The 54,235-nt window shown below is 38.1% G+C and overlaps 1 protein-coding gene across 3 annotated transcripts; it reads right to left on the reverse strand.

Moving 5' to 3' along the window:
• Positions 1-7,162: 7,162 nt before the first annotated feature.
• On the reverse strand, positions 7,163-44,107 carry prickle1a (prickle homolog 1a). Of its 3 annotated transcripts, none has more exons than XM_016249882.1 (8): positions 43,904-44,107; positions 19,767-19,940; positions 17,059-17,172; positions 15,171-15,308; positions 14,888-15,091; positions 13,590-13,776; positions 12,636-13,484; positions 7,163-8,200 (listed from the first exon to the last, which is right to left on the reverse strand). In XM_016249882.1, the coding sequence occupies exons 2-8, from the start codon at positions 19,926-19,928 to the stop codon at positions 7,401-7,403; spliced, it is 2,454 nt and encodes an 817-aa protein (XP_016105368.1). In that variant the 5' UTR covers positions 19,929-19,940; positions 43,904-44,107; the 3' UTR covers positions 7,163-7,400. The 3 variants fall into 3 exon arrangements, with proteins under 3 accessions (XP_016105368.1, XP_016105366.1, XP_016105367.1); XM_016249880.1 differs by lacking the exon at positions 7,163-8,200 and adding an exon at positions 11,431-12,468; XM_016249881.1 differs by lacking the exons at positions 7,163-8,200; positions 43,904-44,107 and adding exons at positions 11,431-12,468; positions 23,745-23,906.
• Between the last annotated feature and the right edge of the window lie 10,128 nt (positions 44,108-54,235).

Consider the following 54,235-nt stretch of genomic DNA (forward strand, 5'->3'; position numbering starts at 1 on the left):
AAGTGATTATTACGTTTTGAATATGGATAGTTTTCTTACAAAAACCTTTTGTACAAAGGCCTTTGTTCACCCCCCGGAGCCGTGTGAGACACTTTTTTTTATGGATGGGCACTTTTTATTTAACTTCTTTTGGACTGATGCATGCAACACCCGCTGAGTGGCATTAAACAGCTTGAAAGATCAAAGACATTTTTTAATATAACTCTGACTCGCTTGTCATGTGACACACAGCAGCAACAATATGTATAACTGATATAGGTTTATGTTTTATTTATCTTTTATTTTTTATTCGAAATATTCCCAAACTATATCATGAAATATCTAAATTCTCATGTGTAAGTAAATGCATTTTGCACCTTTTATTGGTTTATAAGTTTATTGTTAGTACAACGGGCGATGGGCAAAGTAGCCAATTCAAAACAGAAATTCTGTGTTACAATATACACTACTATTCAAAAGTTTGGGGTTAGTGCTTTTTTCTTTCTTTTTTTTAAAAGAAATCAATACTTTTATTCAGCAAGGATGTGTTAAATGGATAAAAAGTGATAGTAAAGACTCCTATTCCTATTTTGAATAAATGCTATTCTTTTTAACTTTTTATTCATCAAAGAATCAAAGAAAAAAGTATTACAGTTTCCCAAAAAATATGAAGCAGCAGTTTCCAGCACTGATAATAAATCAGCATATTATACTGATTTCTGAAGATCATGTGACACTGAAGACTGGAGTAATGATGCTGAAAATTCAGCTGAGCATCACAGAAATAAATTACACTTCACAGTATATTAAAATAGGAAACCAATATTAGAAATTGCAATATTTCACAATATTACTGTTTTTTCTGTATTTTTGATCAAATAAATACAGCCTTGATGGGCTTTAGAGACTCCATTAAAAATAAGGCCAACAATTTTTTTTAGGTTTATAATATAGACCTAACATAATATCAAAACATACTGCAGCATTTAAACATAGAATAGAATAGAATAGAATACAAACTGAAGCATTTAAACTGAGAACTGCAAGCTAAATATTTTCAAAAAAAAAAAATGTGAGGGTGAATTCTTCTATAGCTATCTAAACATCCCTATGAAGTACAGTTTGCACAAAACACCTGTGTGTGACTGTAAATGTCTCGGAGTTTTATTTCCAGCACTTAATCAAGCCACTCTTCTTTAAAACATGATGACGTTTTATTTCACGTCATTGTGTTTGTGTTGGCTCTCGTGTTGAGCTATTTAGTCCGCAACCATTAAAGTATTCGGTTTCTACAGCGACTCGTTTGGCGCACATCATTCTCTTTCTATGTCACCTGTAAACCACATTCACCGGTTCTAACTCTATAGCGACACCAACTCTATAGCAGTTTGCCCGAGCAGTCTTCCACTTTTACTAGAATTCAATCAAATGGCTTTCCCAACTAATTTTTGCGTTTGAGCGGCACATTATTTCTAAGCGCGCAGCATAGAGGGAACATTGCTGACTGCCCAAAGATGTGCAGAAATATCAGAGTCACGTTCACGGGCCGCCCGTTAATTATCAGACACGTGACGGTCGACGAGCTTCAGGACACACGACGTTTACGGCAAACGTGAGGATTTCAGCCCATGTTGGCAAGGGTGTGTTCGTCTCCTAAAGCTCCTGAGAGGCATGGAGCATCTGAAAGCTCGCTGGGATCTGGAAAGTGTAATAACTCTTCAGACGTCGCCAAAGGCTCCGAGAACAAATGTCCTCTAATTGAGTCTGGAGTCGTTACTGGCAGATTGGGTGGAAACCTGCTCGTTACGACCTTCTGGGACGATTGTGGGAATCTCCAGCATTTAACCAAGTTGAGACAAGTAACTATAAGTTCCCTTGGATGAGTGGAGAGATGTTTGCTTAGATAACAAAATTGTTAACTTTGTTGGAAATCAAATAAATGTACTTTTTAGAATCCTACTTACTCAAAAAGACATTTCTGACTATTCCAAAGGAAAAGTCTTCATAATATTTCAGAAAAACGTTCCAGTCATCTGATCTATGAACCACCTTCATATAGACAAACTTTCATCATCCAATCAAAACCTCCGTTCCTACTTTTATTGTTACAAAACAATCATTTCAAAACTTAATTGTAAGTTGCAGATCCAAGTTCAATAAACTTGCATTTTGAAGTTTAACTTACTATATATATTTATTTTGTCCTGTTGTAAACCTTCGTGTCTTCAAGAGCGAGATGATTTCTGCTTGGAACATCTTCATTTGGACTGGATCTATTTTCACCGAAGTTCATAACACTTCTTCGAGCAGACTCATGGCGGTTCTTCTGTAAAGATCAACACATCAACAAATAATGGCAGAATAGCAATGATGTATTACTTTTTAGCATTTACATTTCATGCAGCAAAAATGGTGTTCTTGCTCAGTATTTTTAGCTTGTTTTCCAGGATACATAAAATCAAGACACTTTTACTTGATTAGTAAATGACGTAGCATTGTTTTATGAAAAATTTATCAAACTTTTGTTAGTTTTTGCTTAAAATGAGAACAAATATCTGCCAGTGGGATAAGAAAAATAAACTTAATTCAAAGGGAAAACTATTATTTTTCTTACCCCGCTGGCAGATATTTGTTCTCATTTTAAGCAAAAACTAAAAAAATTTATCTTTTTATTTTTTTTTTATAAAACGATGCTCAACTTATTTTGCTTCTCTAGTAAATGCATCTTGATTCAAGATAGTTTAGATACATTTTTGCTTAAAACAAGAACAAATATCGGCCAGTGGGCTCAGAAAAATAATCTTAATTCAATAATATTTAATAATAAAATTAAATAATTGTTCTTGCCCCACTGGCAGATATTTGTTCTTGTTCTAAACAAAAACATACTTAATTTTGATAAATTTTCAGAAAACAAAACTTAATATCTTAAGTCATTTTGCTAATTGAGCAATTGCATGTGGATTCAAGTATGTTTAGATATTTATAATGGAAAAACAAGACAAGAATACTGAGTAAGACTGCTTTTTTTGCAAAAATGATTTTCGTACTCAGTATTTTTGCCTTGCTATTTTAATATAAACATCTAAACCTTCTTGAATTAAGATGCCTTTACGTGAGAAGCAAAATTACAAGATAAGCATTGTTTTATGAAAAACTGATACAAATTGTGTTAGTTTTTTCTTAAAATGAAAACATATCTGCCAGCGGGGCACGAAAAACAATCATTTTCCCTTTGAATTAAGTTTTTTCCCTGACCCCATTGACATATATTTGTTCTTGTTTTAAGCAAAAACTAACTCAATTTTAATATTTTTTTTCATAAAACAACACTAAGTCATTTGCTAATCAAGTAAACGTATCTTGATTTAATAATGTTTAGATATTTGTACGGAGACAGAAATACTAAGAAAAACTTTTTTTTTGCAGTGTAAACTCCATATTAAATATTAAAATATTTCTCCTCAAAATATCAATGCGGTTTAAGACGATTCAACCTGGATGCTTTCAAACCCTCAGTATCTTTCTTTGGTTTTCTCTGTCTCAGGCCGTCTTGTTCTTCTCGGCTCACCTTTAGATTGAACCCAGGCTTGAGCTCAGACCTCAGAAGAGCTCCGGGGAGATTGTGTGCGATAATTCGTCAGCATGATTATAAAGCGGTTTCTGAGATGTGGCCCAAATCTGCAGATGCTTTATGATGTTGGTGGAAAAAAATGAGAGACTTTTGGAGGACGAACCCGTCGGACCTTGTAATTTTACGCTTTTCTCATGATCTCTTACAATGAAGCACTTATACTTACTTTTGACTGTTTAAAGGATGTTTCATATTCGAGTTCAGCTCATAATTAGGGCTCTTCGATTTGATATTTTTAGCTGTAAAGTGTCTAAATTGCTTTTAGTGATGGCACTGCACCACAAAAAAAGAGGTTCTTCCTCAGTATTTTTGACTTGACCTTTTTAAATCAAGAGAAACAAAATGACTTGAGTTTTGTTTTCTGAAAGATGCATCAAAATTAAGTGAGGTTTTGGTTTTTAAAAAGGCTAGATGAACTTGAATTTAATTCAAATGGAAAACAAGTGTATTTTTCTGACCCCACTAGCAGATATGTGCTCTTGTTTTAAGTAAAAACTCAATTTTGGCATATTTACTGTATAGAAAAACAAGATTTCTTGTGTAAAATATATCCTGAATGAAGTATGAAGATACTTGTACTTTTGTTTTGCATAGTTTTGCAGAGAAAAAACTAACTATTTTATGAGCTGGTGATTTCATATGCATTTGTTCCATGCAATTTGTACAAAAACAACATTTTAGAAAAATGAAGCTCCACTCATGAATTACCATCGGTGGGGCGTAAGATTGTACAAATTCATACCAAAACGTAAAATAGTTTACAGTTGCTGTGAGATTGTGTTGGTAATTCCAGTGGATGGAGTTTACTCAAGTAAACGGTGTTTAATAGATGGTTGTGAGTAAGTTTACCAGGTTAATTAAAGTTGAAATATGGGATATAACTTCTATAACAGACACAAGACAAAGCAAGCAATTACTTCACACCAGTTTGATGAGAGAGAATATTCACGTCATAAATTCAGAATATAATAGACATGCTGTTAAAAGAGCTGGAACCGTTCCTTTAAAACCTGACGTGATGTGTTAATCTGCATTCATCTTCTTCAGGTAATGAAGGAGTCTTAGACGTCACACATGGGGCATTTGCAAGGCATCATAAACCTCTTAAGCACCATTTTTGCACGCCTTTAAACCTGGTGGAGAATTTGTCGGCCTTTAAAGTCTGGTGTGAAATAACGGAGCAGTTCTAACAAGCTTTTCCTGCTTTTAGGTCTCCATGCAAACAGAGTCACACACCTGTTTCTGGATATTTTCCCATAGTCTCTGGCCTCTAAACACACGGCTGTTAGGTTTACAGCCAAGTGACTTATTGGCTGGAGGTCAAAGTGTCGTTTAGTACACAGTGAATCTTAAAAAGCAATGCTTAGGTTCGAGAAACCACAGCGAGACGTCATCACCTGCCAACGAACAGTTTGAGCATTTTCACTGAATGGATCAGATGGATTATTCACGTATAGATCTGCACAGAACAAGAAACCAGCGAATTTCCCAGAATTTGAATTCCACCTTGTTTACAAATTTTACCTGTACACTGCCAGTCAACAGTAAGATTTGTAATGTTTTTTTCGAGAAACCACAGCGAGACGTCATCACCTGCCAACGAACAGTTTGAGCATTTTCACTGAATGGATCAGATGGATTATTCACGTATAGATCTGCACAGAACAAGAAACCAGCGAATTTCCCAGAATTTGAATTCCACCTTGTTTACAAATTTTACCTGTACACTGCCAGTCAACAGTAAGATTTGTAATGTTTTTTTAAAGAAGTCTTCTGCTCACCAAGCCTGTATTTATTTGATTCAAAACAAGCAAAAACAGTAAAATTGTGAAATATTTTTACTATTTAAAACAGCTGTTTTCTATGTGAACATCTGTTGAACTGTAATTTATTTCTGTGTTTAAAGCTGTATTTTCAGCATCATTACTCCAGTCTTCAGTGTCACATGATCTTCAGAAATCATGAAAATATGCTGATTTGCTGCTCAAGAAACATTTATTATTATTATTATCAATAAAAACCTTCATTAAAAAATATCTTACTGTTAAAAATCTTATTTTCACCTGCAATCAGCTTTGAAAACGTTGTTGATTCTGTGCAGGTCTATTATAGAAATGGCCAACAAATCGTTTCCAGACATGAATAACACTTCAGTCAAGCACTAAACTGTAACTTGAGAGTTTATCTTTTTAAAGTACCTCACTTTCACACCTCAGATGAGTCCAACAGCTGTTCGTCTCTTCCAGTTGTTCAAACAGGACTGCGAGACCTTTGGAATAGTGGTGAAGATGCTTATATCCAAAGATCCATCTCTCGAACCGACGCTTCTGTCAGTGCTGCGTAAGAACCTGGTTGAAATTGGGGGGAAAATACTTGGAAAACCTCAGCCAATTCATCTCTGAGGTGAATGCATTGGTCAAACCGAACCAAACCGGCCAAACCTAACCCATGATCCATAAACTGACCATGAAGCGCTTACTCAACTTATATAAACACACTATCTAGACTATGTTTGTTTAGTTTTTGCACATCTTGTCATGTTATTCAGCACAGCTGTCCTAAGCACATTTGTTAAACTTTTAATTCAAGAACAACACTAACAGTTCATTGTTTACCTTAAATTCTGTAGCTACAATTAACTATACTCAAAAATGTTGGATTGTTGCTGTTACGAGACCTACGAATGCAACATGTTCATCATTAAATAAAGTATATTAATTTACTCAAACAGTGTTTGGTGTTTCCGTTGTTGTTTAGCTTACCTTTGTCACGCTGTATATACAGGCTCAGTGTGCATATAGGGATTTGAAAGCTTTAAAAAGCTGTGCTCATGGCATGAGACACTAAAAAATGTGATACTGCATTTAAAGATGTCAGTCTACATGTGCCCAGCCTGTAAAATCCCAGATTAACAGACTCGACCACACAATGGATTAGTAGATGTAAGAACATAAAATGTGCAGGTATATGATATAGTTATATATCTCATTTTTTATTATGAGCCTTATTGTTCCAGTTTGCTTTTTACAGATTACAGTGATATGTCTGTATGACCCATCAATAAAACGACACCCGAACAAGCTTTGGATAATACATAACGTATAATGTTTTGTAGTCAATGTTTTAATACACTTTGAGTGACAATGCTGACCAATGTTACATAATTATTTTTAAAACCCTGATTAACAAAAGTGGAGTTGCTGCAAACCTTTGTTCTTTAATACTTCTTCCTTTTAAAAAAATCTTTTGAAACTCAGGGATATAAAAAATATTAGCTTTAACTCAACATTTTACAATATATACACATTCGTTTTTGCAAAGTTAAATTACTCTCTCCTTTAGTCTCTAAACGTGGCTTCATAAATATTATATTCTTCTGGTTCTTTCAAAGACTATAGTCACTTATCACCTAACATGCATTATTGCAGCAGTTAAGCATGGTTTAGATCAGGGGTGGGGAACGTTGATCCTGGAGGGTCTGTGTTCCTGCAGAGTTTAGCTCCAACCCTAATCAAACAATCAATGTCTTCAGGATACAGGTAGGTATTTTTTTCAGGGTTGGAGCTTAACTCTGCAGGACAGTGGCCCTCCAGGATCAACGTTCCCCACCCCTGGTTTAGATACTGCGTTGGCCATCAACGTCACTGCGTGGCAAGACCACTGCAATATGTCCTGGACAGCCATGCGGAACAAGTTGCATTCTAATTCAAAGTAACAGCTCGAGAAAGGCAGCTTAAGAAAGGCATATTAAGATGCAGATCAACCGTTTCAAACTTCCTTCCCAATTCTATGAAATTATACAGTTTTTGCCCTTCCGTCCTCTCTTCTGTTTGGACTTTGTCCTTGTGCCAAAAGGAAGTTCATCAGTGTAATATTGGTACAGAGGTTGTCTTGGTTGTGGAATAGGCTGGCCCAAGAAAAAGCCTTCCTCCTCTGATTCAGATGATGAAGAGGAGCAGGTAGAGCACCAGTCATCTTCATCCCCGTAAAGACGTGAAAACCTCTCTGCCGCCTGGTTGTGCAAACCGTACTCCGAGTTGGCGTGGGCATAGGAAGGCTGTCCGTAGTGAGAGTTAGGACCTGACCCGTGCTGCCGGCGGTCCTTTTCTTTGGGCACCAAGTGAAGTGCGTTGTCCGAACGAGATTTACGACTCCTTCTTCTCCTGTGGTGATGATGAGGACGCTGCTGGTCTTGCTCGTCAAAGTGGTACGCTCGTCTCCGAGTGCGTTCGCTCATGGGAGGCTGCCGCACCTCCAGGTCGTCATATCGTCCGTTATCCACAACATCATCTGAGAACTTCACCTGCTGTGGTTTGGACTGGGACTTGGACCTTCTTAAGACAGGTAAGTGAGGTGGTTTAGGCCTCTCCTCTGGGAGCGGAACTACCTGCTCCTGTTCCTCCTCTTCAATGACCTCCACACACTCGAGTTCAGAGGTGAGGCTCTTCAGGGAGTTGGTGCTCCTGTGCATCATTGATGAATTCAGTGTCCCCATGTTGCTGCTGTTCTCAAAGCGTTCAAGCTCAGAGAACTTTTGTAACGAGTAGAGCAACGGTCTGTCTTTAATATCCCCATCAACTGAAGCACCTGAAAGAAACAGCGCAAAAGTTCAGCGCAAAATATACATTCAATTCAATAGTCCACCAAAAAGTAATGCAATCCTTTACTAGCTACTTACGTTACTTGTAATGTGTTACCCCCAACACTGTTTGCACTCAAAATATATCAATTGCACATTGATCCTTTAGTCTCACCTGTGATGTTGGAGAGTTTTTGACTTGACCTTTTTAAATCAAGAGAAACAAAATGACTTGAGTTTTGTTTTCTGAAAGATGCATCAAAATTAAGTGAGGTTTTGGTTTTTAAAAAGGCTAGATGAACTTGAATTTAATTCAAATGGAAAACAAGTGTATTTTTCTGACCCCACTAGCAGATATGTGCTCTTGTTTTAAGTAAAAACTCAATTTTGGCATATTTACTGTATAGAAAAACAAGATTTCTTGTGTAAAATATATCCTGAATGAAGTATGAAGATACTTGTACTTTTGTTTTGCATAGTTTTGCAGAGAAAAAACTAACTATTTTATGAGCTGGTGATTTCATATGCATTTGTTCCATGCAATTTGTACAAAAACAACATTTTAGAAGAATGAAGCTTCACTCATAAATTACCATCGGTGGGGCGTAAGATTGTACAAATTCATACCAAAACGTAAAATAGTTTACAGTTGCTGTGAGATTGTGTTGGTAATTCCAGTGGATGGAGTTTACTCAAGTAAACGGTGTTTAATAGATGGTTGTGAGCAAGTTTACCAGGTTAATTAAAGTTGAAATATGGGATATAACTTCTATAACAGACACAAGACAAAGCAAGCAATTACTTCACACCAGTTTGATGAGAGAGAATATTCACGTCATAAATTCAGAATATAATAGACATGCTGTTAAAAGAGCTGGAACCGTTCCTTTAAAACCTGACGTGATGTGTTAATCTGCATTCATCTTCTTCAGGTAATGAAGGAGTCTTAGACGTCACACATGGGGCATTTGCAAGGCATCATAAACCTCTTAAGCACCATTTTTGCACGCCTTTAAACCTGGTGGAGAATTTGTCGGCCTTTAAAGTCTGGTGTGAAATAACGGAGCAGTTCTAACAAGCTTTTCCTGCTTTTAGGTCTCCATGCAAACAGAGTCACACACCTGTTTCTGGATATTTTCCCATAGTCTCTGGCCTCTAAACACACGGCTGTTAGGTTTACAGCCAAGTGACTTATTGGCTGGAGGTCAAAGTGTCGTTTAGTACACAGTGAATCTTAAAAAGCAATGCTTAGGTTCGAGAAACCACAGCGAGACGTCATCACCTGCCAACGAACAGTTTGAGCATTTTCACTGAATGGATCAGATGGATTATTCACGTATAGATCTGCACAGAACAAGAAACCAGCGAATTTCCCAGAATTTGAATTCCACCTTGTTTACAAATTTTACCTGTACACTGCCAGTCAACAGTAAGATTTGTAATGTTTTTTTAAAGAAGTCTTCTGCTCACCAAGCCTGTATTTATTTGATTCAAAACAAGCAAAAACAGTAAAATTGTGAAATATTTTTACTATTTAAAACAGCTGTTTTCTATGTGAACATCTGTTGAACTGTAATTTATTTCTGTGTTTAAAGCTGTATTTTCAGCATCATTACTCCAGTCTTCAGTGTCACATGATCTTCAGAAATCATGAAAATATGCTGATTTGCTGCTCAAGAAACATTTATTATTATTATTATCAATAAAAACCTTCATTAAAAAATATCTTACTGTTAAAAATCTTATTTTCACCTGCAATCAGCTTTGAAAACGTTGTTGATTCTGTGCAGGTCTATTATAGAAATGGCCAACAAATCGTTTCCAGACATGAATAACACTTCAGTCAAGCACTAAACTGTAACTTGAGAGTTTATCTTTTTAAAGTACCTCACTTTCACACCTCAGATGAGTCCAACAGCTGTTCGTCTCTTCCAGTTGTTCAAACAGGACTGCGAGACCTTTGGAATAGTGGTGAAGATGCTTATATCCAAAGATCCATCTCTCGAACCGACGCTTCTGTCAGTGCTGCGTAAGAACCTGGTTGAAATTGGGGGGAAAATACTTGGAAAACCTCAGCCAATTCATCTCTGAGGTGAATGCATTGGTCAAACCGAACCAAACCGGCCAAACCTAACCCATGATCCATAAACTGACCATGAAGCGCTTACTCAACTTATATAAACACACTATCTAGACTATGTTTGTTTAGTTTTTGCACATCTTGTCATGTTATTCAGCACAGCTGTCCTAAGCACATTTGTTAAACTTTTAATTCAAGAACAACACTAACAGTTCATTGTTTACCTTAAATTCTGTAGCTACAATTAACTATACTCAAAAATGTTGGATTGTTGCTGTTACGAGACCTACGAATGCAACATGTTCATCATTAAATAAAGTATATTAATTTACTCAAACAGTGTTTGGTGTTTCCGTTGTTGTTTAGCTTACCTTTGTCACGCTGTATATACAGGCTCAGTGTGCATATAGGGATTTGAAAGCTTTAAAAAGCTGTGCTCATGGCATGAGACACTAAAAAATGTGATACTGCATTTAAAGATGTCAGTCTACATGTGCCCAGCCTGTAAAATCCCAGATTAACAGACTCGACCACACAATGGATTAGTAGATGTAAGAACATAAAATGTGCAGGTATATGATATAGTTATATATCTCATTTTTTATTATGAGCCTTATTGTTCCAGTTTGCTTTTTACAGATTACAGTGATATGTCTGTATGACCCATCAATAAAACGACACCCGAACAAGCTTTGGATAATACATAACGTATAATGTTTTGTAGTCAATGTTTTAATACACTTTGAGTGACAATGCTGACCAATGTTACATAATTATTTTTAAAACCCTGATTAACAAAAGTGGAGTTGCTGCAAACCTTTGTTCTTTAATACTTCTTCCTTTTAAAAAAATCTTTTGAAACTCAGGGATATAAAAAATATTAGCTTTAACTCAACATTTTACAATATATACACATTCGTTTTTGCAAAGTTAAATTACTCTCTCCTTTAGTCTCTAAACGTGGCTTCATAAATATTATATTCTTCTGGTTCTTTCAAAGACTATAGTCACTTATCACCTAACATGCATTATTGCAGCAGTTAAGCATGGTTTAGATCAGGGGTGGGGAACGTTGATCCTGGAGGGTCTGTGTTCCTGCAGAGTTTAGCTCCAACCCTAATCAAACAATCAATGTCTTCAGGATACAGGTAGGTATTTTTTTCAGGGTTGGAGCTTAACTCTGCAGGACAGTGGCCCTCCAGGATCAACGTTCCCCACCCCTGGTTTAGATACTGCGTTGGCCATCAACGTCACTGCGTGGCAAGACCACTGCAATATGTCCTGGACAGCCATGCGGAACAAGTTGCATTCTAATTCAAAGTAACAGCTCGAGAAAGGCAGCTTAAGAAAGGCATATTAAGATGCAGATCAACCGTTTCAAACTTCCTTCCCAATTCTATGAAATTATACAGTTTTTGCCCTTCCGTCCTCTCTTCTGTTTGGACTTTGTCCTTGTGCCAAAAGGAAGTTCATCAGTGTAATATTGGTACAGAGGTTGTCTTGGTTGTGGAATAGGCTGGCCCAAGAAAAAGCCTTCCTCCTCTGATTCAGATGATGAAGAGGAGCAGGTAGAGCACCAGTCATCTTCATCCCCGTAAAGACGTGAAAACCTCTCTGCCGCCTGGTTGTGCAAACCGTACTCCGAGTTGGCGTGGGCATAGGAAGGCTGTCCGTAGTGAGAGTTAGGACCTGACCCGTGCTGCCGGCGGTCCTTTTCTTTGGGCACCAAGTGAAGTGCGTTGTCCGAACGAGATTTACGACTCCTTCTTCTCCTGTGGTGATGATGAGGACGCTGCTGGTCTTGCTCGTCAAAGTGGTACGCTCGTCTCCGAGTGCGTTCGCTCATGGGAGGCTGCCGCACCTCCAGGTCGTCATATCGTCCGTTATCCACAACATCATCTGAGAACTTCACCTGCTGTGGTTTGGACTGGGACTTGGACCTTCTTAGGACAGGTAAGTGAGGTGGTTTGGGCCTCTCCTCTGGGAGCGGAACCACCTGCTCCTGTTCCTCCTCTTCAACGACCTCTACATGCTCGAGCTCAGAGGTGAGGCTCTTCAAGGAGTTGGTGCTCCTGTGCAGCACTGATGAATTCAGCGTCCCCATGTTGCTGGCGTTCTCGCCGCTTTCAAGCTCAGAGAACTTTTGTAAAGAGTAGAGCAATGGTTTGTCTTTAATATCCCCATCAACTGAAGCACCTGAAAGAAACAGCGCAAAAGTTCAGCGCAAAATATACATTCAATTCAATAGTCCACCAAAAAGTAATGCAATCCTTTACTAGCTACTTACGTTACTTGTAATGTGTTACCCCCAACACTGTTTGCACTCAAAATATATCAATTGCACATTGATCCTTTAGTCTCACCTGTGATGTTGGAGAGTGCCAAGGAGTCCATTGAGTCTCTGATGTTCTGCTCTGCTTGCTTCAGTTCATCTGTGATGCACTCCAGTGAGTCATTATACCACTGCTTATCTTCATGCTTAAAGCTGGCTCCATGCTCCAAATCGAGCTCCTGGAGCTTTCTGCTGCTTGCAGGTCCAGGGTGGCTTCCGTACGCAGAGTCACCTAGTCCATCCTGGGACTGTGCCCAGTACATGTCTGCCTTGTATTTTTTACTGGCCAGATTGCCATTCCCACCACTCCCTGGCATCCTTGACTCTGTCTTTTTTTTTACGTCAGAGTCGGTCGTCCAGAGGTCAGTCAGCCTGGCGTCATCCGGCTGCTGGAGCATCCCATGTTCACCAAACTTGAGGAGGAGCTGGGTCATGTAGTCCTCATGCTCAGCCCATTCCTCATGGTCCTCGGGTGCTTCCTGCTCCTCTCTGTTCCTCCAGAAGTGGTTGTCTGCAAAGCTGAGCTGTGACAGCTTGTTGGACAAGGTGTCGTCAGCGTTCCCTGAGAGTCCGGGGAACTTGTAGTTGCCTGCGGGTGAAAAGAGAAGAGACTGTCGACACTGGTCTGCAGAGCGACTGCTTTTGCCCATCTTCACGCTGCGCCGAGATTCCCGAGATCTTGCGGATTGGAAGGCTGAATCGGAGGAATCTGAGGCATGGGTGTCCTCCCCAAGGCTGCAGGCCTTGGAACAGTAGATCCTGCCTTGTCTGGGTAGAAAGGGACACCCAAGCAAGGAGCCCTTGCATTGAGCACAGCTAAAACAAGCATCTGTGGCGTGCCAATGAAGGCCATCATACGTCATTTGGGCATGGTCCACCCCTAGAAGAAAATAAACAGGAGTTAAAGGTCAGCTTCTCAAAGGCAAAAGCGGAACGTGGCTTGTGGTAAATGACGTCGAGACATCAGAGAGACATTTGGGCTTACCGATGTGTTCACCGCAGGCCTCACAATACTCCGCGTACAGAGACTCGAAGCAACCGCAGCAGTAGGGCCGACCATCCTTCATGATGTACCGCTGACCACCCAGGATGGTCTCGCATTCAAAGCAGGAAAAGTGCTTCATATGCCAGTGACGACCCTCTGCTTCCGTGCACTCATCCGCAAAAATAATCTGAAAGGACAATGACAACAACAAATGAGTGAGGATGTCTGCGATATAGTGATGCAACGTAAAGTAATAATACTTTGTTAGAGTACTTAAGTATTTTTTAGGTAAAATCTGTACTTTACTTGAGTTTTTATATTTCTGTCATTTTTCACTTTTACTCCACTACATTTCCTAATTCAAATGTATACGTTTAAGCATATTCGTTACTTACTACAAAATAAAGTTGGAAGAACACAGACTGCAAGAAAGCAGGTTTGACGAATCAGTGGTCTGGCACTTGCCAGTCAGACTCCTAAAAACACCTTTGCTCATTTGCAAACAAGTGCGCACACAACTGCGGATGATTAATGTTCCACTCAAGTCGAGGCTGGGGTGTGCAATATACAGTATATCTTCTGCGATAACATGCTAAGTGTTGTTTTAACGATGTGCGATCTGACATTATCGAGTAATGTTATATCATATATAGCATATGACATTAATAAAGTTAGCATTAAGTGACTTACATTTTAGATACAATATTGCCTCAGTTTTACCAACCAAAATAGTTCCAAACAAAGATCACAGCAATGTTTTGCGTCTCTGAGCAACACACAGGACGGTGTTACCTTATTGCATGAATCAGCTTTTTGAACAAATCGGTTGAGTGAATGATTCAGTGACTCGCTCATTAACAAATCTGCCATTTGAATGAATCATTTGAATCTCAATGACTCACTCATTAACAGTGACTTGCTGCCACCTACTGGTGGCTTTTATTTCACATTTCAACTATTTGTTCATATTTTAAATAATTTCAAATGTCAGTATTCAACGTTTATATTTTAAACAAACTATTATTTTTGCATTTGTAACTGCAGAATAAATGCATCCATGTCCCCCTCTGAACTACATTAAACAATGTAAATACATCTAAATGCCACTTCAGATGCAGATTCCAGAAACGTTTTCTTATGTTGGAATGAAAGAGACTAAGTACTAGATGAAGTGCCTCTTACGCTTACCCAAAGATACAAAATGGAAGAAAGAGTACTTCATCCAGCACTGCTGCAATATAACGGGCCTTGTTTCATGCACAGAACAATGAGCATGGCCTCTGAAAAACAAAACTCACCTCATCACAAGAGGAACAGCGTGGCTTTAGCAATTCAGCATGATGCCGTCCACAATGGACCTTCCCATCTTGGTAGAAGTAAATGAGATCAACCAGGAGCTCATTGCAGGTGGAACATGTGAAGCACGCTGGGTGCCAACACTGACTAGGTCCTGCCCGTGAAGCAAACACCACCATCTCCCCTCCACTGATGTTCTCTCCACACTGAAGAGGCAAAATGTTTAAGCAATCAGCATCAAACAGTCACTTGCTTCAGCACAAATCTCTTGGTTCAAACACCTACGTGCTCACACGCCGCATGAAGCATCGTCCTTGGCAGCAATTTCAGAGTTCCTCGCCCGAGGGCCTCTTTCTTTCTCTGCATGCTAAACATGTGAAGCTCCTTCTTCTCTTCTTCGCTGAGAGACTGGCAGTATCGCACCTGAGGGAGACATTTAAAACGTGTTTGCTGTCAAACTATTCAGAAAGAAGCCCCTGTGGACCACATGCAGGTTTTTTGAGCAAAGAAAAAAGCATTGATGGAGAACTAGAGAAAGTATTGATGGAGTTAGACAAATATAAATGCATAAAATGTGTTTTGAGAGAGTGGAAAGAGACAGTCAGTTAGAAAATCGAGTGGGAATACACCGAATTCATTTTCTGAAAGCTCAGCTGGATCCAACAAATCAGACTGCACTGCAGCAAAAGTTAAAATTCTCTTAACTATTGGTTGCATAATAGTAGCTATGTTTCCATCACCCTACTTTAATGCGCATTTTGAAGTATCGCATGAGAAACGAGTGATGGAAACGCCAAATTTCGAATAAAAATCCCTTAATTCGCAAAGAAGTTTTTATGCTCGCTTGAGGTGGTTTTTGACTTGTGCGAAAAAGGGTTGATGTGAATAATGGGAGATGGAAATGCATTTTGCAAAGTCATTGCGCTATGGGACGGCAAAACCTGACTAACCAGCGGACCGATCTCATTCCACAGCATCTGAAATGTTGTTATGGTCATTCGGAAATGCACGAGCAAAGTCTGTCATCAAAGTATTTCTGTATAATTGCCTCCCAGAAATGTCTTACACGACTGCGTTCCCAAACAGCAGCATCCACGTCCGTATCTGACGGGTAGGATAAAATGTCAGGACATGCATTCATTGTGTTTCGTCTGCTCGCTCCGAGGCGCTATATATGAAAATTATTATATTTTCCTACTTTTCTTAGTGATTTATCATGCCAGTTTATCAGGAAGTGACGATTTTGTTCTCTTTGACTTGTTGGATGGAAACGATGCTTGTTCGCAAAAGTTTTATGCGATATTCCAGTTTTGCGCATAAGTTAAATTCTCAACTTTGGATGGAAACCCGGCTAGTGTGTCAGTTTGGCAAACCTTCTATGCTCATCCCCACTGAAATGCAAGCATTCTTGAATGCAGCTCTTAACCTTCATCCTTCTCTCGCGTTTTGTAACAAATCTTTCCCTCACGGGTCAAAATGACCCAAGCCCAAAAATTTGACTTTTATTTTTTTTGTCCAGAAAGCTTGTATTGATTCATTTTTTTGTGTGTGATGTTAATTTTTATTTACCGTTTATTTTTGTGTTCCAAATTCAAATGGAACAAAAGTAACAAAGTATTGTAACACTCAGGTGAACACTCAATAAAAAAATAAAAAAATTCCAGGTCAAAATGACCCGAGGGAAGGATGGATGTCCAGAAACTTTTGCTTAGACCATCTCTTAGTCACTTTGGTGAGTGCTTTTGTTTAATTTTACACAAGGAAAAGGAACACACCTAAAAACACAAGCAATGCATGTTCAAGCTGTGATGCCACAGTGCTACAGATAACAATAAAACTGCATGTTATGTGACCCACAGCAATGTCGATGCCACATGTCAGATCGAATCTCCCCAAGCAGCATCATACAATCTTCCGCTCAAAAGTCTCATTGTACACGCACCCAGAGAGATATGAAGTGACAAAGCTTCTTTCTGTGATGGCAGGGGATGTGGTGAAGCTCTAAACGCATGAAGCTAAAAACACCCACACCACGTTGCAGCTAAAAAGCTATTTGAGGGGGGTTTGAAATGTGATGCGTGGGCATTTTGGACTGCAGCGATGCTGGGGAAACAATAGGGGCTTTCATGGCTGCTGATGAAGCTCCTGCTTTTCTTTGTTTCTATAAACTCACCTCATTGTCATGAGGAGGGAGCTGGTACAGGAGCTGTTTGATGCGGTATTTCTCCCCAGGGCTGTTCACATAAGGCACTTTGTCTTCAGGTAAGCAGGAGAAGTACAGCTGGACCTGGAGGTGAGATGGAGACAGATCGGGTCAGTCAGAGTATGTACAAAGTCCAAAAGGAAGTTACCAACAATGAACTAGCTTAGGATACACCTACACTACCAGTCAAACGTTTTTGAACAGATTTGTAATGTTTTTTAAAGAAGTCTCTTCTTTACAGCATAAACAGTCAAATTTAGAAATATTTTTACTATTTAAAATAACTGTTTTTTATTTGAATATATTTTAAAATGTAATTTATTCTTGTGATTTCAAAGCTGAATTATTCAGAGCTGAATAATAAAAGTTTTTTGAGCAGCAAATCAGCATATTATACTGATTTCTGAAGATCACGTGACACTGAAGACTGGAGTAATGATGCTGAAAATACAGGTTTGAAATCACAGGAATAAATTACATTTTAAAATATATTCAAATAGAAAACAGTTATTTTAAATGGTAAAAATATTTGAAAATTTTACTGTTTTTGCTGTACTCTGGATCAAATAAGTGCAGGTTTGGTGAGCAGAAGAGGCTTATTTAAAAAAATAAAATAAAATAAAAATTATTGCTAGTGTATCTATCATAAGTGATCTGATCAGAAAGTGTGTGTTTTTGTTGTGGGTCATGGAAGGTGTTTCAGGTGTACCTTTGGCCTGTCATTCCTGTGTATCTGTCAACAAAACCCTGAGGACTAAGTTGACCCTTGAGACACCAGTTTTGGCTTTTTACTGTACTCTATTGTGCTTCTTTGACACTGTGACCTATGCCTTGTGAGTGGGATCCCTTTATGGGCGCTGGTCGTAACAGCCCCCAGATAAATAGCTGGATTAAGCTAGTCTTTTCCTGCATAAAGAGTGTCGAGTCAGTCTACTGGAATGCCATTTAGACCTGTTGATCAGTGGCACCATAAATCACCCTCATATTACCTCTGCTACTGAGCCTTAGGCCCTTGAACAACACTATTCCTGAGTGTTTGTGTTCTTCCCCACAATGAACACCTATAATATGCAGGGCAATTCACAGAACGGCTGCTATAAAGGCATTACAGTTGACTCTTGCATTTAACACAAAAGCTGCACTGGGATTTTAGGGGTCTCCAAATTGCTTTAGACCTTTTTCCTCACTCGTCACTTCAGATTTTATTCAGGGGTGCTCTCGAGGGCAGCCGGGGGAAGTGTGGGACACTGGCTGGAACCAGCGCCAGGAAAAAAAGTTGTGGCTGCGAGCTTGGCTGTTAGCGAGCCGCTTTTCCTCATCGTTTCAAGCCCTTTTGTCTGGCAGCTTGAGATAATGACTTGCAGATTTTCCATGAAGTAGTTTGTAAATAAAAAGCAGCATTTCCTGTTCCCAAATGCCTGTGTGGTGCTTCCTTCACAGTGTTTAGCTGTGTCTGCAAAAATGCAGTCAGGTCCTCTAAATCTTAAGTGACTATGACTAGCTCTGCTGACAAAATGATTGACCAACAGTTTGGAATTTTTTAATAAAGATCACATCTGGTGCATTTATTGTATAACAACTTGCACATCACATCTTGAACTGCATGTTACTATTCAGTCAACACTGAGCAGAGTCCTTCCCTGACACTGAAGACATGCGACTACTTTGCATTTTGTGACGCGGCTGTTATTGGACTGCAGTTTTTCTCAAATGACTTAATTTTTCTATAGAGGTTGCCATTTTGGCTTTAGGCTGCCTCTTAACTATTTTCTAACACAAATGTGTTGTTCTGACAAAAACACCGAAGCATTGAGGTAAGTTCTCTGTTAAATGCGACCTGTGCTGGCAAAATGAGCACATTTTCAAAAACGAGTTATTTTAGTTTCACATTCTCCATTTGAAAGACCTTCAAAATGATGTATGATTTGTTGTAATCGGACGTAAAATGACTGAGCTACAGCTGTTTGAAGATCAATGGAGTCAGCAAAGTCAATTCTGAGAAAAACCGAGTTAAAGTTTTCTGAAGGTTCCAAAGCAAAATCACCTAGCAGCGTTGCATCTTTTCCTACAGTTAATTTCTTGATAATAATTACTATGTTAATAATCACAACATAGCTACTTTTTATTTTATCTTTGTTATTATAAATAAGAACAGATGCAAAATTACAAAAGCAGTTAAATCAAGAACAGCCAGTGATTCCCTCTTTTCTTTTATTGTTAGATTAACATTTATGAGACAGACGGCCTATATATTAATGCCTATTGTAATGCACGGATGTAATATAATGTTACACATCAGATGTTTTCCCCAAACAGTTCCCTAAACGTTCACTTAAGACATAACTGATTATGTTTGCGTGAATACTTAAATACTATAATTCTGTGTATATTTATCGCGATGCCATGCACTTCGGAAGAGAAGCGAGCGGAGAAAAGGTACTCCTCTCAGAAAACATACAAATAAAGATACTTTTAGATGTTTGATTACTATTTGGAGCATTCGGATCGCTAGATGAGGGCTTAATGAACTCATTTTTGTGAAAACCCGAAATTCGTAATTTTTCACATGTAGCTCAAAATTAGCCCGTGCGCATTCAGACCAGCACGGGTCACAAATGTTGTGGAGGCAAGATTCCAGTAAGTTCTAGACTGTCATAAACCCTTCGAGATCGTTTTACCTGCTCTGGTTGAAGTCCCGGCGGCACCCAAGCGTATTCCTCCAAGGCGCAGCCAGAGTCGTCATCCGAGGTGGAGCTCCGCTGGAAGCCGAACGCGAGCTTGTTGGCCTTCGGCTCCATGTCCAGCGGCCTGATGGCGCCGTGGAACCTGACGGAATTCATCAGAAAGACCTCCTAAAGAGGGAACAGTGTGTCACGGATCACAAAACCATATGGTAAAACGCCTCGTAAGATGCATTGTATTGAGATGAGAACAGAAACGCAAATGGAATAAAGCAGCATCCTAAAACATTTGGTGACTTCCAGCCCGGGGTGGAGGCCTGTTAAATAGATTCTGCTCATAAAACTAATGCAGTTTTATTGTTACTGCTATTGTGCCGAGTTTTGCCGTGATGTGGTCGGACATTCCCTTTAAACTTCAACCATCCTAACTCTTTTACAGTCTATTTACTTTAATGCATTTTCCTGACTCATCATCACCGTGGAAGCTTTCTGGTATTTTCCATGTCCTTCTACTGGGACTCTCTTCTGGTTAAGTTGAGCACTAATGCATGCCATATATGACTTTTCCCAACAACAGTTTACTTCAGAACTCTTTCAGACTGAAATTTCTCAAGACAAGATCGTTCTTCCCTGTCACTCCTTTGAAGTCCATTCAGGACACAAAGCACAACAAAGCCATATGGTAATGCTTGGAAACCATGTCTTTCTTCAAGCCCCTGTGCTGTTTTGGAGGACGGTGTTTTAGAACCTGCCACACCACATCACATCCTGCTGAGTGACGTATCATCTGACACTTTGATCTCTGGAGCAGCTGCTTTTGGAATTAAAACAGGTGAGATGGATGGACCGAACACGCTGACAGGTGTTAGTTCCTCGTGTACAGCAATTTGGACTGGTTTGAGAAGATAAATCCAGATACGTGCATCAACACTGAAAGGGTGAATCTAACAAAATCTAGTCAAATCATATTTCACACCAATGAGAATGGGTAGATCTTATTTATTTGGCAAGATACTGAGAATTAGGAAAAGGGAAAATGTGCTTACTTTTCATGAAACTAATGCCACATTGTGGAAAATATCTAAAACGGGCTTAATTATTCAAAAATTTACTGCATGCACACTTAAAATAATTAATCTTCCATGTTATGACTATCCAACCAGATCAGAAGTAGAAAGAGTAATGCATCAGCAAAATCCCTCAAAACTGATTCACCATAGTAAAATTTTCTAAAGTTTCACAAAAACACCCATTATCAGAAGGCTCAACTATGCATGAATGCTGGGTAAGCGTATTGGCACTGTTTTATCTGTGCCAGTTCACATTTGAGTTTTCGGAGCAAATGCAAGCGTGCCAGACCCCTCATGATGGGGGACAACTGAAACGACCCAACATGGTTTTCGGTTCAGGTCTGAAATTCACTTCAGTTGAATTCTGTTGTAATCATACAGACACCCTGACAAAACCACTACAAAGTGAAGTGCTTGTTACGCAATTTTGACTTCATTTTGGGCTTTTAAGCACCCCAGACTCTTCTCAGAATAACCTTTACATGGCCAGATAAATGTTCTTGTAAGAGACTCCTCGAACATTAACCTGGTTATGCAATTTTAGCACAAGAGATATATTCCCTGCCATGTTACAAGTCTTCCTTCCGGTGGTACAAAATCCACTAGGACATGATATTTTCTTCAGAGGAAGTAACTGATAGAGGAAAGGAGCTCAAAGTGGCAACACCCATTCTGCTAAACGGTCTCCTTAAGTATGCTAATTTCTGTCTTAAACGCCATCAGCATCACTTCCTGAGCCTCCAGATCTAATCAACAACCGAAGTGAAGAGAAACCGCAGTAATGTTTCATCGAAAATAAACAGCTATTTTACGATTGAGCGCTTCTGAGTGAATCGCAGGGACCTCGGGGAAACCAAGGCAGTTCCTGTCTGCGCCGCTCGCCCTGAAAAAGCCCTCCAGCCCCGAGTATTTAACAGCCTTCTCTCTTGTAGAGCTGCTTGTTAACATGACTTTGGAGGTCTGAGATGCATATCTGTTAGATCCACCCACGGGAGGCCTGAATGGCCCTCAATAGGGAGTAGATGGGTGGAGGGTGAGTTCCCTGGGGAGGGGATGGGCCCCGGGTGATCACATAGTGGTAACTGCCAGCAACTCATATGGTAACGGACCCTCAGCATAGCAAAGAACCGTCTGACTTCTAGGGAAGAAATGCATTTTAAGCACTTTTATTTTTTTACTTTAAATTATGGATTACTTCACAAGTCTAATGAAAATCATACGACTGTTCAACACAATGCAAATGAACGCTCTGAGAGAATCATTTGCATGTGTGTTCTGGGAATACCAGGTCAAGACCAAACAAATTACATCTTGAATGGCACATTTCCACAACTTTAGAACAACTGTTAAGTTGCAATTCTCACAGAAGTAGCATGTGTTAGACCAGGTTCGATTACTGTAAGCATAGTATTAGTTAGGCCAACAGAATCGAGTTTTTAGAGACAGTAAATGAGACCATAATCTGACACAACTATCCAATTTTTCTCAGCTAAATTAGTCAGAATGACACTCATTATAGGTGCATTACAAATGATGTGGTTAATGAGATAATTATGAATGGCGTGTGTATAAAAACAAGCCTTCATTAGGCCCAGTAAATGTGGAAACGTTCATACTGCCGCCCGTTTGGCACCGATGCCGCTCCATTAGTCTTGTTTGATTTGGCCCGGTCCAGATCTGAGCCAGCGCTGGAATTCTGTCTATGTGTTTAATGTTAAGAACAGCAGAACTGGCAGATGATGTGAGTGATTCCTGCGCTCCACAAACTTTTGTGCCGGTAATAAAACTTCAATCCAACAAATACAGACGTTTGTTATGACATGTCACTTCCAAAAACACTTGAATACAAAAGCATCTTTGAATCTTCTCAAACAAACAAGTCCAAAACTACAGCAAACTGAAACTTAAGCTAGAACTAAAACCCTCATATGTGACCCTGGAGCACAAAACCAGTCATAAGGGTCATTTTTTTTAAATAAGCTTTCCATTGATGTATGGTTTGTTAGGATCTGACAATATTTGGCCGAGATACAACTATTTGAAAATCTGGAATCTGAGGGTGCAAAAAAATCTAAATATTGAGAAAATCATCTTTAAAGTTGTCCAAATGAAGTTCTTAGCAATGCATATTACTAATCAAAAATTATATTTATAGCAAGACATTTACAAAATATCTTCATGGAACATGATCTTTACTTAATATCCTAATGATTTTTGGCATAAAAGAGAAATGTATAATTGTGACCCATACAATGTATTGTTGGCTATTGCTACAAATATCCCCCAGCGACTTAACACTGCTTTTGTGCTCCAGGGTCACAATTACTAGTTTTTACCCCCCAAAAGACATACAACTGCTATCTGAAAAACATATTTATGAACATATTTCCCATTAAAATGCTCTAATCATACAAAAATAAATCTAAAAATGTGACAAAAATCCCAGTGGATGTTTTACTGAAAGTGCATCAGAGAATACTAGATGTTGGAAACAGGAAGGATGGCAGTGTTGACTCATTTTTGAGCATTTGGGTGATCCTCCCAAACTTTTGGCCAAACTTTAAAGAACTCTAGTGTTATTCCAGGACCAAATGGTTTCGAGGCTTGTCCCAACAGACTGAAGACCACCTGCGTTCTGACCCGCTGGAGCCAGATGATTAGAAGCGTCTGATATTTACCCACAACGCACCTCTCTGACACCTTTTTCTTTTCAACAAACCCATGTGGAGTTTGAGCTGCAACTACAGTTAGACCTAGATCTGAGAAGTTTACAAAAGCTTCCAAATATAACTAGAAGAAGTAGGACGTGACACAGCAAAATATAGGTTAAATGATTCACTCCTAAACCCCTATAGGAAAGACTTTCAATGTGATATACAAAGCATAAACCCAACAGGGACCTTACCTTCTCGCTCAGCAACGTCTTCAACCTATTCAATGCTTTCCAAATGAAACAGTGTTCGCCAAAAGTCCCGTGGGTCCTTGACTACATGTTCTCAGTTTGAGCCTCATCCCATTTAAATCCAAAGCAGACGTCGTCTCGTAATTCTAATGCAGGACGTGTACAGTAGAGTGTTTGAAGAGCAACTCCAGCAGATGGCTCTTCCATTTACTGCAGTCCTGTGGAGCCACTCCCCCAACAACTCAAGCTCAGCCCTCAGCGTGGGCCCCGGACCCTCTAAACCAATCCCCCTTCACTTCAAACACAGAACAGCAGTGGTCAGTTTCACACACCCCTTCCTCAGGTTTCTTGAGCAACTCGTTTTTTTTTTCTTCTTATGTGTGAAAACACCCAACAAATCACTCATGTTCTTTCTTATACATGCAAATGTCAATATTATCAGGATCTGGTCTTATAGAGTTTAGAACTGAACATGTTATTTGCCATTTGTTGTAAGGGCTAAAAAAAAAGGGAATTATGAAAAATGGAAATAACGGGCTCAAATTAACATTTAACATTTTCTTCTTCTGTATTTTTGTCTCGTTTCCCAGTACAAATTTCTAATTGCGAGACATAAAGTCGCAATTGTGACTTTATATCTCGCAACTCTGACTATATAACTCGCAGTTGTGATTTTATATCACGAAATTCTGAGAAAAAAAGTCAGAACTGTGAGATAAAAAGTCGCAATAACCTTTTTTTTAATTTTTTTTATTCAGTGGCAGAAACGGGCTTCCATACAGTTATGTGAATTTATTGTTAAAATAGAATAACATATTTTGCTAGTGGTGTCCGAAAAATAAACCTGTTTTCACTTTGAACTAAGTTTATTTTTCTGACCCCACTGACAGATTTTTTTCTTGTTTTAAACATAAGAAATCAAATCAAAATTAGGTGTGTTTGTTTAAAAAAAAAATCCACGATGGGGTCAGAAGAATTGATTTAATTCAATGGAAAAATAAGTTTATTTTTTGGACACCACTGGATCATATTTTATCTAATTTTGATCATAAATTCATTTAATTTTAAACAGTTTTTTTAGAAGACAAGACTTCTTATCTCATGTCACTTTGCATCTCCAGTAAATATATGCTGATTTAATTGTTTAGATATTTAATCTGGAAAAATAACAAAAAAAAAAATCACTTTGCTGTAAAAAGTAATTCATAAACATTAATATTTAGGTATTTGTTCTAAAAAAAATAAAAATACCAAAAAAGCCAATATAGACAGCAAAAAAACCCTATTTCTCTCAGTGTCTGCTAAAAATATCTCCATTTTATTTTGTCATTTGGCACTTTAAGCAAAAACAAGTGACAAATCACGAATAAGTGTTCCTAAACTGAATTTAGCTGCAGTGGCCCTTTATGCATTAATACAGTTTCAGTCAAACGTCACTCTTTCACTTCTCAAGACAACAAAGATGTCATCGGGTCCAGACCACAACACCTGAAAGACTCCACATGGTACCTTACAGAGCGTTTATCATGCAAATCAAAAAGGCCATCCCTATCAGAGCCAATCCACTTCCATACCAATGTTTTGATGTTAGTATGTGCACCATTTGGGGAAATACACTTTTTGGGAGGATAGTTCTAAAGTCCGCACCATTCAACAGTTGCCAAACCACCAGGAGACCCAGAGGAACAAGGCTTTTCCTTCATACATGTGACAGAAAAATAAACCTACAGGAGTTCTTTGAATGAACACAGCTGGAAAATGATGATGACTGCAACCAAACTCCATACAGAATGGAAATGAATTCTCGCTTTATGAGCACGGTACAGTCAGCTGCCCAAGTACTGACCCCAAAAACCTCAGGGTCCGACCTAGAGAGACAGTTTACCTCATTCTGCCTTAATTTCCTGTGGAATGTGCTAAAGGTGAAGACCTTCCTGTTGTTTAAACAAACAACGAGGACGAGGCCTTGGTTTCCTGAATGAGGGATGCTTGAGGAAGTTATGAAACTGGATTCTTATACCCAGGGTGGTCTGTGTTGTTTCCTCAAACGGTGAGAGGTACAAACCAACAACTTTGCGCTCATGAAATGGAAACTTCCCTTGGGGTTTTCAAAAAGTGTCGGATTCAACAACTCGGTTAATTGGCCAATGATGTTGGCTCCCATCGTCGAACCAAACAGGGCAACAACTGTGGCTTAAATCCATCTTAATTGTCTTTTTCCTAACCTACCAATATAGGATGCCTATAACAGATCCCGAATGCTCACTAAGCTTTTTACGACTGCTGGCTTGAATAAAAGGGCTGGTAATGGGATGGTGCTCATGGAGGTTTTTTGGAGGACAACGCCATTGTTGCGTTCAAGGCCACAGAGGTGCAAACACAGCAGGAGTCGGTCCAAAGCACAGTCCTTTGTGTTAGAGAAACAAAAGAGGAAGAGGGAATTCCTACCCCCTCGTATTAGCGGCTCGCCGAAAGATAAACAAACCCTCTGACTTACTAAGAGGCTTTTCATGCATCGTGAAAACGTTGCGTCACGTACTAAAAAACGGCATTTAAATTCCACAGTGTCAGACTGTAGATGGAAAAGGAACTGCTTTGGGGTCAAAATGGATGATAATTGGCTTTCAGAGATACTTTGAAGAAGCTAACAGCTACATTTTTGGTTCTCTATACAAATTCACAGCTTGAGAAACCGGAAAAAGTCACTTCAACCACATTGTCTTTCATGCAGGTCTCAAATGTGACCCTGCAGCACAAAAGCAATCATAAGAAGCACGGGTATATTTTTAGCAATAGCCAAAAATACATTGTATGGGTAATTTTTCTTTTATGCCAGAAATCATTAGGATATTAAGTAAAGATAATGTTCTGTGAAGATATTTACCGTAAATATATCAAAACTTAATTTTTGATAAGTAATATGCATTGCTAAGAACTTCATTTGGACAACTTTAAAGATGATTTTCTCAATATTTAGATTTTTTTTGCACCCTCAGATTCCAGATTTCCAAATAGTTGTATCTCGGCTAAATATTGCCACCTAACAAAGGTGATGTATAAATCTCAATTTTGAAAAATCGACTCTTATGACTGGTTTTGTGGTCCAGGGTCACAAATAACCATTGCAACATAGTTTTGTGTTCATTATATATCTTCAGTGTTAAACTAAAGTGTAAACTAAGCAACACATTCACTTCAAAAAGTTTTGTCTTGTTTTTCAGTAAAAATATCTCAAATATCTTTCTTTATATACATTTACTTGAGATGCAAAATGACCTAAGCCTTGAATTGTTTATTTTTCTGACCTCATTGAAAGATATGTTTGATAACTTTGATTAGTATCTCAGAATAAAAGACCAGGGGCGTGTCTACGTGGTGGCCAAGGGTGGCACCGGCCCCCCCTGAAATTTGGCTGGCCACCCCAGGTGCCCCCCCCTACCTAATGTCTTGCGATAGGCTTGTTTTTAGTACATTTCTAACTGCATCTGGCAGTGGCGGATCCTGGCATGTGTAGGCAGCTGCCTAGGGCCGCTTTCTTCTCTTCTTTATACTTAATTTTAGGCGGTTTCTATAGTGTGATCTTAATGACAAGGTCAAGAGCGCATAATGTTACGCGATCCATGTGCGCGAGGATGAATCTCTCCACTCCCAAGCGGATTTCCTTCACTCACACAAAACTGGACGTGTGCTTTTAAATATTGTTCTTTTATGAATTGGCTCTGCTCTGTCACTGTCTCTGTCACTCTTTGTTTAGTGAGTGTACACGATGTATTATAACATACATCGTTCCGCAAACACAACCTCCTAAAAACACAAAAATACGGAGAGAAATAGTCACCTTTTCCAGTGAAATGGTTCTTAAATTGTGTAATATTTATGCATTGTTTTTTTTTTACTCACTCAGAATTGCCATAAATTCAACCAAAAAGTTAATAAAGACTGGGGGAAAAAATCGGCTAAAAATACCTATTTTGTTGTGTGGCACTTTAAGCAATATTGAGCAAGAAAGCAACTGATAAATGAGCTCTAGTGAGTCGAATCCCAGGTCACTGTCGGATGTGAATGAAGTCATTTATACAACTCCTGAGCCAAAAATACCAAGGGTTTCCCAAAACCCTTATGAAGAGCTCTTCACATGAGAACTCTATCTATCCTGGTTTTCAGGACGACCCTGAAAATAGACCAATCCATCACGCTTCTTTCACAGTTCAGGGTTGAACAAGGATTCCTGTGGAATATAAAACAGGACAAGTCACACACCCCTGACCCGGGATCCTTTCTGAGCACAAGAGGGGTCGTAAATCTCATGGTCACAGCGATTCAAACAGCACCTCACACCTGGCTCCAAGCTCTCGGGCTGTAAAACAGAAAGGCCGCTTTGACCCGGCGTGTCCGGACACACTCACACTTAGCGGCCAATACTACACTCACATCCCGCTTTAACACAATCTCCAGGGCGCTTGTAGGACTCGGGCCCCAAAGGATTGACCCATATCTGACAGTGTCCTAAATTCAGACTCTTAATGTGGGCTAATTATCACATGGATGACATTTTCCTGTAGTAGACCATTTATTGTAGTAGACTATAGTAGTACACATTTTCCTGTAGTAGACTGTACACGTTTTCCTGTAGTAGACCATTTCCTGTAGTAGACTGTAGTAGTACACGTTTTCCTGTAGTAGACCATTAAACGAGAACATATAGACATATAATTCTGCCATTAAAGCAGGGATATTGAAATACTTGCATGGCCTTTTGGACTTTGATGTACCTTTAAAACATTTAGGCCTTAAGATTTTAGATATCTGTAATAGAAAACAATAAAAACGCTGAGTGAGAAAATTATTTTGCCCATTAAAAATTATTTAATATTTAGTTATTTGTCGGAAATTACGTTTTTCACTCAGAATTGCCATAAAATCAACCAATAAATCAATATAGACTGGGGGGGGGGGGGGGATTACACCTATGCATTTTGTTTTAACATTAACAAACCAATAAAAACAAGATTTCTTATGCCATCTTGCATCCCAAGTAGGGTTGCAAAGGGGTGGACAATTTCCAGGAAATTTTGGAAACAATCCAGGATTTTTGGGAATATTCCAGGGATTTTTGGAAAGTTTCCAGAACTTTACCGGAAATGTTCCACCCCTTTGCAACCCTAATCCCAAGTAAATGCATCTTGATTTAAAATCTTAGATATTTGTAATAGAAAACAAGACAACAAATACTGAGTGAGAAAATGAGTTTGTCCAGGGAAAATTATTCAGAAATACTTCATAAATAATATATAGTTATTTTTTTCTGAAATGTTTCCGACTAAAAATGTCCAAAAAGCCAATATAGACAAAACAAAAAAATGAAAGAAAGCAAATTTAAAAAACTCGGCAGAAATTAGTCATAAATACTTATTCAGAAATTATTTGTACATTTTTTCATAAATACTAATATTTAGTCATTTAGTCAATATTTGTCATTCAGAACTGACATATGTGTTCCTGTGGCTCAGTGGTAGAGCATTACGTTAGCAGCGCAAAAAGTTGTGGGTTCGATTCCCAGGGAGCACACATACTGGTAAAATATGTATAGCCTGAATGCACTGTAAGTCGCTTTGGATAAAAGCGTCGGCTAAATGCATAAATTATTATTACATAAATTCAACCAAAAAGCCAATATAGACTGGATAAAAAACATTTGGATTACACATATTACACACATTTTGTTTTAATATAAACAAACTATTAAACATAACGTGATGCATATTCGTTTAGTCACACGTAAATGAAACGGGTCCGATTTTGGCACTCAAAATAAATTATTTTGAATAAAATTGTGTAAAGAATTAAATAAACTCAGTTAAAAAGTATGGAAATTGGTTAATTTATGTCTAGCTGTGGAACAAGCAGTTTTCAACGGGTTAAAATTCATGAGAATGAAACCAATTGGATTTATTGATAATAAATATTATACATTGTGTGTTTAAAACACATTCAGCTTATTAGCAATACTACAAAAAATCTGGCCAGTTTTATTTCCGTACGACTGACAAATATGCATCACATTAAGTTTATCAGTTTATGTTAAGACTGTGTAATCCAAATGGATGGGAATTTGATATACAATCTCAAATGTAGGCCTAGATATTTGAATGAGTGTTGGGATACAACATAATAAACATTATGATATACAAGTAATTGTATATCATAATTTGATTTTCTCAAAGCGCTCTGGATCTTGGAGTCAGGCTGTGTGTATTGGCTCTAGATATCCCAGCATGCCTTGGGGGGCTGGTCTGGTGCGATGGCCCTGAGTTTGGCTGCTATTTATGACCGTTAGCAGCAATTGTTGCAGATAGACCTCAGTTGTGTCCACTCCTTATCATAAAAGTGAGGCTGTTCTGGGACTTTAATGACCTGTCAATGGCCGTTATCAGAACACAGGCCTAACAAAGGAACGGCCATAAAGACCAATAAAGTGCTGTTATCCTACTGTAAAAAGCAATGGCCGCGATCCTAAAGAATAGCGAGAGGTCAACTGCTGCAGCCTGGTATTGACTTAGAGAGATTATCACTGTCAAACGCCGGTCAGACGCCCACAGAAATCCCTTTATTTACTGTAGAATCAAGCAAAACTCAATCCAAATGATACCAAAAGTCATCTTTGGTCAACCACCGTGACCTTGGTATACGTTTTGTTGGTATACATTTATGTATATTGGTTGCTTAAGTGATTTTAAATATTTTTTACTTTAAAACCACATTTATAATTCTTAGATTACCATTTTTTTTAGTGTACTATTAATGCATTTAAAAAAATTACAAAAAGCTGTACAGACATTAAAAAAACGAATAAAAAGTACAAGAAAAACAATTATATAGAGATATTAAAAAACTAATAAAAATTACATAAACAATAAAGTAATAAACATTTTACTACAAATATAAAAAAATAAATTTTTTTATTTAAAAATCTCATTAATAATGTTAACAAAAACTATATAGACATTTAAAAACTGTATAGCGATATTTAAAAAATCAAAAACTAATAAAAATGACAAAAAACTAAAGAAAAGTACTAAATCTTTTACTAAAATTATATTTAAAAAAATTAAGTATATATTAAAAACCTCATTAAAATATTAAAAACTATATAAACGTATTTAAAAAAAAATTAAAACCTAGATATTTAAAAAAACTAAAACTAATAAAAATGACAAACTATAAAGAAATTTAAAAACTATAATAAAAAGAAAAAAAAAACTATATAGAGCTATTTAAAAAACTATGTACATAGAAATATAAAAAAACCTCATAAAAATGACAAAAACACAAGAAAAGTGCGGAACTTGTTACTAGAATGATAAAAATGTAAATATATATAAAAAAATCTCATTCAAACAAAAAGCTATAATAGTATCTCAATTATATAGCAATAGCACTGACTTCAATTCAGCCAAAGTCTTCAACAGAAATAACCAAGTAATACTTGAGATGAAACTTGACTTTGAAGTTCAGGAGATGTTTGATTTCCTAAAAACTCATCTTTAATGTTGGCTTTATCATGCAAACAAATTCACCCGAGACCAAAATGTCCAACCAACAATCACTACTATGTATCTCTACATGAAGCCTAAATCACCTTCTAAAGACTTTAAGCCGTTTTAAAACATTCAGACTAGACTTTGTCAAACATATATCACAGATTGTCTTGGCAAACCTTATTTTTCTCATTGACTCGGGCTCATATGCATTAGCAAACTTAATTTGAGCGCTCCTAGTGATGCATCAAACTGGCATGCAGAGATGTACATAAGCTTTAACTCTCCAGACTTCACAACTCCAGCGCTCGCTGACAGACGTTAGGAGCAGAGCTGATGTGAACAAAGAGGGCTGGACACAGCAGCACCCCGGGGTGTTACGAGCAGGAAGCTGCTTTATAGAGGCCTCTAGAAGCACACAATGACCGTGTGGCCGTCTGCGCACACACACACACACACACACACACACACACACACACACATACTCTCACACACACACACATACTCTCTCACACACGCACACACACACACACACACACACACGCATACACACACACACACACACACGGTCAGAGAGGCCAGCAAGGTCGAGTGGGGTTTTGTGCTGACAGTTTAGTGACAATGTAACGGTTTACTTACACAACAAATACAGTGACTTACACACAATTCTACTATTCAGTTCATCTGTTGAAACAGCAGCAAGATCTCAAACTGACATTCTCTAAAGTCACACTCAAGAATTATAGGAAACCTGCAGGTTACTTCACCAAAAAAACTATTATATTTCGTTCAAAGAAAATTAAGCCTGTTTTAGGCCCATTATGATTTTTTTGGTTAAAAAAACACATTATTTTCCACATACTGTACATTAATGTTTCTCCTCTATGCCCCGCCTTTCTGAAACGCGGCGATTTTTACAAAGCGCATCGGTCTGAAAAGCGAGGTGTGCTGTGATTGGCCAGCTATCCGGTGCGTTGTGATTGGCCGAATACCTCAAGCGTGTGACGGAAATGTTACGCCCCTCACCATACTGTGAGGATGCCCTGTCCGGCCAGAGCGACGAGACAAACACATTAAAACCCATTATAAACGAGGCATTTGTTGCATCCAGTGGGGCCATAATTACTGATTATAATGACTTATACTGTCTTTTTACGCGTTGCGTTGCACCGCGCCGCGTAAACATAAAACCATGTCTGCATTTGTGATCGGAGAAATGACAAACAACAAGCCCTACTCTACACTGCTCAAAACTCATGTTTGAATTATCAGTAACAAATTCTTTAAATATAAAAAACTTACTTACAGTATGAGTCAGAACAGCCGGCATTGTAGTCTACTCTCCCAGGATCAGGAGACAGTCCTTCATAAAATGCACTGCACACATCTGAATATTTGGGTTGAAGTGTTCTGGAACAGTGTTGTAAATACAACTTAACCACTGATTTCTAGTCGTGTCCTCTTTTGGAAGACCAAACAAAGTAGTTTCGCTTTCACAACGAAGCACACAGCGTCTTCACGACATGGCGGCGGCGGCAACAATACTACAGCGAGAATAAAAGTCACGCCTTCTTTCTTTGCGTGAACATTTGGGCGGCGTTATGCAAATCTTCCCACATAGTGAGGTAGATATGTGGGGGCGTGTTAGAACGAGCCGTTTTTGGTAGGTGTGGCTGACTCTTAACTTTTATAAAGAATATCTCTTTGGATTTGAGACTTTAGTCTTTGCAACTTTACAGATCTTCTTTATGCACCAAGAGCTTGTAACACAAAATTGTAAATTGTAAAGGAACAATTGAAATCGCATAATATAACCCCTTTATTGACAATAGAGTACCTTCATTTTTACCTTCAATTTTCATTGGCAAAAAAGAAGTAATACATAATGTAATACATTACATAACATATAAATAATATATATTAAAGTCGGCATGAAACGGAAGTTGCGATAGTCTTTTCTTCTCTACTGTGAAGTATATCCGAGTGAAACTGCATCTGAAATGAGAGGGCGGGACTTGTTCCCCTTCAGGAACTCGAGCTGCGTCGAGTCGCTTTGGGAACGCCCTTGCGTGACCGCATTCTGAAGCACGTGTCAAATCCGTCCAATGGAACAGCGAGACGTCACGAGCAGGGTGACGTAAGCACCAGAAAGCATAAAAGCACATCCGGCCGGGCGCAAACCAGCTTCTTCTGCTCTTCAGTAGCGTTCTGTGTATGTGTCTGTCTATTTACTGTTGTCTGTCCGCACAAGCACTCATATATATAAAACAATTAGAAAGTCTATGGCGAGCGAACGGCATTACAAACGCTGTGTTTCTCCCTGCCCACGATATCTGGCGGCAGGGGATACACACGATGTGTGTGTCGTTTGTTTAGGAGCAGAGCATGCACGGTCAGCTTTCCAGCAGCTGATTGTCATCACTGCGAGCTCTCGCTGCGCACGCTCCGCTCTCGCCTGGCTGCGTTTGATGACAGCGGCCAGGCTCGCGATCCCGCTGGCAGCGGTCCCGCTGTTGCCGAGGCACAGCGCAGACTGTTGTCGTGGGGATCGCGGGTGGATTTAGCGGAGGGATCCGAGACGGGCTCGTCCTTTTCTCGGTCCTCCCCCGCTAGACTTCGGTTCAAGATGCTCACTATCAGCAGATAGTATCTCAGATCCAGTCCGAGGCACGGACACGACTTAGCCTACGAGTCCTCTGGCCTCCCATCACCTATGGGGGTCAGAGCGCACTCGACCAGGAGTATGGCGGCCTCCAAGGCTTTCAGCTTGGGTGTGGCCTTGCAGGACATTTGTGCTGTGGCGGGCTGGTCCTCTCCACACACTTTTGTCCGCTTTTACAACCTAGACCTGGCTTCTACCCCAGGTTCCCAAGTTCTCTCTTCGTGATGTGCTCATAGGACACACACACAGGCAGGGACTTGGTAGTATGGCGCAGTGGGTATTCTCGTTCCCAAAGCGACTCGACGCAGCTCGAGTCCCTGAAGGGGAACGTCTCTAGGTTACGTATGTAACCATGGTTCCCCGAGGGAACGAGACGCTGCGTCGAGTCGCTTTGGGAACGAGAATACCAACTGCGCCATACTACCAAGTCCCTGCCTGTGTGTGTGTCCTATGAGCACATCACGAAGAGAGAACTTGGGAACCTGGGGTAGAAGCCAGGTTCGTCTTTCGGGAATTGATTGGATCGTCGGAAGCTGGGAGCGGTGCTAACAAAATGGAGGCAGATCTGAATGCCAGTTTGCAGTTAGTGGTGGGGGATTTCTCTCCACTGGATTCACCGCCGACACCCTAGCATGAATAAATGTTTTTTTTTTATTGAGGATGACGATGACGATCAACGGCACAAAACATGCCTAAACAGCGCGCATGCACGAGAGAGAGACTGCCTGCTTGACTGAGCGCATCCTCCATCAGTTTAAGTCATATTCATGAAAAAAATTTGTTTGCGATGTCCTAAGAGTAATGTTGTCGTAATATCCTAATATCTTTTCAATGTTTAGGGGTAATGTACTCCCTCATGACTGTCAGTGCTATAATGTTAGGGCTGTGCAAGCTACATAAAATCGCGTTCAAAATTGGCAATTAATTGCCTGCGATTTTGTGTAGCTTGTCAGTGAACTACAGCTCTGTGTAGTAAATGTAATGAAAAAATCTATCCAATGACAATTACTACTGAAATTACATGAAAATTACAACAACAAAAAAAGGAAAGGGAAGGGAAAATGTTCCGGTGTATTACTGAAAAAGAATAACGCAAAAAAAAGTGTGTGTGTGTGTGTGTATATATATATATATATATATATATATACATACATACACGCACACACATTATAAAAAATATAAAATAATAAATAATATATTTAAAATACATAATATTTTTAATTTAAATAAAACGAATCTAAATGTAGTATAAAGCATGTTCATACTTGTTTTAACTGCTTTTAATTTATGCCTGTTAATTTTTACTGCTTTTTAATTTATGCTATTTTAAATTAATTTAAACTTACTGTAAAAATTAATTTTACAGTAATGAGAAGCAATCATGTTTAGATGGATTAGAAAATGTTTAGATGGATTTCTGAAAAAGAATAGTGCAATACATAATTTTTTTTCTTCTAAATAATATATATAAAATTATATATAATATACATTTAAATAATAAAAAATATATAAATACAATTAAAAAAAGTACTTTTTTAAAATATTTATACAGCATCAATTTATGCTATTTTAAATTAATTTAACGTTAAACCTGTACAAATGACTACTACAGTAATGAGAATCGATCTAATAACAATCAGCACTCAGAAAAAAATGTGAATTACAGAAATATGTAAACGTAACATATTCAGATGGATCACAGTAATGAGAATTTTGGCGATTAACTCTTATGAAAACAATGTTGCAATGCAACTTTTCTTTCAAATATAATTTCATTTTGCAGTGAAACGTGACCTGGGCATGTTGTTTTCTTGAGGCTCACTAGTAAATGAGCACAACACGCACTCAAACCGCCACGCATGAGTGATATCGGCCACAAACTTTGAGCAGAGCATCAAAAAAAGGTGGTAAAGACTTTTTCAAAAGCGCTTGACCTCATTAGGATTCCTGGGAGAAGTGCTCCGTCATACGCACTTAACTGAGCGCATGAACTCATTAAAGCACATTTTCATCATTAAGGGAAGCAGTAAAGTCAAAACCAAGAGGAAAAAGAGGCCCTGAAACCTCCCAACATCCCTCTCAGATCTCTGATGAGGTTCTTCTGAACTCTCCGATGCAGATGTCGCCCTCAGGTACGGCCTAGATTACCCACAATCCCCCTCAAAACCACCGTCAGCGTCATTAAACGGGGCTTGAAATGGATTTGACCCAAAGCGGCGACACACACGGACTGACCATGGCAATGGAGGTGTGACGGCCTATGACCTTTGACCTCTGGTCCCATAGTGGCCTTTTAGAAGCATTGCCGTTTACCAGCCCCCCTCATGTTCCTTTGAGTTATATTTCACTTTACTGAGCCTAAAGATCAGCCGTTCCCGACCTTCTGATCCAAATTCAAGTGTGAATCAATGGAGAATGAGCTTCCACTCCATAAAGACAGTTTTGAGTTTTACACGGAAGAGCAAACAATCGCTTTAGTTCATACAGCACCTCACATCTTAATTTGATAAACCTATTTTAACATCCAAAGTAATTCCATTTCATTTCTATTGGTTTACAAGCTATATCAGAAGCAGGGTTATTATTGTGAACTAAAACTAAAACCATATATACATATAAAAAAACTAAGCTTATTTTATATTAGCTTTTTTTCTCATTTTATTTACTTTAATTTGATGTACTAAAGTAACTAAAACTGAAACAAAAGCTATATGAAAATTAAAAAACACAATTACTAACATTAAAATGCAAAATATAGAATAAAAACTGATTCAAAATATTAATAAAAACTATAATAGTATCTCACTGATACTAAAATAACACTGATCAGAAAGTATTTAAATATAACGACAAATTGTATTCATATCAACACGTGATTTTTATAATCAAATCATATTATTTTAGACAAATAGGCAAAATATCTATTGTAAGTCGCTTTGGATAAAAGCGTCTGCTAAATGCATATGTAAAATGTAAACGCAAATATAAAATATAATAGTAAGCAACTAAAAAAAAGGCAAATGCTAAATAAACTCCCATTAGCCGCTTCATTGCTTATGAGTCAGTATCACTGTAGGGTGCTTTTATGCGTCCTGTACATAAATAACTCATTTTCCATGATAACTTAACACAAAAATGACTATGAAAGGGTGTGTTATATTTGGCTACGTTTTTAAATTCATAACAAAAGCATTACTTGGCTCTTTAGATGCATTTTCTAGATTTTCTTTAGTTTTGTGTAAGAGGATGCGTGTTATTTTGCAATGTCCCGTGCACTGCTCATTACATTTGAATGAGAGTAGAATACAGTCAAATCATAACATTTTTAAATTTTGTTCTCCTATTAATATTTTGTTAAATAATTTGATTGTATTGATCATTTGGTAATAAAAACTATATTTTTATTTAATAAAAAAAGAAGAGTTTGTCCATGTCCCTTGAATGGTTGTCCACCCTGTCGTATTGGGGACTCTGTATTATTATATTATTTTTTCCAAGTTGAATAAATGTTTCATTGTCCTATTTTGTCATGCTTTGTGTGTTCTGCATTATGTGTCCACCCCGTCATGTGCTGGTCTTGATATTTTACAATAATATTTTAAATAATAAAACATGTGTGGGAGCTCAGCTAATATGTTTCTATAGTACTCGAGTGTGTACACATGACAAAGCGAATGGGAAATTAAAAACACAATTTTTGAGGGTTGAAAGGCACTCTATGGTGATATTGAACCTTATATTTCCATTACATAATTGATTCGTGTAAAAACACAAATATATATATAATTTTGCATCAAAATAAAGCAACAATGTGAATGCTTTTTTTTTTTTTTTGTCCAAATTGAACAACTGGTTTGAATTACTGAAAAAAAAATTATTTTTCCGTTTTGAACGCTTTTCATTATCATGTACTGTTGCATATGAAAAAAATATATTATTCTTGCATTTATATATATATAGATAGATATATTAGTGCTGTCAAACGATTAATTGCGATTATTCCATGGTCTGTCTGAATACTGGATTCTGATTGGCTGGCAGGTATGCAGTAAAACTGTTTAATGCACAGGTAGTTCTCATTTGTAAGTCGCTTTGGATAAAAGCGTCTGCTAAATGACTCAATGTAAATGTAATATACAGTATATATGTCCAGAATTTTTCTTTTTTTAAACAATTGAAATAATATTATTGCAAATGCATAAAGAACTGCATTGTTACCTGCAGAATTGCCGTGTTAAAATCTGTTCACAAAACCAAAGTAAGATCCATAAATAAAGATGACTTACATGTTCACAGAGTTTACAGAAACATGTCAAAAGAACAAGCATGTGTGGAATGATTTAGCATTGAATTTAATATCCTAAAGCTCAACAGCGTGTGTGTGTGTGTGTGTGTGTGTGTACTGGTTTATATATCCTGGTGGGGACTTAAACCTGACTACACACAGACTCATGGGGGCTCGTGTCATGATGGGGACCTAAACTGTGGTCCCCACGGGTACAAAAGCATATATGTCCAGAATTTTTCTTTTTTTAAACAATTGAAATAATATTATTGCAAATGCATAAAGAACTGCATTGTTACCTGCAGAATTGCCACATCTGGTTTTCTGCTATTCTAATGTTTTCTTTCAGCCTTGAGCAGGAAGACAGTGTGAGTCTTCCAAACAAACTCCTGCACTTTGATAACCTCCGTCTGTCTGCCTGTATGAACACACACACACACACACACACACACACACACACAGTCTCACTCTCCTCAATGTGTCACTCTGTCAATATTGACCCACCTGTAGCGTGCCCTTTGACCTCACCTCACCACATCCTCCATCAAACACACAGTCAGGAAGCCACATACAGTATGAACACACACAGATGAACAGACTAACTCAACATATGGACATAGTAGTCAAACGAAGCGGCCTGTTAATTATTTCCCACAATTCTAGCTGGCAGGGAGGCCTATATATCCACATCTGCTGCATCATGCGGCACACGCTATGAAACCAGCCTGCTGTAATCTGACCAGAATAATGCGTAGCATGTGTCGGCGACAGCAGGATCCCGTACGCTCGCCGTGGCCAAATATAATCAGTCTGGGATCGATCCTGTGCTAATGAGGCCTGAACACAAATCGGACTTTTCACTGCCAAGTAATCCTTGAGAAAGTCGCAGCTAATGAGGCTTTTATCACTCGCTCGCGATAGGAAACTACATCAGACTTTGATTTCACAGAGCTGATTAAAGTCAACATGAAATGCATTTTATTTTCATAATCTAACATATTTCCCAGAGAAACGGGATATTTAACCGAATCACACTATAAGCGTGTATTTTAGCTCCACTCACTCTACCTCACATATTTAAAGGAATAGTTCAGCCAAACATGAAAATGTGCTCACACTCAAGCCGTCCAAGATTAGGATGAGTTTGTGTCTTCATCAGATTTGGAGAAATGTAGCATTGCATCACAGTCTCACCAATGGAAGTGAATGGGTGCCGTCAGAATGAGAGTCCAAACAGCTGATAAAAACATCACAATAATCCACAAGTAATCCACAGCACTCTAGTCCATCAGTGAACATCTGGAGAAGACAAAAGCTGAAACACATCCAGCATTAAGACGTGTTTAACGCAAATACAAGTTCATAATCAATAATAACTCTTCCTCCAGTGAGTCAGTGTTCTGGTGTGAATCAGGAGAGAAATCTGCACAGATCAAGCAGCGTTTAAACAGCTCTAAACTAATCTGTGGCTGGATTTTGGTGTGAGAGACAACAGCAGATGCACTTTTTCACTGGAGGAAGCGTTATTATGGATAATAAACTCGTATTTGAGTCAAAATCATCTTAATGCTGGATGTGTTTCAGCTTTTGTCTTCTCCAGATGTTCACTGATGGACTGGAGTGCTGTGGATCACTTGTGGATTATTGTGATGTTTTTATCAGCTGTTTGGACTCTCATTCTGACGGCACCCATTCACTTCCATTGGTGAGCAAGTGATGCAATGCTAATTAATGTGAATTGCATAAATATAAATCGCAGCATGTTTCAGATGATAAAAAACATGACTTTCATAAAACACAGTACATCAGCTTTGATTTCATGCTGACTTTAAACAAATAGTTTAGTCTTGACAGCTATCTTTTTAGCACTTTAACCCTTTAAGACCTGAGGGTAAAATAGGTTTTATTTATTTGACAGTAAAACTGCTATTTTTCAAGTGCATTTTTTTCAGAAAACAAATGGCTTTCAAAAAATGTAAGTCATTGACCATTAATGTTGTTTGGTGAGTTAGTAAACAGAATTTAAATAGACAAAAAAACAAAAAGGAATACATTTTCAGAAAAATAATGATCGAAAGAATCCAACATACCTGAAAATTCAACTAGGCCTATATTACACATATACAAGTCTTTCTGTCACATTGTTTTCATTCAAGAGGCTTTATTGTTCATACACATGCATGCATATACATATGCACCCATACATTCATCACTAGTACAAAAAAAGCATGCGGATTATAGATAATCTATGCTTTGCTTGTATATCTATATAAACAGGCTGACGGGAAACTAGCTGCACAAGCCTCGTGATGAACCAAGCTAAAAGATTCTTGTTATCAACACATAATGCACATAAAGTCAACAAAAACATAATTATGATGAACCCCATTTAGTTTCCGCCATTACAGACACACCTCGCCTTAACAAAACCCCTCATATTCCCTCTGGCCCTGATGTTCATCCCATAAATCCCATCGTTCTGAATGCATCAGCAGTCCTGACGTCTGAAAGATGCTGTTATTCGTACTCGAGGAGTTCAGTCAGTCGACTCTATAAAAGCCTGCCGGACTGTCTGACGTGATTGGTTTAGCTGGACACAAGCAGCGCTCTGTGTTTGAGGCGTTAAATCAACACACACTGGCACGAGGGCCGACTGCCACATACACTCACAGTGAACGCTCCATCTGTTTACAAGAGCGCGCCTGTAATCTCACGCCAAACACGCACATTAACACCATCAGACCAGAGAATGCAACATACAGAACTCAGGGGGAAATCCAAGCGTTTCTGAGCAACGGAAAACCAGCAAAGCTGTTCAAATCTCCTAATAGCCTTGTTGATGCACATTTTCTAAGAAGACTGCTATTACTAACTATTATTTATTATTGCCTTTTTATTATAAAACAAGAAATCGGACATCAACTGAACGGACCAAATAAAGCAGTGGTTCTCAGCCTTTCTGAATCTGTTCTAAAATGACATAAACTGATTAACTAAACTCATTATAATTAAAATAATTAAATGTTAGAGTTCCAGACATGTTTGGAGACATTTCAGGGTTTAACCAATGAACTGACATGACTTTTCCTTTTCTACATAACATTTCTAAAAATAAAAAAAATTGCATATTTTGACAAATACCAAAATGTATGTAATAAACTATGCTCAGAGTTATACAACGTTTCTTTGACTTTTCCAGGTTTTCTTTATTTGTTTGAACTGGTTTTGTCTTAATTTAAAGCATTTTAAGCCATTAAAAGTTTTGTCCACATCAATATTCAAAGTCTGCCTAAAATAACTACTTATTAAAATAATTACGTTTCAGAATTCCAAAAGATTTAGAAGCTTTAGAAAAGTTTTTTTTTTTTTTTACTCACAACTTCTACCTGATAAAATGCTTGATATCTTGATATAACTACAAACAAGTGTATTCATTATAAAAATGCTAAACGTGATACGATTTTATTAATTTCTGTGATTCTTTTCCAGGTCTAGAAATCACACTTTTAAAATTATGTTTAGTTATATATCCAGGTTTTCCGAGACTGTGAGAATACTTGTTCGTCAAAAGAAAATAATTAGCGAATTAAAATTCTAGATAAGAATTAAAATAAGAAAACTCTTGATTGTTGGGGTTATTTTAGATTAATTTAAAAATGTTTGAGTTAGCATTTTAAGTTCGGAAGCAAAATCCTAAAATCATTACATTTCAGAATGATATTCATTTTTCTTTTTTTTTTTAAGTCCAAAGATTTTATTCATTTCCATGACATTTCCAGGTCTACAAATCACTTTTGAAACAAGTCTTCCTCATATTTCCAGGTTTTCCAACAATCCTGGTTCTTGTCTTGTTTGTCCTCATTTTAAGTTGAATCATGTTAAATCACTGGAAGTCTAGTGGGCCTGGTTAAAAACCAAAAGGACTGTATCCAAGAAGAAAACCCCCACTATAGGTGTACTGCAGTACACTAAAACAAGGCTTATTCATCACTAAAAATATCACTGCGTTTACCCTGCAGGTCTGCATGCGCCGCCTCACACCACCACTAGAGAGCGCCACCATCTCAACTACTTCAAGTGTAAGATCATCAAGACTTCACAGACTTTTAAGAACCCGAGCTCAAATCAAAGATCACTTACTGAGCAATAATTAAGCACACATCAATGAACAGAGCCAAGAACAGAGGCTATTGGGCATCGCCTCGATCTCATTTCAACCTCTCAAAGCCTCATGTTGGTGGACGAACACGTCTCCATATGGAAACGGAGTCCTGTTGACATTTGTGCTCCCCTGTGGGGCCCGACCCCTGCCAGCTGGCACCAGAGCAAACGGCTCCATGTCTGCTGTCATAGATATCAGTGAAGATAAACTACCGTACCACGCCAAATCTGATTTCAACTTCCCGTCAGGCTAGAATAAACAGATCGATAACATTCAGCCCGTTTTTCCAGTCCAAACCTTTGGGCCAGCCGTTCATCAGTGGAACAGAAAAGAAGAGATTCTGAAGATTCTTCACGCAGCACAAAAAATCCAAGTCTTCAGAAGTCATAGGATGGATCTGCGTGAGGAACGAACCCACATTGAAGTTCTTTTGCATTTGGATTCATAAACAAATGCAAAAGCAGTTATCTACATGCAATGAAGACTATCAAGTTGCTAAAAATAACATAAAAGCACCACAAACGTTGTTTTAACGTATAGTGATTTATGCACTATATTCCAAGTCTTCAGAAGTCATATGATGGATTTACGTGAGGACCAAACCTACGCTCTTTTGAATTCATAATCAAAAATGGCATGTCTCTGATGTGAAACGCCATTGAATCTCAACGATTCCAGAGCTGCAGTTGAGAAAATTGGTCTGTTTTTCATGCACAAATATCATCATACGAGTTCGAAATATAGCTTATGGACGACTGCTTTGATGGTCACGGTCACCATGAACCAATGAACCGTTTTTGGTTCCCCAAAGAACCTTTCAGTGAACAGTTCTGAAAAGAACCATTATTTTCACAGTGTAAAGTATCTAAAGAACCTTCTACGCAACGGAAAGTTCCATGAATGTTCAAGGTTCTTCATGAATCCGTCAATCCCAGCACTCAATAAAATGACCAGATAGGAGTTTTCACCGTGATGCCACAGAAGAACCATTTTCCACTATAAAGAGCCTTTTGTGCAGTCAGTCAGTGCATGTTATCGGCTCTTCATGGAACCACTGATGCCAATGAAGAACCTTTATTTGTAAGAGCGTCTATTAAAAGCCAGGGATACCGATCAGAGTCGAGAAGTCCAAAGCATGAGGAGCAGAATGGAAAAACTCCTGAGATTAACATCAAACGCTTCTGGTTAAGCTGGAGATGGTAGATAACCCGCAGGTTTCTGGGTTGCAGACCAGTTGTCACTGAAGTGACAGGCACAGCTGAGTCCAAACTCTTGGACACACATGCAAGAAATGCTTTTGTGCACAGTGTCTCCAGCCCTTTCTTAAACAATGCCCTGGATAGCGAGTTTAGAAATAGAGCAGACGCTCCTGGGACACTTTTCCTTGGAGCTGTTCCAGAGTCTCTCCACATTCAAACGCTAAGTCTCTGAATGCGAATATCACAAAAAGCAAAAGATTCAACCACTATATGCATCCAGTATGTCACTTATTAAACGCCACACATCAGAACTTACCCTAATATCTCGACCCCCAAAAAAATCCCCTTTCCAGCACAGATCCTGTTTATTAGCCGAGCAGATCCGCGTTTGCGCTCACTGGCGTCAGTCACTGCTGATCCGGAGCTTTACAGCGCATATCTGAGGTGAAGCACACACACACACACACACGCGCGCGCGCAGAGAGAGAGGAGTGTGTTGGGGAGGTTCGAGTCCCTCCTGCGCGCAATGCGTCCGCGTGCGTCACGTGAAATTCTATGGAACATTTTCTGGATTTGTTTTGTCCCCAGCCTTCACAGAAATATTACACGTGAAAAACACTTTAGGGTTACGATTTCTTTATGTTTTAAAATGAAACAACATGCTATTTGAACAATTACACCTTCTCGAGCCATCAATGTGGCAGTATTTGTTTTTAACGAATTAAACAGAATTCCAAGCGCCACAGAACTGCTCGTCCCCACAGCTATGTGCAGAGGGAAAGTGCTTTATTTCAAGGTCAAAAACAGGGGTTTCTACCATTTAAAATACAATAATGTATTCATAACTATCAAATAATACATGATGTAAATGACATTTAAAAAAAAAAACGAAATGCTGAATAAATATAAAATATATAAAAAAGTAGAGGTCCCCTGGAGTTGTGTCACTTGTGTTACATTTGAACAAAAATATTTTATTTTGAAATAAAATCCTTCACCCTGAAGACCTTTGAAGAAAGGCCCATGATATTTTTGAAAACCGAAACAAATCTTTAGAATCTGCTGTTAACTTTCTTATCCTTGTGGCAAAATTCTATTTTAACAAACAAACGTTTCTTAAGAAAAGACCTACTTTTATAGATTTCTTATGTGAAGTAGAGCATTTAATTAAATCACTAAGAGTAATTAATAACAAAAAAAAGTATTTCTTTTTTGAAGAGCTATGATGAGATCGTTCATGTACCGTGATTAATACTTGTTTTGGTGTTTGTTTGTTTTTTTAAATCCTATTTTCTTTATTTGTTCTGTTCCTGCCTTTTTGATGTTCATAAAAAAGCTATTTAAATGCATCTTTGTCATTGTCAGCTTTTTGTTTTCTTCTCTTCTCTTCCATATGTTCAGATGACATTGGATGTTTTGTTTATATACATTATGTGTAATGTATGCAAAGTTGTATTGCATTATTGTCATCTCTGAATTGTTTGCAATAAAAAAATAAAATAAAATAAAAAGGCCCATGATAAGTCCACTGTCTCTCTCCAGTTATCAGAAATGTTCTCAATGATCTCATGATTTCATATGAAGCTTTTAGTGGAAGTCACTGGTAGCTATGACCTACTTTATTGTTAGGGAATTGTACAGAACTAGAATATGCATGGATTAAACCACTTAATTTAGTGAGTATACATGATTGGCAACATGTGGTTTGATACCTTGCAGCAGACTTTTTGCCAAATGCATTTTTCATGAAAATTGTCACTGGTGTCACCTTCCTTATGGATCAATACATGCACGAATCATTAAGCTGTCATTTATGTATATCCATCGAATAATGTGGTCTAAGTTTAAATGTTCATTTGAAGACATCTCGCCATACCAAAAGTGGACATTTCTGTAGAATGGCATGTGTATGAAATACCCAAAACACAACAGATCATCTTTTCTTTCTTTGTGTGTAGTCCATAAAATATGTATTATTGGTTGGAGGCAAAAATTTAAATCACTGCCCAATTTTGTTAGAAAACATATTATGTTTGGAAAACTGTTAAATTATAAAAAGATAGATTTTTTTTTGTTGGTAAAATGTTGATTGTGGGCGATTTTTTTCTTCATGAATGCAAATGTATGAAGACAAAACCTTATGTTTCTGTTTTTAAAAGAGACTTCGTTTGTGATTTCTTTCCATGTATGGGATATTATGAAAAGTAAGAAGGCCCAGAAACTTATTGGAATACTAAGAGAACTTGATTTATTTCAAGAGGAATGAAGAGACCCCCTTACACTTTGTAAAAAATATTGTTACATTTAAAAAAATAAAAATGTAATTTTTGTTTTTCTCTCTCTCAGAATATATGCAATTGTATTGATACTTCGCATCTGTTTTGTCTGATATGCGCCTTGCTTGATATTTGTTTATTTACATGTATTAGTGCCATTGTAGATGTATATTCTGTTCAATATGTTTTATAAAAATAAGAAATACCCCAAATAGCGTACTACATTTGCTAAACTGTGATGTATTAAATGGTCCGTGCTTATAGTCTATAGTAATTCCATCCGAGCCTATATACTCGTACTATATACTCATTTTCTAATTAATTTTCTGTAGCTATTCATGGAAAACCTGGATGGCTTAGCTAGCATGCTGTATTATGCTAAATGTACAGTATATACAACCAGATACAGCGCACTTCTAGACACGGGCATGAGAACTAGACAAAGTCAATTAGACGTCTTCAGTATCTCAGAGCAAATTACAGACGCTAAAAAGAGGAAACAAACACTACGCTTCAGATCACTTTAGCGGTTTCTCTGAGACAGAAATGTATGAAAGCACACATTAGAAAATACAAACCCGATTCCAAAAAAGTTGGGACACTGTACAAATCGTATGTCTCTTCTTGGGTTTCACAGGAGATCTCACTCAAAACTCAAAGATCAAAGTCAGATCAGAAGATCTCGATACGATCTCAGAAAAACAATCCTGTTTTCTCTCTGAGTGAAGCTGATGTTTTAGAGCCCACTGGCAGATAGTTGTTCTCGTTTCAAGCAAAAACTCTTCAACTCTGACTTTATATGTGCTCGTTTTGCATCTCAAGTAAAGGCACATTGATTTAGGAATGTTTAGATGTTTGCTCTGGAAAACACGACAGAACGACTGCGTCAGAAGATCATTGTGTGGCAGTGTAAGAGGGGTCGAGTGGAGGTTGTGACCCACTGACCGGGGCCTGTATTCACAAAACATTTAATCTCACCCCTAAGAGCGTTCCTAAACACCAGTAAACGTTTTTAGCTAAGAGTTTTCTCTTGAAACCTATTAAAAAAGCTGCTGAGACAAACGTGTACTAAGGAACAGACGGAAGTCTTAAGCTCAGAGTAAGGGGGGTTAACCTCGTTGCTATGGAGGATGTCAGCGTGCTTATTAACTATGCACACAGTGATTGGCTGATAGTCTCTGTCAGAGATTTATTCATAGAAATATTGTAGAGTGCGATATTATGTTGCCATATTCAAATAAAGGTTTTAAAATGAAAAGTGTCAGCTAATTGCCAGCCTCTTACATGTGCGCTTCTCGTAAACAATTAGTGGTTATGCAAATAAACAGCCTTCATATAACCCCTCCTCATAAACAGCATTGGTTTTGTTTGGTTTAATTACAAACTGGACACATGAAAATCTGTTATTTCTTGCCCAGCTGGTTAATGAAAACAAGGATATAATCAAAGGAAAATCTGGAGTTGTGATAACCGCCAAAACCAAAGGCAATACCTTTTTAAAAGCTCATTATCGTCAAATATTTCTAAAACGCTCCGAGGCAGATTGCTGTCAACAGCTATTTTAGGATAGTTTGTGGTTTGATCTTAGGAGTCCTCTTTAATACTCCTAACCTTTCACAGATTTAGGAGCTAGTTTTAGCGCTAAAACACTTTGTGAAATACTCTTAGAGCAAAAATTATGAGTCTTAAATCTAGGACTGACACGACCATTATTTGTAAGATTTTCTCCTAAATCGGCGAGTTATGAGCTACTTTTAGCCTTAAAGCATCAGGTAAGTGAAACCATCTTCAGCCTGTCAATCACACGCTTCAGTCCAGCTTAAATAATTCTGATGTATTTTCAAGAATTCTGCATTTACATCTTGCGATCCATATTCCATGGCAGAAACAAGTTTCCATAGTTTAGGATCCATCTCAGAAAAACATGTCTGGGTCACATTTCAAAATTAAATAAAAAATCTATTGAAAATCAATCAAAAGAAAAATTTTATTTTTTTATTTTTTTGCATTTGAAAAAGAAGCCTATTGTTAGTACCCTTTCAGTGTTTTGCATTCTGACATTATTTTCATGACATTTAACCACATTTCCCTCATACTCTTGACAGGTTCCCTGAGATTAACCCAGCACTCCTTGTACAGGAGGGTCTTTATACTGTCCCGCAGCATTTAAAGCAGCTGTTTAAGGACATCAGGCCATGAGGAATATGCTGTTGTGACTGTCACATGTCATTTGCTGTCTGGACTGTGAATGAAGAAAGAAATGTTTGCTAACCGCCCCAGAAGAATGAATGGCAGTGATCAGTGATCAGAAATAAAATGAGAAAGAAAGTCTAAAACAAACCTTTACGTTCTGTAGGGGGTGCAAACTCTTGACAGCAGTTATATAACTGTTTTTGATTATTTCTACTCCTGGATTGAAGCTCAACATCAAAGATCATCCGCAGCCGTGTTTTGTCCCCAATCAATTCGTTTTGATGCTCTCGAGCGTCAGAAATCTGTCAGAACGGCAAACAGTGATGTACAAACATCAAGTGCATGTAAAGGTCAGTGTTTAAATGCACACAAATTAAGACTCATACTACACTGCAAAAACAATGTGAAGAGTTTATTTGCAAAAACAGATAGCTCAGTTTTTTTAAATGTTAAAAATCATGTTTTTTTATGATATCATGTTTTTATTGTGTTAGTTAGCTGTATTTTTAGTTAATTTTTAACCTAATCAAAATAACCCAACTGCAGTTTGATTGAGATTAATTGGAATGCACAATGAAAAAACATAATTAGTTATCTGTTTTTGCAAATTAACTCTTCATATATATATATATATATATATATATACACACACACACACACACACACACAAACACACCTTTTTTGTTTTATTTTCCAGTACAAATATCTAAACATTCTTAAATCAAGATACAGTTAAGAAGCATGATGACTTAAGATTGGTTTTCTGAAAAAGCACATCAAAATTAAGCTAGTTTTTGCTGAAAACCTGATAAAGATCTGCAAATGGGGCCCAACAAATAATTTTGTTTTCTACTGAATTGCGTTCTAAACGAATTGACAGATTATAAGCATAAACTCACTTAATTTTTGTAGAAAATATGACTTAATATCTAATAAACCTAACAGTTATTTTACTTCTCAAGTAAATGTATCTTGATTTAAGAATGTTTAGATATTTGTACTGGAAAACAAGACAAAAATACACAAACACAACATTTGGTTAAAGACTTTAAATCACATAGTTCTTTTTTTTTTAACCTGAACAGTTTATGACCTTTCAAGATGTTTAGCATAATCAAGTTCAGCGTGTAAAACACTGGACGTTTCTCTTACATTTTAAAGGCTGGACTGAATGTTTTCCAGAAGCTCCAGGTGAGCGGCTCTCGATTCTGCTGGACAAATTTCCACAATCATTGGGGTTGTTCTGGCAGCGAGTTCTGCATTCCCTGCTTTGATCCCGAAGTCTCTCAGATTCCTGACGTGTGGAGAGCGATTCACAGCCGGAGGGGGACGGAAGCGCATTCAGATCCAGACGACACAATACTCCCACTGTGCTGCTGCGTCAGACTCCATCGGTCTGAATCAGTCAACACAACCACACAAGAGCGTTGAGTTAATGGCAGAAAACTCAAGTCTGACTGAATTATGATGTGCTGCACTGCAAAAATCCTATTCTTATTGAGTAATTGCATCTTGTTTTCCAGTTACAACATCTAAAAATACTTATAAACATTATTGCATAAGATATTTAAGACTTGTTTTCATGGATTGCGAATATAACTGTATTTTGTCAGATTTTCTCACTTGATCGCAATGCTGCATGAAGAGCTGGTAAATGTATATTTTTAGATATTTTAACTGCAAAACAAGACACATTAGGAGTAGGATTTCTGGCAGTGAAGCAGTTCATAATTTATTCACACATTAGTTACCTGCCGTTAACGCAACACAACTGGCCTGTTTTCACTGTAATAAACGAGTCAGATTCATATGAACGGACTGAATTCTCACACTCCTCATCTAGCAGTACAAAAAGTGAGTAAATCGGACAAAAAAGAGTTATATTCAAGATGTAATCCATGAAAACAAGTCTGAATGTCTTGCTTCTAAGTAATTTGGCCTTGTTTTGAGTGCTTTTATATAGTTTCAACTGGAAAACAAGACAAAATATTCATTAAGAATACGATTTTTGCATTGCAAAACATTTCAGTTCAGTCACACTTCTGTTTACTGCTATTAATGCAAAAAACATATATAATAATAATAAATCTGTATTTGTGTCTATGCAAATTTAGTTCATAAAAACGCTATGAGAATATTGTTTTGAAATCTTTCTAAAACATTAAAATGCGCAGTTTTCTTGTTGTAATTAGAATGTTATTTAAAGGTTATAAAAACGTTTCTTAAATATGTTACTAATGTTATTTTTACACAAAATATAAGGTTATTTGAACTTTTTGATATTCTAAGAACATTAGATGTGCGGTTTTCTTGTCATGATTAGAACGTTGTTAAAAGATTACAAAAACAGTTTTTCAACATTCTACTGATTAGAACATTATTTGAATGTTACAAAAACGTTTCTTAGAACGTTCATCAAGTACAAATATCTTTATAAGGATGTTCCGAGAATGCTGATCTGAGAACGTTTTCTCTCACCATTACGAGAACGCATAGAACATATTAATAAAGTTATAAGAATGTTCCATAACCATTACTTTAAGAAAGTTTGGTCTAACATTTATATAACTTAAAAAAAACAAAAAAAACATGAGAAAAACGTTTAAAAATGTAACATTTCCAAATTGTTTTCCAGTTAAAACATCACAAAATACTCAGAACAAGGCAGACTGACTTGGACAGAAGATATTCAGACTTGATTTCATGTGTTATATCTTGAATCTGAGAGTATTTTGTCAGGTTTTCTCAGTCATTAGCTGATCAGTTGGCGTTTCCTGTGCGTCTCTGCTGTTGTTCTGCGTCTTTCTCAGACTCGTCTGGTTTTTCTGCCATTAATTCAGAGCGCTGGAGTGAAACCGCGTCCTCCACCTGCCCTAAAGACACCAGACACGCAATCCCAGCAGGCCGCTGGGCTTCCACTGTCTCTTCCTCATTTAAAGTCAACATGAAATCACTTTATAGACCTCTCTGGTCTTAACATGTCTTAAAACACATGCAATGTCTCATTTGAGGCCTAAAAGTTGAAGAGAAAATATAAAACAATAATTCATTTATCCTTATGCGAGGTAAAATGTCAACATGAGTCGTAATAGCCATCACATAATGACTGAAAATATATGGCAACCTGTAAAACGTTGTCACAAATGTGTGTTTATTCCTGCATACCGAGTGTCTTATGCACTTAATGTGTCTAATAATTCAGCAGGGCTTATATGTGATGAATGTTAAAGCTCTAGAACGGCTGAAATGCTTCTTTCAAACATTTTTCTGGCCTCGACGTCTGAAAATAAACAGCGGTGCTTTTGCCTGCAGGATTCTGAGCGTCTCGTGTGTGTGTATGTGTGAAGTCAGTTCTGGGCTGTAACCGAATGTCTGAAACTTAGCTCTGCAGAAGAAAACACCATCAAAAGCTCGGTTCCAGTGTGGAGATTTATCTGACATGAAATAGGGACGGTCGCAGTGTTGCATTCACTCACAAAGCCAAATAACTGGATTTGCTGGAGAGCAGAAAGCCTCGGCTGCATGAACAATGTGCTCTTACATGTGACCTTGGACCACAAAACCAATCATAAAGGTCAGTTTTTTTTAATTGAAGTCATTTGAAAGCTGAATAAATAAGCTTTTCATTGATGTATGGTTTGTTAGGATAGGACAATATTTGGCTGAGATACAGCTATTTATAAAACAAATCTAAATATTAAGAAAATCTCCTTTAAAGTTGTCCAAATGAAGTTCTTAGCAATGCTTATTACCAATCAAAAATTACGTTTTTATATATTTACAGTAGGAAATTTACAAAATATATTCATGGAACATGAACTTTACTTAATATCCTAATGATTTTTGGCATAAAAGAAAAATCGATAATTTTGACCCATACAATGTATTTTTGGCTATTGCTGCAAATATACCTGTGCTGCTTATGACTGCTTTTGTGCTCCATGGTCACATATTATTCTGAGCCGTTTCCTCTGCAGTCGGAGGCCATGATATGACGACATGCATCTCAAAGTGCCTGTGTAACCCAAAGGTTCGTCTGCTGGGACGGATCTGTCCTTGTGTCCGGAGCGGGTCGGAGGATGGAAAAGTGTTTCTCATATAGCCTAAAGGTTCTCCAAAGGAATCAGCACAACTTCTGATGGACCTGAATATATATATATATATACACACACACAGTACGTGCATAATTATTAAGTCACAACTTCTTGCTACTGGGGTTCCTCAAGGCTCAGCGCTGGGACCACTTATTTTCTCTATCTACATGCAATCTTTAGGATCCGTCATTCAGGAGCATGGCTTTTCCTATCATTGCTATGCTGATGACACACACACACTGCCAATCCTAATAATCTATGGCCTGTACCTCTGTCCTCTACTACTTTACTCTCTATTCCAATTGGTCTCTGGAACTGCCAGTCTGCTGTTAACAAAGCAGAATTTATTTCTTCTATTGCTACTCATTCCAGTCTCAACCTCAAGGCCCTAACTGAGACTCGGATCAAACCTGAGGACACTGCCACTCCTGCAGCCCTCTCCACTAATTTCACTTTTTAACATACCCCTTGCACGATTGGGAGGGGTGGAGGTACTGGTCTCCTCATCTCAAATGAATGGAATTTGAATTTGATCTTCAACCATCTCTTACAGGCAACAGTTAATTTAAATCACATGTAATTACTATTACCCACCCTGTTAAAATCCACTTTGTAGTTGTTTTTCGTCCCCCAGGTCAACTGGGCAACTTCTTGGAGGAGTTGGATGTGTTACTTTCAAACTTTCCTGAGGATGGTACTCCTCTGGTACTCTCTCTGCCCCCTGGCTGTCCGATGTTCTCCGTGAACATCGCTCTAAACTCAGGGCTGCAGAGAGGAAATGGCGCAAATCAAAAAACTCTACCGACCTTAGAATATATCAGTCACTACTCTCTTCCTTCTCTGCAAATGTCTCCACTGCTAAAACGACATACTACCACAACAAAATTAACAACTGCTCTGACTCTCGCACACTTTTCAAAACTTTCTCTTCTCTGTCCTCCTCCCCCTCCTTATTCATCAACTCTTACAGCTGATGACTTTGCAATTTTCTTCACAAATAAAACAAGAACCATCAGTGACCAATTCCCCACACCACAAACTGATGATAACTTCATAGCAACAAATACACACTCTCTCTCCTCCTTCTCGCCACTTTTTATCCTTTCCAATCATCCTATACCTGTCCACTTGATCCTATCCCCACTCACCTCCTTCAGGCCATTACTTCTTCAGTCATACCTTCGCTTACTTACATTATCAACACCTCTCTTCACACTGGTACATTTCCCACAGCATTTAAGCCTCTTACAGCTGATGACTTTGCAATTTTCTTCACAAATAAAACAAGAACCATCAGTGACCAATTCCCCACACCACAAACTGATGATAACTTCATAGCAACAAATACACACTCTCCTCCTTCTCGACACTTTTTATCCTTTCCAATCATCCTATACCTGTCCACTTGATCCTATCCCCACTCACCTCCTTCAGGCCATTACTTCTTCAGTCATACCTTCGCTTACTTACATTATCAACACCTCTCTTCACACTGGTACATTTCCCACAGCATTCAAGCAGGCTCGGGTAAGCCCACTGCTTTAAAAAACCCTCTCTAAATCCAGCACTTTTAGAAAACTACAGACCGGTATCCCTTCTTTCGTTCATTGGAAAGACACTTGAGCGAGTTGTGTTCAACCAACTCTCTATGTTTCTTGCACAGAACAACCTCCTGGAAAGCAACCAATCTGGCTTCAAAAGCGGCCACTCAACTGAGACTGCCCTGCTCTCGGTTACTGAAGCCATGAGACTGGCAAGAGCAGCTTCCAAATCCTCAGTACTCATCTTGCTGGATCTGTCTGCTGCTTTTGACACAGTTAACCACCAGATCCTCCTGTCCACCATCAGAAAGATGGACATCTCAGGAACCGCACTCCTGTTGTTCAAGTCTTACCTCTCAGGTAGGTCCTTCAGGGTGTCTTGGAGGGGTGAGGTTTCTAAGCCACAACTTGTTGCTACTGGGGTTCCTCAAGGTTCAGTGCTTGGACCACTTCTCTTCTCCATCTACATGTTGTCATTAGGATCTGTCATTCAGAAGCATGGCTTTTCTTATCACTGCTATGCTGATGACACTCAAATCTACTT

Source organism: Sinocyclocheilus grahami, unplaced genomic scaffold, assembly GCF_001515645.1.
Source record: "Sinocyclocheilus grahami isolate Dianchi unplaced genomic scaffold, SAMN03320097.WGS_v1.1 scaffold958.1, whole genome shotgun sequence".
Classification (NCBI taxonomy): Eukaryota; Metazoa; Chordata; class Actinopteri; order Cypriniformes; family Cyprinidae; genus Sinocyclocheilus; species Sinocyclocheilus grahami.

What these genes read in the sequence shown, in the direction of transcription:
- prickle1a (XM_016249882.1), bottom strand. Translation starts at nt 19,928, where the DNA reads ATGAATTCCGTCAGGTTCCACGGCGCCATCAGGCCGCTGGACATGGAG. An exon ending in GCTGTTCCTCTTGTGATGAG is followed by an intron (nt 13,777 to 14,887) that starts GTGAGTTTTGTT and finishes TTGTCCTTTCAG; the next exon opens with ATTATTTTTGCGGATGAGTG. An exon ending in GGCCTGCGGTGAACACATCG is followed by an intron (nt 13,485 to 13,589) that starts GTAAGCCCAAAT and finishes ATTTTCTTCTAG; the next exon opens with GGGTGGACCATGCCCAAATG.